We start from the raw sequence: 72,089 nt of genomic DNA, 5'->3' as shown, positions 1-72,089 counted from the left end.
AGTGATGATGATGAGGACCCTTCCAAGGAGGAGCTCATGGACATGTGTGAGCAACTAAATGAAGGCTTCCAAAAGAAGAGAAAGGAGTGTAAGGGCTTACTCAAGAAAGTCGAAGATCTTGAGAAGTCCCTTAGGGAGCTCCAAGCGTCTCATGAGTGTCTAAAGGAAGACCATGAGGAACTTGAGAACGCTCACACCAAGCTTGCAAAAGCTCACTCTATTCTTCTTGATCAAGCAAAGGTGGAGGACGTGAAGGAGACAAGAAGCATTGGACTAACTTGTGATATTGTGGATGAATCCTTTTATAAACCTATTGTTATATCACAAGCTAACCCTTCTTGTAGCTGTTCATCCACCACAACCGACTCAAGCTCAAGTATGAGTGATGGTTTCACTTGTGATGCATCCCTCATGATTGAGAATGAGACCCTCAAGAGGGAGGTGGATGAGCTTACTCACGCTCTAGGCAAGGCCTATGGCGGTGAGGCCCACTTGCTTAAGTGTTTGGGTAGCCAACGCTTTTCTCTCAACAAAGAGGGATTAGGCTACACCCCCAAGAAAGGCAAGACGGCCTTTGCAACTCACAAGCCTAGCTTTGTGAAGAGCAATGGTTGTTATTGCAATAGATGCAAGCAAGTTGGGCACCTAGAGCTTAATTGCAATAAAATGAACAAGAATAAGAAAAATGCTAATGTATCTTACATTTCTTTTGGTTCTTGTTATGTGCTTACCAAGGGTGAGAAGGGTGTGCATGCTAAGTTTGTTGGTACACCAATTGTGGGTTCAAAGAAGAAGTCCATTTGGGTACCAAAAAGCTTAGCCACTAACCTCCAAGGACCCAAACAAGTATGGGTACCTAAGAAATATTGGTTTGTTTTGTAGGTAAATTACAAAGCCGGAGGAAGGCATTGGATTCTTGATAGTGGGTGCACTCAACACATGACCGGTGAATCAAAAATGTTCTAAGAAATCAAGCCAAATGATGGTGGTGTAAGGAGTATCACATTTGGAGACAATAGTGGAGGTGATGTGATTGGTCTTGGCAAGATTGCAATTTCAAATGATATGTCCATTTCCAATGTGATGCTAGTGGAGAGCTTGAACTTCAATTTGCTATCAATTGCTTAATTGTGTGATCTTGGCTACAAGTGTATATTTGGTATTGATGATGTTGAAGTGGTTAGTGTTGATGGATCAAATGTTGCTTTCAAGGGGTTTAGATATGGCAATCTCTATCTTGTTGATTTCAACACAAGTGAAGCTCAATTGTCAACATGCTTGCTCTCCAAATCAAGCATGGGTTGGCTATGGCATAGAAGGCTTGGTCATGTTGGAATGAAGCAACTCAACAAGTTAGTAAAGCATGATCTAGTTAGAGGCTTGAAGGATGTCACATTTGAGAAGGATAAATTTTGTAGTGCATGTTAAGCCAGAAAGCAAGTTGGCAACACTCATCCAAAGAAGAGCATCATGAGTACTTGTAAGCCATTTGAGTTGATGCATATGGATTTGTTTGGGCCAACAACATACACTAGCATTGGAGGCCACAAATATGGATTTGTGATTGTGGATGATTTCACTAGATACACTTGGGTGGCATTTCTTAGTGACAAGAGTGAGACATATGACATTTTCAAGCTATTCATCAAAAGAATGCAAAATGAGTATGAGACCACCATCAAGAAAGTGAGAAGTGACAATGGAAGTGAGTTTAAGAATACAAGAGTTGATGAGCTATGTGATGAGTTAGGAATCAAGCATCAATTCTCAGCCAAGTATACACCACAATCCAATGGGCTAGTCGAAAGGAAAAATAGAACTTTAATTGATATGGCAAGATCAATGCTAAATGAGTATAATGTGAGTCATTCATTTTGGGCCGAAGCAATCAACACGGCATGCTTCTATAGCAATAGACTCTATTGTCATCCATTCCTAGAGAAGACACCTTATGAGACATTAAATGGAAGAAAGCCCAACATATCATACTTCCGAGTATTTGGATGCAAATGCTACATATTGAGAAAGGGCACTCGATTGAGCAAGTTTGACAAGAAAGTTGATGAAGGCTTCTTGCTTGGTTACTCCACTTTAAGCAAAGCATATAGAGTATGGAATTTGGGAAGTGGTCAACTTGAGGAATTGCATGATGTTGAATTTGATGGAACTCAAGGCTCTTGTGGGGGTATAGACCCCTATACCCTTACGGCTAGACTTGGGCCAGGAGGCTTGGCCCATTACGAGACAAGCTCAAGGTTTGATCCGACAGCTTGGAGTTTCGCGCAAGGAAACAAGACGTGGAGATCAAACAGGATTCTAGTCGGTTAGAATAGGAATTGATATCGAACTATCTATGTCAATTGTAACCGACTAGGATTAGTTTCCAGATCTGTAACCCTGTCCTCCGGACTATATAAGGAGAGACAAGGGACCCCCCGAGGATATCATATTCTCTCAACACAAATCAATACAACCAGACGCAGGACGTAGGTATTACGCCAACCCGGCGGCCGAACCTGGATAAAAAGCTTGTCCATGTCTTGCGTCACCATCGAGTTCGTAGTTTGCGCACCGTCTACCGATAAACTACTACCGTGGGTATACCCCAAGGTAGACTGCCGACTAGCTTTCGTCGACAGTGGCGTGCCAGGTAGGGGGTGTGCGTGCAACTTCTCTGGCAAAAAAGATGGTTACGATCCCAGCTTCCGCGACCGTACCTGAAGGCCTCACGTTCACCGTCGGCCAGATAACGTGGACGACGTGCAGCGACGGCCTCACGACCACGGTTTCAAAAGAAACTCAAATCCGATCTGAGACCACGTCGTCTCCGACCACTCGCGTGGCGGCACCGAGCGCCCGACCACCGCTCCCGCACTATAAGGGAAAGAAGATCGGCTGCTCGGACCTTCTCCAAGCGCTCGATCGCGCTGATTCCAAGCTACTTGAAGCCTCCCAACTAGTGGACGGAATCCTGTGTCAGCCTCATCAAGCTGCTCCAACGGATTTTTTCAAATCCCGTCGGCCAACTCGTGTTGTTACACACGAACGGCTGGGAACGCCCCTGACGATAACCTCAACTCCCTCAGGACGATCCGTCAAGCTCAAGAAGGGAGACTATCCTTGCGGCCTGAACAACTCGGCCTCTCTCTACTCGCGGCACATCCAATCCGTTTTCAGCAAAGCGGGTTGGTCGCCAAAAAGGAACGATCGTCACTACGTCAACATGGTGACAGTCCAAGAACCACGGGACGGCCAGGCTTCCAGCACCAACTCGAGCACCGGGTCCGTCCCCACCGAAGTTATAAACACCGAAGACGAGGACTACGACCTGGATTTGCCCTCACACCCTCCGGGTTTCCCTCGTTTCCCGGTATTCCCCCCTCGGCGAGGAGATATTGTCTTCAACGTCAGCGCCGACGAACCGGTCGTCGATGGAGAAACGGACGAGCAAAGGCAACTCCGCGAGCAGCGCAACGCCGATCGCGCCCGACGACGTGCGGATGAGCAACAACAAATTCCACTGCATAATCTCAACGGCGCTTTTGACATGGTCGGGGACCAGCCAGTCTACAAGACGCCAAGCGCCAACGTGGCTGTCGCCATGGCTAATCTAGATCGGCTCCCTGATACCCCTGAGTGCCAAGGAGTCCGGACCAGCATCCGAGCACACCTGATCGCCGCAATGGGACAGACAGCCACTCTGCTCAAGAGAGTCCAGGACGTCTCTTACACAGAAGCCACCTCCGACCAGACTGATCGTAGCCGGACCTCACCACCTCCAAGCAGGCGTCGCCGTAGCCGCTCTCCCGACAACCATCGAAACGATTCACGGCGCGACGAGGGTGGTCGGGACACCGACGGTCACCGTGAACAGAACCGCAGACGCGGTCAAGAAGTGAACCAACACAGGGATCTTTGGCACAACATCCCTCCCAAAGATGCCCGGGACCGCATCAACAGGCGTGCCACAGAGAGAGCAGCCCACGAAAACCTGCGCCGTATCGAGTACGATGCAACACACGGCCCTCCGGGCCTAAGGCAATTTTCCTCACACCTCCGCCAGGTCGTGTGGCCCCGCAACTTCAAGCTCGAAAAACTTAAAAAATACGATGGCAAGGAAAATCCAGAGAACTGGATCACTCTCTATGAAATCGTCGTCCGATCAGCAGCGGGAGATGAGCACGTCATGGCCAACTACTTCCCCGTAGTCCTCGACCAGGCTGGTCATCAGTGGCTTCTTGGCTTGCCTGAGGACTCCTTCGACCCTTGGGAAGAGCTACGCCAGGCTTTCATCGACAACTTCATCGCCACATGCGAGCAGCCTGGAAATAAGTATGACCTCGAAAGGATAAGGGATAGGAAAAATGAACCTCTGCGCGATTACATCCGACGATTCTCGGATATGCGCCTTAAGATCCCGAAGATTTCCCACGACGAGGCAATCTCTGCCTTCATCAAGGGCCTGCGCTTCCATGAAGCGCTAAGGAACAAGCTGTTGCGTAAACGACCAACGACGGTGGCGGAGCTCCTCACCACGGCCAAAAATTATGCCGACGCCGACGACGCGGAAAAACTAATCCGAGACGATGCGAGAAGTCCCGACCAGCCTCCCCGGCGAGATGACGGTCGCGGTCGATACGACAACAGGAACAACCGCCGCCCCGACAACCACGATCACAGAGAAGGTTGGGATCGGCGGCGCGAAAACCGCGACGATTTCAGAGGAAAGCGCCCCCGTGACTACGACCACGAAGTAAATACGGTCAAGCGTCCCAACGGGCGGCGGGACTACCAAGAAGACTACAACAAAACGTTGAAGGGACCGTGCCAACTACATCCAAAGTCTAATCATACCATGGAAGAGTGCCGCGTCCTCAAAAGCATCTATACACGGCGGGCCGCCCAAGACGACTCCGCTAAGAAAAACGGCAAGCGAGATGGGCACGACCACGAAGACGAGGATGAGGACCAAGATAGGGACCCCCGACACCAATATGTCAGCCCCACTGACATGGTCCACTCCATCTTCGGGGGCAAGGTCTCCATCGAATCTAAGCGAGAAAGAAAGCTATTAAAAAGAGCCTGCCTCAACATAGACAGTACGGATGGGCTGATCGCAGACCCAAAATTTCCCCCGTGGTCGCATAGGGAGATCTCATTCAGCAGGAAGGACCAGTGGGCCGCTATCCCAGAGCCAGGTCGTTTCCCTCTGATCCTGGACCCTTGCATCAACAGCATCAGATTCGAGCGCGTGCTCGTGGACGGGGGAAGCTCCATCGACATCCTCTTCCGCAACAGCCTGCCCGCTCTCAAGATATCTCCTGCACAACTAAAACCCTACGATGCCCAATTCTGGGGGGTTTTGCCAGGTCAGAGCTCAGTGCCCCTCGGACAGATAACATTGCCTGTCCAATTCGGCACACCCGACCACTTTCGGACAGAGTTTATCAACTTCGTGGTCGCGGACTTCGACGGGTGTCTTAAAGTTCATGGCAGTCCCGCACTACTCATACCTGGTCCTTAAGATGCCTACGGAGAAGGGTGTCTTAACCATCAGAGGCAACGTCTATACCGCGTATACCTGCGAAGAAGAGAGCTTCAAGATCACCGAAGCAATAGACCTCTCAATCCGCATGGCAGAAACAGCAACCCAAGCCGCGCAGCTGCCCCCCGACCAGCTTCGACTACCCGAGCAGGAGACAGCCAAGAAGAATTCAAAATCCAAGGAGTACAAGGAAGTACAGCTGGTCAACGGCAGCCCCGAAAAGACGGCCCTCATCGGGGCCAATCTGGATCCAAAATAGGAAGACGCGCTCGTCAGGTTTCTAAGGGACAACGTGAGCGTTTTTGCATGGAAACCCGTAGACATGCCCGGCGTCCCACGAAACCTGATCGAGCACTCCTTAAATGTCTCGAAGACCGCAAGACCAATCAAGCAAAAGCTGCGACGGTTCGCTCGTGAAAAAAAGGAGGCTATTAGGACAGAAATAACACGACTTCTAGCAGCCGGATTCATAAAAGAAGTGTATCATCCCGATTGGCTCGCCAATCCGGTTCTTGTACGCAAAAAGAACAATGAATGGAGAATGTGTGTTGATTACACTGATCTCAATAAACACTGTCCTAAAGATCCTTTTGGTCTCCCTCGCATCGACGAGGTGGTCGACTCAACGGCCGGATGCGAACTCCTCTCTTTTCTAGATTGCTACTCTGGTTATCACCCGATCTCGCTAAAGGAAGACGATCAGATAAAAACATCCTTCATTACTCCTTTTGGCGCATACTGCTACACGACCATGTCCTTCGGACTAAAAAACACCGGAGCCACTTATCAACGGGCTATCCAGCAATGCCTCCACGACGAGATTCGTGATGACCACGTCGAGGCCTATGTAGACGACGTGGTCGTAAAAACAAGGGACGCAAGCACCCTAATCGACAACTTAGACCGAACTTTCAAGGCGCTTAATCGGTACAAGTGGAAGCTTAACCCCAAAAAGTGCATCTTTGGTGTTCCTTCTGGTATACTACTCGGCAACGTTGTCAGTCGTGACGGCATACGACCAAACCCTTCAAAAGTAAAAGCAGTACTCGACATGCGGCCGCCTAAGAATGTCAAGGATATTCAGAAGCTTACCGGATGTATGGCCGCCCTCAGTCGCTTCATCTCAAGACTAGGAGAAAAAGGCCTCCCTTTCTTCAAACTCTTGAAAGCGTCGGAAAAATTTTCTTGGACAGAGGAAGCCGACGCCGCATTCACTCAGCTCAAGACTTTTCTCACTTCGCCACCTGTCCTTACAGCGCCTCAGCCCGATGAAGACCTACTCCTTTACATTGCTGCAATCGACAGGGTTGTTTCCACATCAATAGTGGTCGAGCGAGATGAGCCAGGTCATGCCTATAAAGTCCAGAGACCCGTTTACTTCATAAGTGAGGTCTTAAACGAGTCCAAGGCCAGGTACCCACAGATACAGAAGCTCATATACGCTATCCTAATAACGTCAAGAAAGCTGAAACATTACTTCGACGGCCATCGAGTCTCGGTGACCACCAATTTCCCTCTCGGGGACATTCTGCGCAATAAAGATGCCAATGGCAGAATCGTAAAATGGGCAATGGAGTTATGCCCATTTTCCCTAGAGTTCCAGAGCCGCACCACAGTTAAGTCTCAGGCTTTGGTCGATTTCATTGCTGAGTGGACGGATCTCAACGAGCTTCCTGTTCCCGATGTCTCCGACCACTGGTCAATGTTCTTTGACGGGTCCTTGAACATCAACGGTGCCGGCGCTGGGATACTGTTCGTGTCGCCTAACAAGGACAAACTGCGTTACGTCCTTAGGATCCTCTTTCCGGCATCAAACAATGTCGCCGAATACGAAGCATGCCTGCACGGCATAAGGCTAGCCGTTGAGCTGGGAGTCAAACGCCTCTATGTCTATGGCGACTCTGCTTTGGTTATCAATCAGCTCAACAAGGAGTGGGAGGCAACCCACGAAAAGATGGATCTCTACTGCAAAGAAATTCGCAAATGGGAAACCAACTTCTACGGCATAGAGTACATCCATGTGGTCCGGGATAAGAACCAGGCAGCAGATGCGTTGTCAAAATTAGGATCATCTCGGGCCCAGATCCCGCGGGGTATTTTCATCCAGGACATCCACGAGCCCAGCGTAGGCTCCTCCCTGGTCGACAAGCAACCCACTGAGGCAATGCTCATAGACGATGCCACTCCGACAACCGGTGGTCATGACTGGCGTACCCCTTTCATCAAGTATATAACGGACGGGACAGGCTTTCTGGACAAGACAGAGAACGAGCGCCTCATTCGACGGTCAAAGAACTACATCCTGGTCGACAGCAAACTTATGCGAAAAAACGCAAGCTCTGAGGTACTGCTCAAATGCATATCCCAGGATGATGGTATCAAGCTCCTAGAAGACATACATGCTGGATCCTGCGGCAATCATGCCGCATCCAGAACATTGGTCGGAAAAGCCTTCCGGGCAGGTTTTTATTGGCCAACCGCGGTCAACGACGCAGAAAAATTGGTCCGACACTGCGAAGGATGTCAGTTTTTCGCTAAGAGGACCCACGTACCTGCTCACGAAATTCAAACCATCCCGTCGTCCTGGCCCTTCGCTTGCTGGGGGCTTGACATGATCGGGCCATTTAAACCAGCTCCCGGCAACTTCAAGTTTGTTTTCATATTAATCGACAGGTTCTCCAAGTGGATTGAATACATGCCTCTGGTCAAAGCAACCTCCGAGAAGGCTGTAGAGTTCCTCAATCAAATCATACACAGATTCGGCATCCCGAACAGCATAATCACCGACCTGGGTACTCAGTTTACTGGCACCACATTTTGGGACTTCTACGATGACAGAGGCATAGTCATAAAATACGTGTCAGTGGCTCATCCACGGGCCAATGGTCAAGTTGAACGCGCAAACGGAATGATCATTGATGCCCTAAAGAAAAGGCTGTACACCGAGAATGACAGAGCACCCGGTCGATGGATGAAAGAGTTACCTGCCATGGTCTGGGGCCTCCGAACTCAGACCAGTCGAAACACAGGAGTATCTCCCTACTTCATGGTCTACGGCTCCGAGGCAGTCCTGCCGTCTGACATAACCTTCGGATCTCCTAGGATCGAACACTTTGACCAGGCGACAGCCGACAACGCCAGAGAACTCGAAATCAACTGCATGGAGGAAAAGCGTTTGAATTCTTGTCTCCGAACAGCAAAGTACCTCGCGGCAGTCAGGCGATACCACAACAAGAACGTCAAGGACCGTTCCTTCGTGGCCGGCGACCTGGTACTTAGGTGGAGAACAAGCCAAGAGGGAATGCACAAGCTCTCCACTCCCTGGGAAGGACCCTTCGTGGTCGCCGAAGTCACACGACCCACGTCCTACAGATTGGCATACCCAGACGGGACACGCGTGCCTAACTCTTGGCATATAGACAAACTTCGATGATTTTACCCATAAGTTCTAATAACTTTCGCTTGTAAATATCTTATAATTGTCAATAATAAAGTTTTCTATTTTTTGCCTATACTTTGTTGCACGCAGAACTCTTGGCAAACCTTCTGCAATGGAAGCTCCTAGCGACTACAAAGTCGAATACGGTGACATGTCACTCAGAAAATTGTACAGCGCTCAAAATAACGGTCATGACAAAAGCAAGTTTTATTACAAACTTTACATACAAAGTTTACAATAAATACCCTGACGGGCAGACGCTAGTCTATTCCTACAGACTACCCTATCGGCCTAACTGCTCGGGCTGATCACCCGTTTGGCCCTGCTGCCCGGACGAAGGAGTCGGGGCCACCGGCGCCTGGCTGGTCGAGACCGCAGGCGTCGACCGCCCATCTCCCGCAACGGACGCGCCCGACAGCTCCCTGGCCGACCTGTCTGAGCCTGGCTGGTCGGGGGGAGTGGCCGTTCCGCACAGGTTGATGTCGCCGATCACCATCGACGACAAGTCCAACAGACCACCCCGAAGCTCGTCCGCCTCCTGCGGGGCGACCTCCTTGGGGTACCCCTTCTCCAGCCTGGACAAGTCGACTAGGGGGTAGTGGGCGCGCACCATGCTAAGGACATGCACGGCAGCGAACTCCCCAGCGTCCTTCACAAATTGCTGGAGCCAGTCCCACGCCCGTTGCGCCTTCTCCACCGGAGTCAACTTCGGCGCGCGGGGCTGGCTCTCCGGGAGCTCGGGACTGATCAGATCCAGGACCGGGGATACCCCCTTCCAGATCTTACAACAGTTGACCTTCCAGGAGTCCAAGTCCTTGACCAGCTCATCCAGGTGTTTCTTGGCGTTCACCTTGAGCACTGCAAGTCAAGCAGGACGTTATCTTCGACATATCAAAAAAACAAAGGGGGTGACAAGGGGCAGATAACGAGGCGATGCGTATTACCAGATAACTCCCGGTCCTTACGACCCAACTCCTCTCCTGTTCGACGCCCGGACTCCAGCGCACCAGCGAGCTCTTGGCTGAGCTGCTCCTTCTCCTGTCGGAGGTGCGTCACCTCCTCCTCCAGGTCTAAATGAATCATAACCTGGTCAGCAAAGCAAACTACACAGATACACGCAGGTGCTCGGAGGGCGTGACTAACCTTCTCGCTGACGGTACTGGTCGGCCAAGCGACGGGTAAGCTCGAGACGATGCTCCTCTTGGGCATTCATCTCGGCCATTTTCTCCCCAACCTCCGATCGCAGCGGGTCCACCTCCGCGGCCAGGGCCTTGTTCTCGGCCACAACGCCTTCTATCTGGTCAAAGCACCGTTTCCGGTACTTCGCCGTTTTCATCGCGCCCTACAAAACGAACATTGACAACCAAGCAAGACAACGCACAGAATGTACAACATCGTAAAGAACCGCTTACCTTGACTTCGTCGACGAGGCGTTTGGCCGCGCGCTCGACCCTGGCGGCCTCCTCGGTCTCGGCGAGCTCCTCATGCCCGATGAAGTGATCCCCGCGTTGGCGCCACACATACACGTGTTGGCGGCCATCGCGGGGACAACCTTCAATCTCCTCCACCTTGTCGTCGGAGGCCGCTTGGGTTTCCTCCTCAACCCTCGTATTGCCCCCGGTAGTAGTCGAAGGCATTACTGGCCCCCGGGCCAGACCCGGGGATCCTGCAGTCGAAGCGGCCCCTGCTCGGGTCGGCGTGGGGACTTCGCTCTGCTCGGCGGGAGGAGGGGTCGGGGCTCTCCCCTCCCCTTCTATGGCGTTCGCTGGGGGAGGTGCCCCTGTAGCCTCCTCAGCCCTGGCCGGGCTGCTCGCCGTGGTCGGTGCCGCGGCAGGGGGCTCCTCGGTGCTCACAGGCACGGCTGCAGCCGCAGGCTGCTTCGTGGTCTGCGGCGCCGCGTCTTCAGCAGCGCAGGCAGGCTCACCCGTCCCCTGGCCGGCGGCATGGCCGGGGTTGACATCCGACGGCGCGCTAAAAGAACAAAAGTATAAAAAAAAGCCAAAATACGTAAGTCGAACACTTACAGGTCCGATCGACGGTGGGTCGCGGTGAACCTCCTCCTCGTCCGGCCAGCTAGCACCTGCGCTCCCATCTCGACAACGCGCGGTGCAGGAGGGTCGCTGGCCACCCGATCAGTAGTGGCCGGCGCACTATCCGGGCGGCTCCGAGGACGTCGAACTAGCGACGGTGCGGCCTCCTCGTCGTCGTCGTCGTCAACGATCCGCACGAGCCGACGGCGCTTCGGCGCTTGGCTGCTCTCTGCCGGCAGTGTCGCCGCCGGCGACGGATCCGCAGGCATTGGCCTTTTCCCCGCCACCCTTTCCTCGGTGGTCGGGACAGGGCGGGCTTGTTCCTCCTCACTGCTGGTGTAATGAGTACACCGAGCAGCGTCCTCCTCTGGCGGGACTTCTCCCGCAGGATTCTCCATCCCCGGTGCCAGTGATACATACACTGTGCACCGGTCGACATCGCCGATCTGCAAAAGCAACAAAGATGAGTCAGCTGCAGACAATATACGAATGCTAAAACAAAATAATCTGCAACATACCTTTGGTGCTGGTCGTCCTAACTTGAAGGCTTGCACCCGATCACTGCCACCTATGAAGCCTCCGTCCGCGAAGTTGAACAGCTCGTTCAACAGCTGCTGTACCTCCGCCTTCTCCAAGATCTCCGGTCGCATCCTGGTCGGGTCCACGCTTCCGGCATACTCGTACGCCGAGTGCACCCTCTTCTGGCAGGGCATCACCCGACGACAAATGAAGTTGTCGACAACGCCAAGCCCGTCCAGGCGCGACCAGTCGATCAACTTCATGAGATCCGCCACTTGACCGTCGAACTCCGGGCGGTCGGTCCAGCTCACCCTCTTCTCAGGAATGTATCCCACGTCGCAGAACGTGGAGCTGCCTGGTTCCTCCCTGATGTAAAACCACTTCCTATACCATTCGGTCAAGGAAGTGTTCCATGGACAGTGCAGGTAGCGGTTCTTCATTCCATCACGAAGGTTGAGGTATACTCCACCTGCAACCTTGGAGCCTCCAACCGCCCCCTTTTTCCTCAAGCAGAAAAGATAACGAAAAAGATCGAAGTGCGGCACTATACCAACATAGGCCTCGCACAGATGAATAAAAGTGGAGATAAGGAGAATTGAGTTCGGGTGCAGATTGCAAATCCCGATCTCATAATACAAAAGAAGGCCTTGAAGAAAAGGATGAACAGGAACCCCAAAGCCCCTCTTAATGAAATCTTCGAACACAACGACCTCACCGGCACGAGGGTCGGGGAAGCTCTCCCCTTCCGGCGCTCTCCAGCCGCCGAGCTCCGAGCTATGCAGGAGTCCCATCTCGACGAGGTCACCGAGGGACTTGGTGGTGCTGCGGGACATTTTCCACTCCCTGGCCATCAGTTCGGCCCTCTTCTTGGAGTCGCTCTTCGCCATTGGAGGTGAGGAAGTGGACTTGGGTTACGAAGATGAAGGTGATTGAAGGAGGCAAAAGAAGAAGGCCTGATGGCAATGGCAGGGTAAGCAGTGCAGGCGGAACTGTCCAGCTCTTATAACCCGCAGCTCCACCCCTCCCACTTCCTGTATTCTCGGGAAGTGGGCGGGCCATGCGGCGGATGCGGCGTTTCGGTTTTCAGTGATTATAGACAATTAATGCAGAGGAGTTTTCGTACCAATTGATGGTTTCCTTTTTTCAAACCACGCAAAGGGCGGCTGCACAGTTGCCAGGCGCAACTTCTCATGCATCCATCTAACACACCATCAGAAGGTCTCGTCACGTCAACTTTATATGGAAAGATTTTTTCAAAAACAAGAAGACAAATATGGCAGAGAGTCAACAATTCGGGGACTGTACCGACCACCGAGCACTTGATGCTCGGGGACTGGTCGCCCAGTCTATCAACTCGGACGCCAAGGACTGCACCGACCACCGAGCACTTGATGCTCGGGGACTGGTCGCCCAGTCTATCAACTCGGACGCCAAGGACTGCACCGACCACCGAGCACTTGATGCTCGGGGACTGGTCGCCCAGTCCATCAACTCGGACGCCAAGGACTGCCCCGACCAACGAGCACTTGATGCTCGGGGACTGGTCGCCCAGTATATCAACCCAGACGCCAAGGACTGTACCGACCACCGAGCATTTGATGCTCGGGGACTGGTCGCCCAGTCTATCAGCTCCGAACTTTAATATATCGCACCGACCACTGAGCGCTCGATGCTTGGGGATTGGCCGTCAAACAATTATACGCCCGGGGACTGGGCAATTAGTCTATTCGATTGCTGATGAACTAGTAAATTCAATTATAATTTTTTAGACCTCGCTACAAGGCTCATACTTCGCCTTCCAGCAAGCTCGGGGACTACATCGGTACGATGCATCTGGCGATGCATCTCAGTTTTAGAATTTCTTTGAGGACTTTTCTTTTGACCCTGGCACCACGTGCCTACGTCACCTACTACCAGGCTCGGGGACTAAGTGGGCACACTTCACCTTGCGGTGAATATGCTTGCTTTTTTGAGGTTTATACTTTTCTAAAAAGTAAAGTGGGCACACTTCACCAGGAAAGAAATCTTTTTTAATTTAGAGCACCATGCATTCTTCGAACAATCAGCTTCTTCGATGTCAATATTGATCAACTGTCTATTGAGTTGGTCAAAGTACCGTTGCAACTGTTTGGGCGATTCTTTTGTTTACTGAAGACGTCAAGCCTCACTGATCGAAGAAGCTCAAGACGACGTGTTACATCACAATACATGGTGCTCGGGGACTAGCTGTGGGGGTATAGACCCCTATACCCTTACGGCTAGACTTGGGCCAGGAGGCTTGGCCCATTACGAGACAAGCTCAAGGTTTGATCCGACAGCTTGGAGTTTCGCGCAAGGAAACAAGACGTGGAGATCAAACAGGATTCTAGTCGGTTAGAATATGAATTGATATCGAACTATCTATGGCAATTGTAACCGACTAGGATTAGTTTCCAGATCTGTAACCCTGTCCTCCGGACTATATAAGGAGAGACAAGGGACCCCCCTAGGATATCATATTCTCTCAACACAAATGAATACAACCAGACGCAGGACGTAGGTATTACGCCAACCCGGCGGCCGAACCTGGATAAAAAGCTTGTCCGTGTCTTGCGTCACCATCGAGTTCGTAGTTTGCGCACCGTCTACCGATAAACTACTACCGTGGGTATACCCCAAGGTAGACTGCCGACTAGCTTTCGTCGGCAGCTCTCAAGATGAAGAAGAGAACTTGGATGATGTGAGAGGCACACAATTGGCCGATGCAATGAAGAGAATGGAAATTGGTGATATTAGGCCAAGAGAGGTAATTGATGTTCAAGATGACAAAGATCAAGTGCTTCCTACCTCTAGTGTGCAAGCTAGTGCGCCTCATGACCAAAATCAAGCTAGTTCATCATCTCAAGTGCAAGATCAACAACATGAAGCTAGTACACCATCCCAATCAAATGATCAACCAAGTGCAAGCAATCAAGTGCAAATACTCCAACCAACAAATATTGCAAGAGATCATCCATTGGATCATATCATTGGTGATATATCAAGAGGTGTGCAAACTAGATCAAGATTGGCATCATTTTGTGAACATTTCTCGTTTGTATCATCCATTGAACCAAAGAAGATAGAAGAAGCATTGAGAGATGTTGATTCGGTAAATGCTATGCATGAAGAGCTAAACAATTTTACTAGAAATCAAGTATGGGAGTTAGTAGAGAGGCCTAAGTATCATAATGTGATTGGAACCAAATGGGTCTTTCGAAACAAACAAGATCAAGATGGGATAGTGATAAGGAACAAAGCAAGATTGGTAGCTCAAGGATACACACAAATTGAAGGTCTTGACTTTGGTGAAACATATGCCCCGGTTGCTAGATTGGAAGCAATTAGGATTTTGTTAGCCTATGCTTGTGCTCACAACATCAAGTTATATCAAATGGATGTGAAGAGTGCATTTTTGAATGGGTACATAAATGAGTTGGTTTATGTTGAGCAACCTCCCGGTTTTGAAGATGACAAGAAGCCCAACCATGTTTACAAGTTAAAGAAAGCTTTGTATGGTTTAAAACAAGCACCAAGAGCATGGTATGAGATGTTAAGGGATTTCTTACTCACCAAAGGGTTTATTATGGGTAAGGTTGACACCACTCTCTTCACTAAAAAGATAGGCAATGACTTGTTTGTGTTGTAAATCTATGTTGATGACATTATATTTGGATCAACCAATCAAGAATTTTGTAAAGAATTTGGAAATATGATGGCAAATGTGTTTGAGATGTCCATGATTGGTGAGCTTAGTTACTTCCTTGGTCTTCAAATCAAGCAAATGAAGAATGGCACATTTGTAAGTCAAGGCAAGTATATTAAAGACATGCTCAAGAAGTTTGGCATGGATGATGCAAAGTCAATTAGCACACCTATGGGAACTAATGGAAACTTGGATAGTGATGCTAGTGGCAACATGGTGGATCAAAAGTTGTATCGGTCTATGATTGGAAGCCTACTCTATGTGACTGCATCAAGGCCGGATGTGATGTTTAGTGTATGCATGTGTGCTAGATTTCAAGCCTCACCAAGAGAAAGTCATTTGAAGGCAACAAAAAGAATATTGAGGTACTTGAAACATACACAAAATGTTGGATTGTGGTATCCCAAAGGAGCAAGTTTTGAGTTAATTGGTTATTCTGACTCTGATTATGCGGGATGCAAAGTTGAGAGAAAGAGCACATTAGGCACATGTCAATTATTGGGAAGATCACTTGTGTCTTGGTCATCAAAGAAGCAAAATAGTGTAGCACTTTCAACGCCGAAGCAGAGTATATTTCAGCTGGTAATTGTTGTGCTCAATTACTTTGGATGAAGGCTACTTTGAATGATTTTGGAATCAAGTTCAAACAAGTGCCATTGCTATGTGATAATGAGAGTGCAGTGAAGCTCACTAACAACCCAGTTCAACATTCAAGAACAAAGCATATAGATGTCCGCCATCACTTCATAAGAGATCACCAACAAAAAGTGGACATTTGCATTGAAAGTATAGGCACCGATGATCAACTTGCTGATATATTCACCAAGCCACTTGATGAGAAGAGGTTTTGCAAGCTAAGAAATGAATTGAATATATTGGATTTCTCAAATATGTGTTGATGCACCTCCACTTATATGACATGCCTCTCCTTTGAGCAAAGTAAGGTAAAATTGATTGACATGTCATCCATCCTTTGCTAAGGATTTGTTTAGTGCATCTAGTCATTCCTCACATATCCTAGGCTCATTCATGAAAATAAAATGAATTTTATGATTGTATGGTACCACTATTGCTTCTATGTTTGAAATGATCTAGTGGTAGCATATGACATGTTTGTGGGCTTGCAATCCTAGTGTTTGATCTAGAAAATAAGCTATAAGTGTTTAACTCAACATTGTCAAGATAACCCTTAAAATGGGGTGTGAAAAAGCTTGCCATTGGATCAAACCGAGTTGAATATCTTAGGCATGTAATCTAGATTGAACCAAATTTGGGAAACTGATCCTCGCATATCATGGTTTCACACAACCTATCTAAAATTTGAGCTCACCTTTTGTGGTCATCGATGACAAAGGGGGAGAAGTAATTCACAAAGATAGGTTTTGCTAAAAGAAGGGGATCAATTTTTTTTAAAAGCACACAAGTAGGGGGAGCAAGCTCATAAATTTGGATGTTGCATTTGGATGTGCATTACATATGCTTGCTTGCATAGCACAATTTCTTTTAATACATGCTTGTGTGATGCTTGCTAGTTATAAAATTGTTTGATGAAATTAATTACTAGCATGCATAGGATGTTAGTTAGATGTTCCTTGCATGTTTCGTTTTTACAAGTGGTACTAGATCCTTGTTTATAATGTTGATCTCACGAGGTATCTAGTGTTTATGTTTGCAAGTGCTATCTAACTAACCATGGTGCTAAGGATGGTGTTCAAATGGCAACTCCGATTGGTATCACGGTTCAAAGGTCCATTCTTTACGCCTTAGCATCATTTGGTAGCCATTGTCTCCTATGTTTCCTATCTAAAGCATATGTGCAAGCTTTCAAATCCAAACTCTTAGCACATATGTAGGGGGAGCCAATGCTACCAATTCGGGTTTATGAAACTTGTCCATACCCTTTACACATGGTAAAATGCTTGGGCAAGCAACATGAACCTAAAAAGTTTTATTGAATATCTTTGTGAAAAGGTTGTCATCAATTACCAAAAAGGGGGAGATTGAAAGCCCTAGTTTGGTTTTGGATAATTGAAGAAACCTATGTGTACTAATCTTTGTCATGAGTGAAATACAAAGATAGGTTGGTACACACCAAGTGATGGAGCTAGATGATGGTCATGGTGATGGAGATGACCAAAATATGATATTCAAGTGCTCCAACTTGGAAAAGAAGAAAGAGAACAAAATGGGCTCAAGGCAAAGGTATTTTTAATAGGGCCATTTTGTTTTGCCACTCAAGACACCTAGAGGGTGTGAGTGGATTTAGGATAGATAACCGTACTATAAAGAGGAGAAATCTTTAATTGCAATGGTTATCTAGTGCCACTAAGTGTGAGTCTCTTTTGCATATGCATTGCGCTTAGTGACGTGGTGAGAATACTTGAGAAAACCCTAAAAATTATTTGTGAAAATGCTAACTTAAGTGCTCAATTGTTTTTGGTACTTCGTGGGAAAGTTAGCAACTTAAAAAGGGGTTTTGAGTTAGAAAACCGAGCTAGTAGTCTTGCCCAAACACCAAGGGGTCGATCGGATTTATTCACTGCCCTACCTGGATTTTCTAGTATTTGTGCTTGCAACAGAGAGGGGTCGATCGGAATTATTTCCTACCCGCACTGGAAATTTTCTGGTACTTTAGTTCACCCACGCCAACGGTCAAAAGCGTGTGCGCCTGGAATTATTTCCTATCCGCACTGGATTTTCTCACGAGTTTAGGCTGCTGCAACGGTCGGATGAGTGGCTGGCAGAGGATAAGGTCGGGTCTCACCCCTTCCTTTCTTTCTCCTCAATCCATTCCTCTTTCTTGCTCTCTTGAAGAACTCCAAGAAAAGAAAAGCTCTCCCCTTCTCCTCTCTCACTCCCAAGGATTTGTGCTCCATTCAAGTGAGAGAGCAAGCTCTAGAGATCGATTTGAGAGCTCCAAGAGGATCTCCTCCCTCTCCTCTACATTCCCATGGTTGGTTCTCTTTGGTGAGAGGAGTTGAGGAAACCCTAGTGTTCATGCATTTGTGATTCATATTTGTGGCACTAGGTTGTGATTGTGATTGTGGATTTCTTATTACTCTTGGTGATTGCCATCACCTAGACGGTTGTGGATTTGTTGATTGGTGAGGGGATTTGGTGATTGTGTCCGCCCCCAATCAAGGTGATATTTGTGAGGGGTTCTTGGGCTTATTCCCCGGCAGAGTGCCAAAGGCCACTCTAGGGATTGCGCGTGTCATTGAGCTACATCACTTGTGGTAGGTCCTTGCGGTGCTCGTGGTGAGCTTGGGTGTGGAATCCCAATTAACCGCCGGACCACGAAGTGTTGGTCGACACAACGGGGACTAGCGTGCCGGCAAGCACGTGAACCTCAGGAGAAAAATACAAGTGTCAATATTGTGATTGGTATTCTCCCGGTGAATATATTGATATACATTGTGATTGGTTCATCCTCTACATATCGGTATAATTATCACTCACCTCTTTACTTTCTTGCAAATTAGTTGTAACTAGTAGTTCCTAGTTTTGGCTAGTAGTAACTTGTTGTAACTAGTTGTAGAGATTAGTGACATAGTCTTTGCTTGTGCCTAGTGATTATAACAACTAGAATTTTTATATAGGTGGCTTGCAACTCTTGTAGAGCTAGAGCAAATTTGCTTTACGCCTTTTGTTATATTAATCCTTTGCTCTAGTGCCTTGTAGATTTTTTAAATAGGCTATTCACCCCCCCTCTAGCCATATTAGGACCTTTCACCGATAGAACTCCAAGGTCATGTGTGTCATATGGAATCTCGCTTCCATCTGCTTGGAGACAGTGTTTGTTTAGGTGCAAGATTGGTGCATGGTCTGAGCATAATGCACCATAGGCTCAGAAACCATTATGGAAGCACCCGAAGATAATCCTAGGTGAAGAGGCTCATGTGGAAGGTCGGTTCGATCTGTTTGGAGATAGTGCTAATCTTGATGCAAGATAGGTGCACGGTTTGCATGGAACATACCATATGCTAAGAAATCCATTTGGACGCACCCCAATAGAACTCCTAAATGACATGTGTCATATGGAATCTCGCTTCGGTCTGTTTGGAGACAGAGTTAGTTTTGGTGCAAGATAGGGACACAGTTTGCGCCAAATGCATCATAGGCTAAGAAACCATTTTGGATGCACCCTAGGTAAAGGGGCACAAGTGGAAGCTTAGTTTGCTTTGTTTGGAGATAGTGCTAAACTGGATGACAGATAGGTGCACGAATTGCATGGAATGTACCATATGCTTCGAAATATATTTGGAAGCACCCAATAGAACTCCTAGATGACGTGTGTCATATAGAATCTCACTTCGGTCTCTTTGGAGATAGTGTTAGTTTCGGTGCACAATAGGTACACGATTTGTGCCTAATGCACCATAGGCTAAGAAACTATTTTGGACGCACACGATGGTACTCCTTGGTGAAGAGGCTCAAGTGGAATCTAGGTTCTATCTGTTTGGAGATAGTTCTAATCTTGATGCAAGATTGGTGCACGGTTTGCATGGAACATACCATATGCTCAGAAATCAATTTGGACAAACCCGATGAAACTGTAGATGCACCCGATGGAACTACTAGATGAAGTGTATCATATGGAATCTCGCTTTGGTCCAGTTGGAGATAGTATTAGTTTTGGTGCAAGACAGTTGCATGGTTTGTGCCTAGTGCACCATAGGCTCAGAAACCGTTGTGGAAGTTCCTGATGGTACTCCTAGGTGAAGAGGCTCAAGTGAAAGCTCGGTTCGGTCTGTTTGGAGATAGTGCTAATCTTAATGAAAGATAGGTGTACGGTTTGCATGGAACGTACCGTATTCTCAGAAATCAATTTGGACGCACCCGATAGAACTCCTAGATCATGTGTGTCATATGGAATCTGGCTTCAATTTGTTTGGAGACTGTGTTAGTTTAGGTGCAAGATTGGTGCATGGTTTGCGCATAATGCACCATAGGCTCAGAAACCATTATGGAAGCACCCGATGATATTCCTAGGTGAAGAGGCTCAAGTGGAAGGTCGGTTCGATCTGTTTGGAGATAGTGCTAATCTTGATGCAAGATAGGTGCATAGTTTGCATGGAACATACCATATGCTAAGAAATCCATTTGGACGCACCCCAATAGAACTCCTAGATGACATGTGTCATATGGAATCTCGCTTCGGTCTGTTTGGAGACAGAGTTAGTTTTGGTGCAAGATAGGTACACAGTTTGCGCCTAATGCATCATAGGCTAAGAAACCATTTTGGATACACCCGATGATACTCCTGGGTAAAGGGGCTCAAGTGGAAGCTCAGTTTGCTTTTGTTTGGAGATAGTGCTAATCTTGATGCAAGATAGGTGCATGAATTGCATGGAACATACCATATGCTTCGAAATATAACTGGAAGCACCCAATAGAACTCCTAGATGTCGTGTGTCATATAGAATCTCAGTTCGGTCTCTTTAGAGATAGGGTTAGTTTCGGTGCAAGATAGGTACACGGTTTGTGCCTAATGCACCATAGGCTAAGAAACTATTTTCGACGCACACGATGGTACTCCTTGGTGAAGAGGCTCAAGTGGAATCTTTGTTCTGTCTTTTTGGAGATAGTTCTTGTCTTGATGCAAGATAGGTGCACGGTTTGCATGGAACATACCATATGCTTAGAAATCAATTTGGACAAACCCGATGGAACTGCTAGATGAAGTGTATCATATGGAATCTCGCTTCGGTCCAGTTGGAAATAGTATTAGTTTCAGTGCAAGATAGTTGCATGGTTTGTGCCCAGTGCACCATAGGCTCAGAAATCATTGTGGAAGTTCCCGATGGTACTCCTAGATGAAGAGGCTCAAGTGAAAGTTCGGTTCGGTCTATTTGGAGATAGTGCTAATCTTGATGAAAGGTAGGTGTACGGTTTGCATGGAACGTACCATATTCTCAGAAATCAATTTGAACGCACCCGATAGAACTCCTAGATCATGTGTGTCATATGGAATCTCGCTTCAATCTGTTTGGAGATAGTGTTAGTTTAGGTGCAAGATTGGTGCATGGTTTGCGCATAATACACCAGAGGCTCAGAAACCATTATGGAAGCACCCGATGATAATCCTAGGTGAAGAGGCTCAAGTGGAAGGTCGGTTCGATCTGTTTGGAGATAGTGCTAATATTGATGCAAGATAGGTGCACGGTTTGCATGGAACATACCATATGCTAAGAAATCCATTTGGACGCACCCCAATAGAACTCCTAGATGACATGTGTCATATGGAATCTCGCTTCGGTCTGTTTGGAGACAAAGTTAGTTTTGGTGCAAGATAGGTACACAGTTTGCGCCTAATGCATCATAGGCTAAGAAACCATTTTGGATGCACCCGATGATACTCCTGGGTAAAGGGGCTCAAGTGGAAGCTCAGTTTGCTTTTGTTTGGAGATAGTGCTAATCTTGATGCAAGATAGGTGCATGAATTGCATCGAACGTACCATATGCTTCGAAATACATTTGGAAGCACCCAATAGAACTCCTAAATGATGTGTGTCATATAGAATCTCACTTCGGTCTCTTTGGAGATACTGTTAGTTTCGGTGCAAGATAGGTGCACGGTTTGTGCCTAATGCACCAAAGGCTAAGAAACTATTTTGGACGCATGCGATGGTACTCCTTGGTGAAGAGACTCATGTGGAATCTTGGTTCTGTCTGTTTGGAGATAGTTCTAATCCTGATGCAAGATAGGTGCACGGTTTGCATGGTACATACCATATGCTCAGAAATCTATTTGGGCACACCCGATGGAACTGTAGATGCACCCGATGCAACTACTAGATGAAAGAAGAGAAAGAACTGGGAGTTGGCACCTACATAACAGGTAGCTTGCTTACTAAGCCGTCCTGGCAAGCTCCTACGGTTCTGTTATTATTCTTGACTTGACTTATTAATAAGAAAACTACTCACTAACAAAATGACAGACGATCTAGAATCTACCCAAGAAGACAGAGAGTCCCACATACTCATCATCAATTATCTTGATCATCATCGATGATGAACGTTATAGGCAACTCCCCATTATGCACCTTTCTTTCTGTCCTTACCCAGTCAATCGCTCTAAAGTAGTACCGAGAGCTGTGTTTGTTTTGCATAAGGCCCTCATGTACAACCCAAAGCTTGTCCGGGTCATTGAGCTCAGCATCTTTATGGAGGAGGGTCGCTACGGCGAGATCTTCGTTGCTTTCTTTGTCGAAGTGGTGGCCCCAGAGCTAGGAAATATCAAGGCTTTTTAAAAGAGTGCCAATCTTGTTTTGGTAATCCAAAACCAGGGCCAGGCGGTCTTCTTCCTCCATTGTGAGGGGGCGTTCCTCGGGAAGAGTTACTGGAGCCCCCCCTCCCCACGGGAGAAATGGCGCTACAGCGCGGGATAAATCATCGTCGTCATGTCCAAATAACATAATATCATAGGCAGGAGCACTAGCTCCGCTATATGAGGAAGCGAAGACGAGTGCTTCCGGCGCAAATAAAGGATAGGAGTTCAAGAGAAGAAGGAAGAGCTTTACCGTGAGAAAGTAGAATGATAGGCCAAATAGAATCCTACTGATTTGCTTCGGCAAATACAAATATAAAAAAATATAGCAACTTCTATGGCCAAAAGGAGAAATACTCCTCCTAGAATTGGAATCCAAGGATAGGAATGAAACGGCAATAGCTCCTATATGAACTACTGGGAAGATCATAGCAGAGAAGTCGAGACCTAACAAAATAAGTAAACCAGAAGTGTCGCAAAAAACTAGGATGGGAAACAAAACGGAATGTACCGGATTTTCAGCACGTACAACCATCAAACCAGAGACCAAAGCAGGGCTCGACAAAACAGAAAGTATCATGGTACGTCGTCCTTCCTTGAAATGGAACTTGAATGCTGGAGCAAGAAGACGCATTCAAGTCGATCTATTACGACCAGCACGGTTGTTCGTATTTCATTTTCTTCAAAGGCACATGCACTAGGTTACTTACGGAATCTCAAAGAAAGAGTCGTCTAGGAGCACTTCGTTAGATTTGCATGTGTTAAGCATATAGCTGAAGTTGCCTATGCGCTTCAACCTGCTCTTACGAGACGAATCTCTTTCTATACGCAATTTAACCTAGAGTCTACTCCTTTCTGGTCTGAAATCTCAGTAGAGACGGTAAAGATTAGGTTCTTTCTATAGGGATAGGTGCTTCTCTCTATAGAACGTGTATCATATGGAATCTCGCTTCGGTCCAGTTGGAGATAGTATTAGTTTCGATGCAAGATAGTTGCATGGTTTGTGCCCAGTGCACCATAGGCTCAAAAATTGTTGTGGAAGTTCCCGATGGTAGTCCTAGGTGAAGAGGCTCAAGTGAAAGTTCGGTTCGGTCTATTTGGAGATAGTGCTAATCTTGATGAAAGGTAGGTGTACTGTTTGCATGGAACATACCATATTCTCATAAATCAATTTGGACGCACCCGATAGAACTCCTAGATCATGTGTGTCATATGGAATCTTGCTTCAATCTGTTTAGAGACAGTGTTAGTTTAGGTGCAAGATTTGTGCATGGTTTGTGCATAATACACCATAGGCTCGAAAACCATTATGGAAGCACCCGATAATACTCCTAGGTGAAGAGGCTCAAGTGGAAGGTCGGTTCGATCTATTTGGAGATAGTGCTAATGTAACAGAACCGACCAATTTATAAAAGCATAAGCGAAACACCACTCGCTAAGCAAGCATTTGTCACACTTAAGCCGTTATAAACCCGGTAGTCCGGAAATCTCGAAGGATTTCAAACCAAACATCATCAACCAAGATCGTACAAGTTTAGCGTCACCGTTCGCATGTTACAACATTTCGCAAATAGTTCAACAACATCAGAGTGCGGAAGTAAAGTTATTACAAACCGAGTTCCTCAAGTTCAAGTAGCGGAAACAAGATAGTTTTGAAAGCTCAACCCAACTCACACCTTTAAGATTCATACAGTGCCAGTCCAGAGTCCATCCATCAAAAGCAGTTGGGGAAGAGTACTAAGATTAACCTTGCCCAAGGTCTTCTAGTCCACTGGGAAAAGACAAGTCTCGCAATACCCGTGGTAGGTATGCCCGTCTGCACAAACAACAAGCGGGAAAAACCCTGAGTACGAGAAGGTACTCAGCTAGACTTACCCGACTAACTCAAAAGAAAAGACTCCAAGGAGCATGACTGGCTATATCGGGGGATGGCTTGACTCCTTTGCGGAAAACAATAGTAATATTTAATTGATAGCTCAGCTTATTCATTCCTATTTATGCTAGGTGAGCACCTGTACTAAGCATCAGTATAGTGTTAATCCTAATTAAGCAAGTAAGTAGTGTTCATACTCATATTCATCAACTTATCTCATCATCATCGTTAATCACATTCCATACTCATTACTACGATGGTGCAGCTCAAGTCAAGTGTTCACTGTCCAGGAACGATGGCGATTCGAATCGATTACTACTGAGCTCAGGGGTATTCCTTATGCAAACCACACCCACCCGCTAAGGTGAGCTACAGGTCACCATGGCACGTATTCAGGAAGACAAGCACGCGGACTCGCATAGAACCACCGTACCCGGGGACCGCCCGACTGCCTTAGCCAGCCACGCTGGCCTCGGACTTACTCTTCGCGCCCCCGTAGTCCCCCATCCATCTCCAATACGGTGCGAACGGATCAAGAACCGGCCCGGATAGTGTTGGGCTTCGCGGTCGGAACGACTTATCCGGCCAGCTAAACATGAGGCATGCGTTCAACATGACTTGGGGTACAGCAACGGTACGGTCCTTAATCGACACAGACGGAATCACTATGGTCCAACAACCCCACAAGACTCCGTCCGGTCTCCACTTATCCACCATAGCCATTAACTAGATGATATCCAACATAAGCTCTTCCATCAATCATAGGTAACCACCTATCTCGCGGATGACAGGAAATCACCCGACTTCTACCGTCTAAGCAGGCTAAGCATAAACTCGCCCTAGACTAGCAGGGTATATCAAGGGAGGATAATCAATGGTAAAGCAAGGATATAATGCAGCAACGGTGTCACACAACTCCTATACTTAATGCAACAATCATAAAGCATAATTGGACTGTTAGAAAGCATAGGTAAGTAAATGCTCCGGTGCTTGCCTTGCACAAAGTCAGACGCGCGGTGGTCTGGGCACTCCGGCAACTCCTCTTGGCCTTCCTCGGGGAAGACCTCCGGCTGGGGCTCCTCCTGCGGGCCCTCCTCTATCTCCGAATACGGGAGGTCCTCTTGCGAACCTGTATGATGCGATGCACGTGCATAAGTATCATGAATGCACGATGTATGATGATCACGAGTGAAGATGAGTACTAGATCTTTTGACAGAGTAGGTGCATATCTCCTTTCTATTAACAACCTAACTCATTTACGGAGTAAGTGCATACTTCTTCTCTAAATATTTAGAGAAGTGCACCAAGAAGAGTGATGTGGCTAGGCACACACACACAACGCGAAATTACGAGAAGGAAACTACTACTCATTACCAACACCACATTTCAGCCAGGATGCGAAACAAAGAACCAGCAAGCATCACACAATCGAAAATGCACAAGAATGGCTATGAAACCATAAAATCGTTTTAATCCTATTACTTATCATTTCATGTGAATAAACAGGCTTGAACTGTGACCTCTGTCTAGATAGCTCAGAAAATTCCACAAAAATTACAGGAGCTACTCTATGCTATAGCAGAGTCATGATAAATTTTTCACCACTTTTTGCTAAGTACAGCAGCCTACACAAAAAGATGAAGCTACTGGTCAGAAATGTACATTTAATAACTTTGTACAGTGAAAAGTGTCAAACAACAGAATTCATATTTTTACATAACACTACTTAGCACAAGAGAAGTTAGTAAAAATTATCAAGGCATAATTCCACATACTTTATTTATTAAAAATCATACAAGAATCAGCCCAAAAATGAAATTAAATCATATTCCAATATTTTTGTACAGTAAATGCATTCCATTTAATTTTTCCAGCAACTACACCACACATAGAGTCTAACAAAACAAGAATCACATTTTTCAGAGCAATAACCTATTTACTATGCATTTTCTCAGATTTCAGCTTTTTAAGCAATTAAATAGATCTACACAGAAAATATTCACCACAAATACATCTCATATTTTTCAATGATAGATCTATTAAGTAGAAATCTAACAAAACAAATTTTGTCAAATTTGGATCTCATTTGCCCTAGCTAAAAATTCAAATCCACTCAAAACATTTTCTGTAAATCGAATAAAAAGAAAAGGGCCGAAACCCTGGCGCATGGGCCGGCCCAGCAGGCCGTTGCCGCGGCCAGGCGGAGCCTCTCGGCCCAAAACCCTCGCCCTCTCCCCCGGCCAGGCCGAGGCGGTGGCCGGCGCTCCGGCGGTTGGCACGGAGGCACGGCGGCCGTTTCCGGCGCCGGTTGGGCTCCGACGAGGAGCGCACCACGTGTGCGAGCACGAGGCGGACCTATCCCTACGGTTAGGTGTGCGCATGGGGCGCTGGAGGTTCCCGGCCGCGTGCATGGCAGCACGGCGGCGGAGAAGAGCTACGACGAGCGCTGCGCGGTGACCAAAGCGCGCGCATTGCTCCGATTGAGCGCGGGAAAACTCGATTCGGGTTCTAGCGGCCCTGGTGCTTGCGCAGAGATAGCAAGGGAGGGAGAAAGGAGGCGCAGACGCGGCGGAGCACGAGCTCACGGAGCCCCGTCCATGGCGGTGCGGAGGAAAACGGCCAAATCGGCCTCCCTACCGACGATGGCAGCGGCGGGACACGAGCGGACGGGTGGCGCGGGTGGTGGCGGGGCTCGAGCGCACACAGGCGAGGCTTGAGCGGGCGCGGGCGAGGCCAAGCACGCCGGCGACGGCGAACGTCGCGACGGAGGTGCGTGCTGCAGCCGCGAGTGAGGCGAGACCGGAGGAGGGAGCGAGCGGGCGCGGCCGAGCGAAAATGGGACGGGGCGTGTCCCATTTCGGGTGTAGGCGGCCGTGGCGGGGCCCGCTCGCCAGGCATCGCCGGCCACGCGGCGCGGCAGCCAGGCGACGGCGAGCGCGTGGCGCTCCCGGCCTGTGGCCGGTCGGCCACGACGCGCGCGGCGCGCGGGTGCGGACGCAGACGCGGGTGCGGGTCGGTGGGCTGGCGTGGGCCGAATTCGGCCTGCCGGCTCGCGCTGGCTTTTCTCTTTTTTAAAAAAATTTTTTTGAATCCAACTCAAAAGCAGTATTTGGCAAACTTGGAAGCTTTTTCACGAAAAATGCCCAAAATAAAAGTTGTAGAGAAATTCAAACTGAACAACTTTCATTTAGGTCTCAACTCAAAATTCTAAATAATTTGTGAACTATAAATTATTTTGAATTCAGGGCAAAAAGGAATTTATTTTTCAAAGTAATTTCTTTTGCTCCAAAATGCCTCAAATCTTTTGCAAAGAACTTTATTAATTCATTTGAAGACTAGGCATAGGGATCCAACTTGACTAATTGGTTTGCAGGACAATTAGTTAACAAAGCAATGCTCATGCAATTAATTAAATTGAAACAAAATGCAACACACAAAAAAATAATGATGCATTTAAGGTTATTGCTTGATGATGTTTATGCCATGCTTCGTGAAGGTTTAAGGTTAATTAAGTATATGCAATATGCAGGCTTAACACGGAGGTGTTATAGCTAATCTTGATGCAAGATAGGTGTACGGTTTGCATAGAACATACCAGATGCTAAGAAATCCATTTGGATGCATCCCAATAGAACTCCTAGATGACATGTGTCATATGGAATCTCGCTTTGGTCTGTTTGGAGACAGAGTTAGTTTTGGTGCAAGATAGGTACACAGTTTGCGCCTAATGCATCATAGGCTAAGAAACCATTTTGGATGCACCCGATGATACTCCTGGGTAAAGGGGCTCAATTGGAAGCTCAGTTTGCTTTGTTTGGAGATATTGCTAATCTTGATGCAAGATAGGTGCGCAAATTGCATCGAACGTACCATATGCTTAGAAATATATTTGGAAGCACCCAATAGAACTCCTAGATGACGTGTGTCATATAGAATCTCACTTCGGTCTCTTTGGAGATAGTGTTAGTTTCGGTGCAAGATAGGTACACGGTTTGTGCCTAATGCACCATAGGCTAAGAAACTATTTTGGACGCACACGTTGGTACTCCTTGGTGAAGAGGCTCATGTGGAATCTTGGTTCTGTCTGTTTGGAGATAGTTCTAATCTTGATGCAAGATAGGTGCACGGTTTGCATGGAATATACCATATGCTCAGAAATCAATTTGGGCACACCCGATGGAACTGTAGATGCACCCGATGGAACTACTAGGTGAAGGAATCTCGCTTCAGTCCAGTTGGAGATAGTATTAGTTTCGGTGCAAGATAGGTGCATGGTTTGTGCCCAGTGCACCATAGGCTCAGAAACCGTTGTGGAAGTTCCCGATGATAGCCCTAGGTGAAGAGGCTCAAGTGAAAGCTCGGTTCGGTCTGTTTGAAGATAGTGATAATCTTGATGCAAGATAGGTGTACGGTTTGCATGGAATGTACCATATTCTCAAAAATCAATTTGGACGCACCCGATAGAACTCCTAGATCATGTGTGTCATATGGAATCTTGCTTCAATCTGTTTGGAGACGGTGTTAGTTTTGGTGCAAGATTGGTGCATGGTTTGCGCATAATGCACCATAGGCTCGAAAACCATTATGGAAGCAACTGATAATACTCCTAGGTGAAGAGGCTCAAGTGGAAGGTCGGTTTGATCTGTTTGGAGATAGTGCTAATCTTGATGCAAGATAGGTGCACGGTTTGCATGAACATACCATATGCTAAGAAATCCATTTGGACGCATCCCAATAGAACTCCTAGATGACATGTGTCATATGGAATCTCGCTTTGGTCTGTTTGGAGGCAGAGTTAGTTTTGGTGCAAGATAGGTACACAGTTTGCGCCTAATGCGTCATAGGCTAAGAAATCATTTTGGATGCACCCGATGATACTCCTAGGTAAAGGGGCTCAAGTGGAAGCTCAGTTTGCTTTGTTTGGAGATAGTGCTAATCTTGAGCAAGATAAGTGCATGAATTGCATCAAACGTACCATATGCTTAGAAATATATTTGGAAGCAACCAATAGAACTCCTAGATGACGTGTATCATACAGAATCTCACTTCGGTCTATTTGGAGATAGTGTTAGTTTCGGTGCAACATAGGTAAACGGTTTGTGCCTAATGCACTATAGGCTAAGAAACTATTTTGGACGCACGCGATGGTACTCCTTGGTGAAGAGGCTCATGTGGAATCTTGGTTCTGTCTGTTTGGAGATAGTTATAATCTTGATGCAAGATAGGTGCAAGGTTTGCAGGGAACATACCATATGCTCAGAAATCAATTTGGACACACTCGATGGAACTGTAGATGCACCCGATGGAACTACTAGATGAAGTGTATCATATGGAATCTCGCTTGAGTCCTGTTGGAGGTACTATTAGTTTCGGTGCAAGATATGTGCATGGTTTATGCCCAGTGCACCATAGGCTCAGAAACCGTTGTGGAAGTTCCCGATGGTACTCCTAGGTGAAGAGGCTCAAGTGAAAGCTCGGTTCAGTCTGTCTGGAGATAGTGCTAGTCTTGATGAAAGATAGGTGTACGGTTTGCATGGAACATACCATATTCTCATAAATCAATTTGGACGCACCCGATAGAACTGCTAGATCATGTGCGTCATATGGAATTTTGCTTCAATCTGTTTGGAGACATTGTTAGTTTAGGTGCAAGATTGGTGCATGCTTTCCGCATAATGCACCATAGGCTCGGAAACCATTATGGAAGCACCCGATGATAATCCTAGGTGAAGAGGCTCAAGTGGAAGGCGGTTTGATCTGTTTGGAGATAGTACTAATCTTGATGCAAGATAGGTGCACGGTTTGCATGGAACATACCATATGCTAAGAAATCTATTTAGACACACCCTAATAGAACTCCTAGATGACATGTGTCATATAGAGTCTCGCTTTGGTCTGTTTGGAGACAAAGTTAGTTTTGGTGCAAGATAGGTACACAGTTTGCGCCTAATGCATCATAGGCTAAGAAACCATTTTGGATGCACCCGATGATACTCCTAGGTAAAGGGGCTCAAGTGGAAGCTCAATTTGCTTTGTTTGGAGAGAGTGCTAATCTTGATGCAAGATAGGTGCACAAATTGCATCGAATGTACCATATGCTTCGAAATATATTTGGAAGCACCCAATAGAACTCCTAGATGACGTGTGTCATATAGAATCTCACTTCGGTCTCTTTGGAGATAGTGTTAGTTTCGGTACAAGATAGGTACACGGTTTGTGCCTAATGCGCCATAGGCTAATAAACTATTTTTGACACACGCGATGGTACTCCTTGCTGAAGAGGCTCATGTGGAATCTTGGTTCTGTCTATTTGGAGATAGTTCTAATCTTGATGCAAGATAGGTGCACGGTTTGCATGGAACATACCATATGCTCAGAAATCAATTTGGACACACTCGATGGAACTCTAGATGCACCCGATGGAACTACTAGATGAAGTGTATCATATGGAATCTCGCTTGAGTCCTGTTGGAGGTACTATTAGTTTCGGTGCAAGATATGTGCATGGTTTGTGCCCAGTGCACCATAGGCTCAGAAACCATTGTGGAAGTTCCCGATGGTACTCCTAGGTGAAGAGGCTCAAGTGAAAGCTCGGTTCAGTCTGTCTAGAGATAGTGCTAATCTTGATGAAAGATAGGTGTACGGTTTGCATGGAACATACTGTGGGGGTATAGACCCCTATACCCTTACGGCTAGACTTGGGCCAGGAGGCTTGGCCCATTACGAGACAAGCTCAAGGTTTGATCCGACAGCTTGGAGTTTCGCGCAAGGAAACAAGACGTGGAGATCAAGCAGGATTCTAGTCGGTTAGAATAGGAATTGATATCGAACTATCTATGGCAATTGTAACCGACTAGGATTAGTTTCCAGATCTGTAACCCTGCCCTCCAGACTATATAAGGAGAGGCGAGGGACCCCCCTAGGACATCATATTCTCTAAACACAAATCAATACAACCAGACACAGGACGTAGGTATTACGCCAACTCGGCGGCCGAACCTGGATAAAAAGCTTGTCCGTGTCTTGCGTCACCATCGAGTTCGTAGTTTGCGCACCGTCAACCGATAAACTACTGCCGTGGGTATACTCCAAGGTAGACTGCCGACTAGCTTTCGTCGACAGTGGCGCGCCAGGTAGGGGGTGTGCGTGCAACTTCTCTAGCGAACAAGATGGTTACAATCCCAGCTTCCGCGACCGTGCCCGGAGGCCTCACGTTCACCGTCGGCCAGATCACGTGGACGACGCGTGGCGGTGGCCTTACGACCACGGTTTCGAAGGGAACTCAGATCCAATCTGAGATCACGTCGCCTCCGACCACCCGGATGGCGGCACCGAGCGCCCGACCACCGTTCCCGCTCTACAAGGGAAAGAAGATCGACTGCTCGGACCTTCTTCAAGCGCTTGATCGCGCTGATTCCAAGCTACTTGAAGCCTCCCAACTAGTAGATGGAATCCTGCGCCAGGCTGATCAAGCCGCTTCAACGGATTTCTTCAAATCCCGCCGGCCAACTCGTGTCGTTACACACGAACGGCTGGGAACGTCTCTGACGATAACTTCAACTCCCTCAGGACGGACCGTCAAGCTTAAGGAGGAAGATTATCCTTGTGGCCTGAACAACTCAGCCTCTCTCTACTCACGGCACATGCAATCCATTTTCAGCAAGGCAGATTGGCCGCCGAAAAGAAACGATCGGCCTGCTCGTCACTACGTCAACATGGTGACGATCCGAGAGCTACGGGACGGTCAGGCTTCCAGCACCAACTCAAGCACTGGTTCCGTCCCCACCGAAGTTATAAACTCCGAAGACGAGGACTACAACCTGGATTTGCCTTCACACCCTCCGGGTTTCCCTCGTTTCCCGGTGTTTCCCCCCCGGCGAGGGGACATTGTTTTTAACGTCAGCGCCGACGAGCCGGTCGTTGATGGAGAAACGGACGAGCAGAGGCAGCTCCGCGAGCAGCGCAACGCTGATCGCGCCCGACGACGCGCAGATGAGCAACGACAAATTCCACCGCATAACCTCAGCGACGCTTTTGACATGGTCGGGGACCAGCCAGTCTACAAAACGCTAAGCGCAAACGTGGTTGTCGCCATGGCTAATCTAGATCGGCTCCCTGATACCCCTGAGTGCCAGGGAGTCCGAACCAACGTCCGAGCGCACCTGATTGCCGCAATGGGACAGACAGCCACTCTGCTCAAAAGAGTCCAGGACGTCTCTTATACGGAAGCCACCTCCGACCAGACCAATCGGAGTCGGACCTCACCGCCTCCCAGCAGGCATCACCGCAGCCGCTCTCCCGACAACCATCGAAAAGATTCACGGCGTAACGATGGTGGTCGGGACACTGAGGGTCACCGCGAGCAGAACCGCAGGCACGGTCAAGAAGTAAACCAGCACAGGGATCTCCGATACAACATCCCTCCCAAAGATGCCTGGGACCGCATCAACAGGCGCGCCACAGAGAGAGCAGTCCACGAAAACCTGCGCCGTATCGAGTACGATGCAACGCATGGCCCCCGGGCCTAAGACAGTTCTCCTCACACCTCCGCCAGGTTGTGTGGCCCCGAAATTTCAAGCTCGAAAAACTTAAAAAATACGACGGCAAGGAAAATCCAGAGAACTGGATCACTCTCTATGAAATTGTCGTCCGATCAGCAGCGGGAGATGAGCACGTCATGGCCAACTACTTCCCTGTAGTCCTCGACCAGGCTGGTCATCAGTGGCTCCTTGGCTTGCCCGAGGACTCCTTCGACTCTTGGGAAGAGCTACGCCAGGCTTTCATCGACAACTTCATCGCCACATGCGAGCAGCCTGGAAACAAGTACGACCTCGAAAGGATAAGGGACAGGAAGAATGAACCTCTGCGCGATTACATCCGATGATTCTTGGATATGCGCCTTAAGATCCCGAAGATTTCCCACGACGAGACAACGGTGGCGGAACTCCTCGCCACGGCTAAAAATTACGCCGATGCCGACGACGCAGAGAAACTAATCCGAGACGATGCGAGAGGTCCCGACCAGCCTCCCCGGCGAGATGACGGTCGCGGTCGCTACGACAACGGGAACCACCGCTGCCCCGACAACCGCGATCACAGAGAAGGTTGGGATCGGCGCCGCGACAATCGCGACGATTTCAGAGGAAAGCGCCCCCGCGACTACGACCATGAAGTGAATACGGTCAAACGTCCCAATGGGCGGCGGGACTACCAAGAAGACTACAACAAAACGTGAAGGGACCGTGCCAACTGCATCCAAAGTCTAATCATACCATGGAGGAGTGTCGCGTCCTCAGAGCATCTACACACGGCGGACCGCCCAAGACGACTCCACCAAGAAAAATGGCAAGCGAGACGGGCACGACCACGAAGACGAGGATGAGGACCAAGATAGGGACCCCCGACACCAATACGTCAGCCCCACTGACGTGGTCCACTCCATCTTCGGGGGCAAGGTCTCCATCGAATCTAAGCGAGAGAGAAAGCTATTAAAGAGAGCCTGCCTCAATATAGACAGCATGGACGGGCTGATCGCAGACCCAAAATTTCCCCCATGGTCGCACAGGGAGATCTCATTCAACAGGAAGGATCAGTGGGCCGCTATCCCAGAGCCAGGTCGTTTCCCTCTGATCCTGGACCCTTGCATCAACAGCATCAGATTCGAGCGCGTGCTCGTGGACGGGGGAAGCTCCATCGACATCCTCTTCCGCAACAGTCTGCCCGCCCTCAAAATATCTCCTGCACAACTAAAATCCTACGATGCTCAATTCTGGGGGGTTTTGCCAGGTCAGAGTTCAGTGCCCCTCGGACAGATAACATTGCCTGTCCAATTCGGCACACCCGACCACTTTCGACGGGACCTACCACGCCATACTGGGCCGACCATCGTTGACAAAGTTCATGGCAGTCCCGCACTACTCATACCTGGTCCTTAAACTGCCTACAGAGAAGGGTGTCCTAACCGTCAGAGGCAACGTCTACACCGCGTATATCTGTGAAGAGGAAAGCTTCAAGATTACCGAGGCAATCGACCTCTCAATCCGCATGGCAGAAACAGCAACCCAAGCCACGCAGCTGCGTCCCGACCAGCTCCCATTACCCGAGCAGGAGACCGCCAGAAAGAACTCAAAATCCAAGGAGTACAAAGAAGTGCAACTGGTCGACGGCAGCCCCGAGAAGACGGCCCTCATCGGGGCCAATCTGGATCCAAAATAGGAAGACGCGCTCATCAGGTTTCTAAGGGACAACGTGAGCGTTTTCGCATGGAAACCCGCAGACATGCCTGGCGTCCCACGAAACCTGATCGAGCACTCCTTAAATGTCTCGAAGACCGCAAGACCAATCAAGCAAAAGCTGCGACGGTTCGCTCGTGACAAAAAGGAGGCTATTAGGACAGAAATAACACGGCTTCTAGCAGCCGGATTCATAAAAGAAGTGTATCACCCCGATTGGCTCGCCAATCCGGTTCTTGTACGCAAAAAGAATAATGAATTGAGAATGTGCGTTGATTACACTGATCTCAGTAAACACTGTCCTAAAGATCCTTTTGGTCTCCCTCGCATCGACGAGGTGGTCGACTCAACGGCCGGATGCGAACTCCTCTCTTTTCTAGACTGCTACTCTGGTTATCACCAGATCTCGCTAAAAGAGGACGATCGAATAAAAACATCTTTCATTACTCCTTTCGGCGCATATTGCTACACGACCATGTCATTCGGACTCAAAAATGCCGGAGCCACCTATCAACGGGCCATTCAGCATTGCCTCCACGACAAGATTCGTGATGACCTCGTCGAGGCCTATGTCGATGACGTGGTCGTCAAAACAAGAGATGCAAGCACCCTAATCGAAAACCTAGACCGAACCTTTAAGGCGCTTAATAGATACAAGTGGAAGCTTAACCCCAAGAAGTGCATCTTCGGCGTTCCTTCTGGTCTACTGCTCGGCAACGTTGTCAGTCGTGACGGCATACGGCCGAATCCCTCAAAAGTAAAAGCAGTACTTGACATGCGACCACCTAAAAATGTCAAAGACATTCAGAAGCTCACCGGGTGTATGGCCGCGCTCAGCCGTTTCATCTCAAGACTAGGAGAAAAAGGCCTCCCTTTCTTCAAACTCTTGAAGGCGTCGGAAAAGTTCTCCTGGACAAAGGAAGCCGACGCTGCGTTCACCCAGCTTAAGGCTTTCCTCACTTCCCCGCCTGTTCTTACAGCACCTCAGCCCAATGAAGACCTACTCCTTTACATTGCTGCAACCGATAGGGTTGTCTCCACGGCAATAGTGGTCGAGCGAGATGAGCCAGGTCACGTCTACAAGGTCCAGAGACCCGTTTACTTCATAAGCGAAGTCCTAAACGAATCCAAGGCCAGGTATCCACAAATACAGAAGCTCATGTACGCTATTCTAATAACATCAAGGAAGCTGAAGCACTACTTCGACGGCCATCGAGTCTTGGTAACCACCAGTTTTCCTCTTGGGGACATTCTGCGCAATAAAGACGCCAACGGTAGAATTGTAAAATGGGCGATGGAGTTATGCCCATTTTCCCTGGAATTCCAGAGCCGCACCACAGTCAAGTCTCAGGCCCTGGTCGATTTCATTGCTGAATGGACGGATCTCAACGAGCCTCCCGTTCCCGACGTCTCCGACCACTGGTCAATGTTTTTTGACGGGTCCTTGAACATCAACGGTGCTGGCGCTGGGATACTCTTCGTATCACCTAACAAGGACAAGCTGCGTTACGTCCTTAGGATCCTTTTCCCGGCATCAAACAACGTCGCCAAATACGAAGCATGCCTACATGGCATAAGGCTAGCCTTCGAGCTGGGAGTCAAACGCCTCTATGTCTATGGCGATTCTGCTTTAGTTATCAACCAGCTCAACAAGGAGTGGGATGCGACCCACGAGAAGATGGATCTCTACTGCAAAGAAATTCGCAAATGGGAAACCAACTTCTACGGCATAGAGTACATCCACGTGGTCCGGGATAAGAACCAGGCAGCTGATGCGTTGTCAAAGTTAGGGTCATCTCGGGCCCCGATCCCACGGGGTGTTTTCGTCCAGGACATCCATGAGCCAAGCGTGGGCTCTGGCCTGGTCGAAAAGCATCCCACGGAAACCATGCTCATAGACGATGCCACTCCGACAACCAGTGGTCGTGATTGGCGTGCCCCGTTGATCAAGTACATATCGGATGGTACGGGTTTTCAGGACAAAACAGAGAACGAGCGCCTCATTCGACGATCAAAGAATTACATACTGGTGGATGGCAAACTCATGCGAAAAAAATGCAAGCTCCGAGGTACTACTCAAATGCATATCTCAAGATGATGGCATCAAACTCCTCGAAGACATACATGCCGGATCCTGCGGCAACCACGCTGCATCCAGAACGCTGGTCGGTAAAGCTTTCCGAGCAGGATTTTATTGGCCAACCGCGGTCAACGACGCCGAAAAACTGGTCCGACACTGTGAGGGGTGCCAGTTCTTCGCTAAAAGGACCCACGTACCTGCTCACGAGATTCAAACTATCCCGTCATCCTGGCCTTTTGCCTGCTGGGGACTCGACATGATCGGGCCATTTAAACCGGCACCTGGTAACTTCAAGTTTGTCTTTGTATTAATCGACAAGTTCTCAAAATGGATCGAATACATGCCACTGGTAAAAGCGACCTCCGAGAAGGCTGTGGAATTCCTCAGTCAAATCATACACAGATTCGGGATCCCGAACAGCATAATCACCGACCTAGGTACTCAGTTTACTGGCACTGCATTTTGGGACTTCTGCGATGACAGGGGCATAGTCATAAAATACGTGTCAGTAGCACACCCACGGGCAAATGGTCAGGTCGAGCGTGCGAACGGAATGATCATTGACGCCCTCAAGAAAAGGCTGTACACCAAGAACGACAAAGCACCTGGTCGATGGATGAAAGAGTTACCAGCTGTGGTCTGGGGTCTACGAACCCAGACTAGTCGGAACATGGGAGTGTCACCCTACTTCATGGTCTACGGCGCCGAGGTAGTCCTACCATCTGACATAACCTTTAGTTCTCCTAGGATTGAAAATTTCGACCAGTCAACAGCCGATAGCGCCAGAGAACTCGAAATCAACTGCATGGACGAAAAGCGTCTGAATTCTTGTCTCCGAACAGCAAAGTATCTTGCGGCAGTCAGGCGGTACCATAACAGGAACATAAAGGACCGTTCTTTCGTGGTCGGCGATCTGGTACTCAGGTGGAAAACAAGCCAGGAAGGAATGCACAAGCTATCCACTCCTTGGGAGGGACCTTTTGTGGTCGCTGAAGTCACACGACCTACATCCTACAGATTGGCGTATCCACATGGAACACGCGTGCCTAACTCTTGGCACATAGACAAACTGCGCCGATTTTATCCATAAGTTCCAGTAACTTTTGCTTGTAAGTCTCTTAGTTGGCAGTAATAAAAGTTTTTCTTTTTTGGCTATACTTTGTTTACACGCAGAGTTTTCGGCGAAGAACAACAATATCCTCTGCAACGGAAATTCTTAACGACCATGAATCAAACACAGTGACACGTCACTCCGACAACTTCACAGCGGTCAAAATAGTAGTCATGACAAATTCAATACTTTATTACAAACTTTACATACAAAGTTTACAATAAACACCCTGACGGGCGGACACTAGCCTACTCCTACAGGCTATCCTACTGGCCTACTGCTCGGGCTGATCACCCGCCTGGCCTTGCTGCCCGGACGAAGGGGTCGGGGCCACCGGCGCCTGGCTGGTCGAGACCGCAGGCGTCGACCACCCATCTCCCGCAATAGACGCGCCCGACAGCTCCCTGGCCGACCTGTCTGAACCGGGCTGGTCAGGGGGAGTGGCCGTTCCACATAGGTTGATGTCGCCGATCACCGTCGACGACAAGTCCAGCAGACCTCCCCGAAGCTCGTCCGCCTCCTGCGGGCCGACCTCCTTGGGGTACCCCTTCTCCAGCCTGGTCAAATCGACCAGGGGGTAGTGGGCGCGCACCATGCTAAGGATGTGCGCACCAGCAAACTCCCCAGCATCCTTCACGAACTGCTGAAGCCAGTCCCATGCCCGTTGCGCCTTTTCAACTGGCGTCAATTTGGGCGCGCGGGGCTGGCTCTCCGGGAGCTCGGGGCTGATCAAGTCCAGGACCGGGGACACTCCTTTCCAGATCTTACAACAATTGACCTTCCAGGAGTCCCGGTCCCTGACCAGCTCGTCCAGGTGCTTCTTGGCGTTCACCTTGAGCACTGCAAGTCAAGCAAGATGTTAGATTCAGTATATCAAAGATAAAAGAGAGATAAACGACGAATAACGGAGGCGGTGCGTATTACCAGACAACTCCCGGTCCTTCCGGCTCAGCTCCACCTCTGCTCGGCGTCCGGCCTCCAGTGCCCCGGCAAGCTCTTGGCTGAGCTGCTCTTTCTCCTGCCGAAGGCGCGCGACCTCCTCCTCCATGTCTGCACGAATAATTCCCAGATCAGCAAATTCAAATAACGCGGTCACATACAGCCGCCTAAAAGTACGAGACTAACCTTCTCGCAGCCGATACTGGTCGGCTAACCGTCAGGTAAGCTCGAGACAGTGCCCTTCCTGAGCGCTCTTCTCGGCTACTTTCTCCCCAATCTCCGACCACAGACGGTCCACCTCTGCGGACAGGGCCTTATTCTCGGCCACAATACCTTCTATTTGGTCGAAGCACCTCTTTCGGTACTTCGCCGTTTTCATTGCGCCCTACATGGAAAACATGTGTCGACCCAACAATACAACATAACAAGTGTTGAACAGCGCTAAGGATCACTTACCTTGACTTCATCCACGAGTCGCTTGGCCGCGCGCTCCACTCTGTCGGCCTCCTCCGTCTCCGCGAGCTCCTCATGCCCGATGAAGTGGTCCCCGCGTTGGCGCCACACATATACGTGCTGGCGGCCATCACGAGGGCGACCTTCAATTTCCTCCACCTCGTCGTCGGAGGATGCCCGGGCTTCCTCGCTCGCTGCACCGCCACCAGTCATGGTCGAAGGCATCACCGGCCCCTGGGCCAGGCCCGGGGCGCCTGCGGACGAAGAGGCCCCTGCCCGGGGTGGCGTTGGGACCCTCCTCTCTTCGGCAGGGGGAGGGGTTGGTGCTCTATCTTCCCCTTCCGCGACGCTACTCGGGGGAGCGGTCCTTCCTGCCTCCCCATCCCTCGGCGGAGTGCTCGCCGCGGCACTCGCCGGGGCAGACTCTCCCTCGATGCCTGTAGCAGCAGCTGCCGCCGCAGGTTGATCTGTGGTCTGCGGCGCCGCGTCTTCAGCAGCGCAAGCAGGCTCGGCCACCCTTTGTCCGGCGGCGTGGTCGGGGTTGACATCCGACGCCGCGCTAAAAATCAAAGCAGCATTTTCAGCAAAAAAAAACACCAAAATACGTAAGTCGAACACTTACAGATCCGATCGACGGTGGGTCGCGGTGAACCTCCTCCGAGCCCGGCCAGTTGGCGCTTGGGCTCCCGTCTCTGTAACGCGCGGCGAAGGAGGATCGCTGGCCACCCGACCAGTGGTGGTCGGCGCACTGTCCGGACGGCTACGAGGCCGTCGGACTAGCGACGGTGCGGCTTCCTCCTCCTCGTCATCGTCGTCGGTAATCCGGACGAGCCGACGGTGCTTCGGTGCTTGGCTGCTCTCCGCTGGCAGTGTCGCCACAGGCGAAGGATCCGCCGCCATTGGCCTTTTCCCCGCCACTCTCTCCTCGGTGGTCGGGATGGGACGGGCCTGGTCCTCGCTGCTGGTGTACCGAGTACACCGAGCATCCTCCTCTGGCGGCTCCTCCCCCGCAGGATTTTCCATCCCGGGTGCAAGTGACACATACACCGTGCACCGATCCACATCTCCAATCTGCAAGAAGTAGCAAAAAAAAAGTCAGCAGCAGACAATAACGAATGCTAAGGAAAAATAATCAGTAAGATACCTTAGGAGCTGGTCGCCCCAACTTGAAGGCTTGCACCCGATCACTGCCACGGACGAAGCCCCCATCCGCGAAGTTGAACAGCTCGTTCAAAAGCTGCTGCACCTCCGTCTTCTCCAAGACTTCAGGTCGCATCCTGGTCGGGTCTAGGCTTCCGGCGTACTCGTACGCCGAGTGCACCCTCTTCTGGCAGGGCATCACCCGACGACAAATGAAGTTGCCGACCACGCCAAGCCCGTCCAGGCGCGACCAGTCGATCAGCTCCATGAGGTCCGCCACTTGACCGTCGAACTCTGGGCGGTCGGTCCAGCTCACCCTCTTCTCAGGGATGTATCCCATGTCGCAGAACGTGGAGCTGCCCGGTTCCTCCCTGATGTAGAAGCACTTCCTGTACCATTCGGTCAGGGAAGTGTTCCATGGACAGTGCAGGTAGCGGTTTTTCATTCCGTCGCGAAGGTTAAGGTATACTCCACCAGCAACCTTGGAGCCTCCAACTGCTCCCTTCTTTCTTAAACAAAAAAGATAGCAGAAAAGGTCGAAGTGCAGCTCTATGCCAACATAGGCTTCGCACAAATGGATAAAAGTAGAAATAAGAAGGATTGAGTTCGGGTGCAGATTGGAAATCCCGATCTCATAATAAAGAAGTAGACCCTGAAGAAAGGGATGAACAGGAACCCCAAAACCCCTCTTAACGAAGTCTTCGAACACCACGATCTCACCAGCACGGGGGTCGGGGAAGCTCTCTCCTTCCGGCGCTCTCCAGCCGCCGAGCTCTGGGCTGTGCAGAAGCCCCATATCGACGAGGTCACCAAGAGACTTGGCGGTGCTGCGGGACTTCTTCCACTCCTTGGCCATCAGCTCGGCCCTCTTCTTGGAGTCGCTCTTCGCCATTGGAGTCGAGGAAGTGGATTCGAAGGTGTAGATGGTTGAAGGAGGCAAGAGTGGAAGGTTTGAAGGCAATGGCAGGGTAAGCAGTGAAGGGGGAACTGTCAAGCTCTTATAACCCACAACTTCATCCCTCCCACTTCCCGCATCCTCGGGAAGTGGGCGGGCCATACGGCGGATGCGGCGTTTTGGTTTTCAATGATTATCGACAATTAATGCGGCAGAGTTTTCGTACAAATTGATGGTTTCCTTTTCTCAAACCGCGCAAAGGGCGGCTGTACAGTTGCCAGGCGCAACTTTTCATGCATCCATCTGACATCCCGTCGGAAGGTCTCGTCACGTCAACTCTATTTGTGGAAAATTTTCAAAACAACCAGACAAAACTGGTAGGGAGTCAACAATCCGGGGACTGTATCGACCACCGAGCACTTGATGCTCGGGGACTGGTCGCCCAGTCTATCAGCTCGGAACTTCAAAGACTGTACCGACCACCGAGCACTTGATGCTCGGGGACTGGTCGCCCAGTCTATCGGCTCGGAACTTCAAAGACTGCACCGACCACCGAGCACTTGATGCTCGGGGACTGGTCGCCTAGTCCATGAGCTCGGAACTTCAAAATATCGCACCGACCACTAAGCGCTTGATGCTCGGGGACTGGTCGTCCAGCATAGCAACGCAGAATTTTAAGGAGCGCACTTGGTGCTTGGGTCCTGGTGGTCATACTATTGTACACCCGGGGACTGGTCGATCAGTCTATTCAATTGCAGATGGACTGGTAAATTTAATTTTTTAGACCTTGCTACAAGGCTCATACTTCGCCTTCCAGCAAGCTCGGGGACTACATCGGTACGATGCATCTGGCGATGCATCTCAGTTACAGAATTTCTTTGAGGACTTTTCTTTTGACCCTGGCACCACGTACCTACGTCACCTACTACCAGGCTCGGGGACTAAGTGGGCACACTTCACCTTGCGGTGAATATGCTTGCTTTTTTGAGGTTTATAGTTTTCTTAAAAGTATAGTGGCACACTTCACCAGGAAAGAAATCTTTTTTAATTTAGAGCACCATGCATTCTTCGAACAACCAGCTTCTTCGACGACAATGTTGATCAACTATCTTTTGAGTTGGTCAAAGTACCGTTGCAATTGTTTGGGCGACTTTTTTGTTTACTGAAGACGTCAAGCCTCACTGATCGAAGAAGCTCAAGACGACGTGTTACATCACAATACATGGTGCTCGGGGACTAGCTGTGGGGGTATAGACCCCTATACCCTTACGGCTAGACTTGGGCCAGGAGGCTTGGCCCATTACGAGACAAGCTCAAGGTTTGATCCGACAGCTTGGAGTTTCGCGCAAGGAAACAAGACGTGGAGATCAAGCAGGATTCTAGTCGGTTAGAATAGGAATTGATATCGAACTATCTATGGCAATTGTAACCGACTAGGATTAGTTTCCAGATCTGTAACCCTGCCCTCCGGACTATATAAGGAGAGGCGAGGGACCCCCCTAGGACATCATATTTTCTAAACACAAATCAATACAACCAGACGCAGGACGTAGGTATTACGCCAACTCGGTGGCCGAACCTGGATAAAAAGCTTGTCCGTGTCTTGCGTCACCATCGAGTTCGTAGTTTGCGCACCGTCGACCGATAAACTACTACCGTGGGTATACCCCAAGGTAGACTGCCGACTAGCTTTCATCGACACATACCATTTTCTCATAAATCAATTTGGACGCACCCGATAGAACTCCTAGATCATGTGCGTCATATGGAATTTTGCTTCAATCTGTTTGGAGACAGTGTTAGTTTAGGTGCAAGATTGGTGCATGCTTTCCGCATAATGCACCATAGGCTCGGAAACCATTATGGAAGCACCCGATGATAATCCTAGGTGAAGAGGCTCAAGTGGAAGGTCCGTTTGATCTGTTTGGAGATAGTACTAATCTTGATGCAAGATAGGTGCACGGTTTGCATGGAACATACCATATGCTAAGAAATCTATTTAGACACACCCTAATAGAACTCCTAGATGACATGTGTCGTATAGAGTCTCGCTTTGGTCTGTTTGGAGACAAAGTTAGTTTTGGTGCAAGATAGGTACACAGTTTGCGCCTAATGCATCATAGGCTAAGAAACCATTTTGGATGCACCCGATGATACACCTAGGTAAAGGGGCTCAAGTGGAAGCTCAATTTGCTTTGTTTGGAGAGAGTGCTAATCTTGATGCAAGATAGGTGCACAAATTGCATCGAATGTACCATATGCTTCGAAATATATTTGGAAGCACCCAATAGAACTCCTAGATGACGTGTGTCATATAGAATCTCACTTCGGTCTCTTTGGAGATAGTGTTAGTTTCGGTGCAAGATAGGTGCACGGTTTGTGCCTAATGCACCATAGGCTAAGAAACTGTTTTGGACGCACGCGATGGTACTCCTTGGTGAAGAGGCTCATCTAGAATCTTGGTTCTATATGTTTGGAGATTGTTCTAATCTTGATGCAAGATAGGTGCACGGTTGGCATGGAACATACCATTTGCTCATAAATCAATTTGGACACACTCGATGGAACTCTAGATGCACCCGACGGAACTACTAGATGAAGTGTATCATATGGAATCTCGCTTCGGTCCAGTTGGAGATAGTATTAGTTTCGGTGCAAGATAGTTGCATGGTTTGTGCCTAGTGCACCATAGGCTCAGAAATCGTTGTGGAAGTTCCCGATGGTACTCCTAGGTGAAGAGGCTCAAGTGAAAGCTCGATTCGGTCTGTTTGGAGATAGTGCTAATCTTGATGAAAGATAGGTGTACGGTTTGCATGGAACGTACCATATTCTTAGAAATCAATTCGGACGCACCCGATAGAACTCCTAGATCATGTGTGTCATATGGAATCTCGCTTCAATCTGTTTGGAGACAGTGTTAGTTTAGGTGCAAGATTGGTGCATGGTTTGCGCATAATGCACCATAGGCTCAGAAACCATTATGGAAGCACCCGATGATAATCCTAGGTGAAGAGGCTCAAGTGAAAGGTCGGTTCGATCTGTTTGGAGATAGTGCTAATCTTGATGCAAGATAGGTGCACGGTTTGCATGGATCATACCATATGCTAAGAAATCCATTTAGACGCACCCTAATAGAACTCCTAGATGACATGTGTCATATAGAATCTCGCTTTGGTCTGTTTGGAGACAGAGTTAGTTTTGGTTGCGCCTAATGCATCATAGGCTAAGAAACCATTTTGGATGCACCCGATGATACTCCTGGGTAAAGGGGCTCAAGTGGAAGCTCAGTTTGCTTTGTTTGGACATTGTGCTAATCTTGATGCAAGATAGGTGCACGAATTGCATCGAACGTACCATATGCTTAGAAATATATTTGGAAGCACCCAATAGAACTCCTAGATGACGTGTGTCATATAGAATCTCACTTCGGTCTCTTTGGAGATAGTGTTAGTTTCGGTGCAAGATAGGTACACGGTTTGTGCCTAATGCACCATAGGCTAAGAAACTGTTTTGGACGCACGCGATGGTACTCCTTGGTCAAGAGGCTCAAGTGGAATCTTGGTTCTGTCTGTTTGGAGATAGTTCTAATCTTGATGAAAGATAGGTGTACGGTTTGCATGGAACGTACCATATTCTCAAAAATCAATTTGGACGCACCCGATAGAACTTCTAGATCATGTGTGTCATATGGAATCTCGCTTCGATCTGTTTGGAGACAGTGTTAGTTTAGGTCCAAGATTGGTGCATGGTTTGCGCATAATGCACCATAGGCATAGAAACCATTGTGGAAGCACATGATGATAATCCTAGGTGAAGAGGCTCAAGTGGAAGGTCGGTTTGATCTGTTTGAAGATATTGCTAATCCTGATGCAAGATAGGTGCATGGTTTGTATGGAACATACCATATGCTAAGAAATCCATTTGGACGCACCCCAATAGAACTCCTAGATGACATGTGTCAAATGGAATCTCACTTCGGTCTATATGGAGACAGAGTGAGTTTTGGTGCAAGATAGGTACATAGTTTGCGCCTAATGCATCATAGGCTAAGAAACCATTTTGGATGCACCCGATGATACTCCTAGGTAAAGGGGCTCAAGTGGAAGCTCAGTTTGCTTTTGTTTGGAGATACTGCTAATCTTGATGCAAGATAGGTGCACGAATTGCGTGGAATGTACTATATGCTTCGAAATATATTTGGAAGCACCCAATAGAACTCCTAGATGATGTGTGTCATATAGAATCTCACTTCGGTCTCTTTAGAGATAGTGTTAGTTTCGGTGCAAGATAGGTACACGGTTTGTGCCTAATGCACCATAGGCTAAGAAACTATTTTGGACGCACACGATGGTACTCCTTGGTGAAGAGGCTCAAGTGGAATCTTGGTTCTGTCTGCTTGGAGATAGTTCTAATCTTGATGCAAGATAGGTGCACGGTTTGCATGGAACATACCATATGCTCAGAAATCAATTTGGACAAACCCGATGGAACTGTAGATGCACCCGATGGAAATACTATTGGATGTGTATCATATGGAATCTCGCTTCGGTCCAGGTGGAGATACTATTAGTTTCGGTGCAAGATAGTTGCATGGTTTGTGCCTAGTGCACCATAGGCTCAGAAATCATTGTGGAAGTTCTCGATGCTACTCCTAGGTGAAGAGGCTCAAGTGAAAGCTCGGTTCGGTCTGTTTGGCAATAGTGCTAATCTTGATGCAAGATAGGTGTACGGGTTTGCATGGAACGTACCATATTCTCAGAAATCAATTTGGACGCACCCGATAGAACTCCTAGATCATGTGTGTCATATGGAGTCTCGCTTCAATCTGTTTGGAGACAGTGTTAGTTTCGGTGCATGATTGGTGCATGGTTTGCACATAATGCACCATAGGCTCATAAACCATTATGGAAGCACCCGATGATAATTCTAGGTGAAGAGGCTCAAGTAGAATGTCGGTTCGATCTGTTTCGAGATAGTGCTAATCTTGATGCAAGATAGGTGCACGGTTTGCATGGAACATACCATATGCTAAGAAATCCATTTGGACACACCCCAATAGAACTCCTAGATGACATGTGTCATATGGAATCTCGCTTCGGTCTGTTTGGAGACAGAGTTAGTTTTTGTGCAAGATAGGTACACCGTTTGCGCCTAATGCATCACAGGCTAAGAAACCATTTTGGATGCACCCGATGATACTCCTGGGTAAAGGGGCTCAAGTGGAAGCTCAATTTGCTTTTATTTGGAGATAGTGCTAATCTTGATGCAAGATAGGTGCACGAATTGCATGGAACGTACCATATGCTTCGAAATATTTTTGGTAGCACCCAATAGAACTCCTAGATGATGTGTGTCATATAGAATCTCACTTCGGTCTCTTTGGAGATAGTGTTAGTTTCGGTGCAAGATAGGTACACGGTTTGTGCCTAATGCACCATAGGCTAAGAAACTATTTTGGACGCACACGATGGTACTCCTTGGTGAAGAGGTTCAAGTGGAATCTTGGTTTTGTCTGTTTGGAGATAGTTCTAATCTTGATGCAAGATAGGCGCACGGTTTGCATGGAACATACATATGCTCAGAAATCAATTTGGACAAACCCGATGGAACTGTAGATGCACCCGATGAATTGTATCATATGGTATCTCACTTTAGTCCAGTTGGAGATAGTATTAGTTTCGGTGCAAGATAGGTGCATGGTTTGTGCCCAGTGCACCACTGGGTCAGAAACCATTGTGGAAGTTCCCAATGGTACTCCTAGGTGAAGAGGCTCAAGTGAAAGCTCGGTTTGGTCTGTTTGGAGATAGTGCTAATCTTGATGCAAGATATGTGTACGTTTGCATGGAACGTACCATGTTCTCGGAAATTAATTTGGATGCACCCAATAGAACTCCTAGATCATGTGTGTCATGTGGAATCTTGCTTCAATCTGTTCGGATACAATGTTAGTTTAGGTGCAAGATTGGTGCATGGTTTTCGCATAATGCACCATAGGCTCAGAAACCATTATGGAAGCACCCGATAATACTCCTAGGTGAAGAGCCTCAAGTGGAAGCTTGGTTCGATCTGTTTGGAGATAGTACTAATCTTGATGAAAGATAGGTGCACGGTTTGCAAGGAACGTACCATATGCTCAAAAATCCATTTGGACACACCAAATAGAACTCCTAGATGACATGTGCCATACAGAATCTCGCTTCAGTGTATTTGGAGACAGAGTTAGTTTTGGTTCAAGATAGGTACACGGTTTGTGCCTAATGCATCTTAGGCTAAGAAACTATTTTGGATGCACCCGATGATCCTCCTAGGTAAAGGTGCTCAAGTGGAAGCTCAGTTGTTTGTTTGGATATAGTGCTAATCTTGATGCAAGATAAGTGCATGAATTGTATGGAACGTACCATATGCTTAGAAATCTATTTGGAAGCACCTAGTGGAACTCCTAGATGATGTGTGTCATATAGAATCTCATTTCGGTCTCTTTGGAGATAGAGTTAGTTTATTCGCAGGAACATACTTAGAAATCAATTTGGACACACCCGACGGAACTGCTAGAAACCCCAATACCCTTACGGCTAGACTTGGACCAGGAGACTTGGTCCATCACGAGGAAGACTCGGGGCTTGATCCAACTGCCCGGAGTCTCGCGCAAGGAAACAAGACGTGGATACCAAGCAGGATTCTAGTCGGTCAGAATAGGAATTGATATCATGCTATCTATGGCAATTGTAATCGACTAGGGTTAGTTTCCAGATCTGTAACCCTGCCCTTTGGACTATATAAAGAGAGGCAAGGGACCCCCCATAGACATCTCATCTCAACTCAACTCAATCCAATACAATCAGACGCAGGACGTAGGTATTACGCCCACACAGCGGCCGAACCTGGATAAAAACCTTGTCCGTGTCTTGCGTCACCATCGAGTTCGTAGCTTGTGCACCTATCTGCCGATAAACTACTACCGTGGGTATAGCCCAAGTTAGACTACCGACTAGCTTTCGTCGACAGTGGCACGCTAGGTAGGGGGTGTGCGTACAGCTTCCCAGACGAACAAGATGGTCATCATCCTAGCTTCTGCGGCCGTGGCTGAAGGTCTCACGTTCACTGTCGGGCAGATCACTTGGACAACTCGCGGTGGCGGCCTTACGACCACGGCTCTGGAAGAAACCCAGATCTAATCTGGGACAGTAGAGGCGTCGGCTCCGATCACGCCGGCTCCGAGGACCCGACCTCCGCTCCCTCGCTACAGGGCAAAGCGAGTCGACAACTCGGATCTTCTTCAAGCCCTCGATCGCGCCGACCGCAAACTTCTCGAAGCCTCCAACCTGGTGGATTCGATTTCACGCAAGCCCGATCAGGCGACAACATCAAATTTTTTCGAATCCCGTTGACCAACTCGTGTCTCCAGGCACGAACGACTAGAGACATCCCTGACAATAACATCGACCACCGTGGGACGGGCTGTCAAGTTCAGGACAGTCTCACCAGACCATAACTTCCCTCACGGTCTGAACAACGCGGCTGATCAGTTTTTGCGGCATACCAATTCTCTATTCGGGAAGATGGGATTGTCGTGAGGGCAAATCAGTGGGTCAACTCGTCACTTTGTGTTGGGTACCATAAAAAGGGATACCCAAATCAGAATAATAAAAATCGCAGAAGACAAAGCAAACCATCCGCAATCACCAGGGCGCGGGCCCCGGCTCGTCTGACTCCTCGGCCTTGGGCCCAAAACACGGCTCGCCCGACTCCTTTTGGCCTCGGGCGCAAGTTCCGCCTCGCCCGACCCCTCTGGGCCTCGGACGCGAGTCCCGTCTCGCCCGACCCCTCTAGGGCTCGGGTGCCGACACCACCTCGCCCGACCCCTCTGGGCCTCGAACGCGAGTTCCGTCTCACCCGACCCCTCTAGGGCTCGGGCGCCGACACCGCCTCGCCCGACCCCTCTGGGCCTCAGACGCGAGTTCTGTCTCGCCCGACGCCTCTAGGGCTCGGGCACCGACGCCGCTTCGCCAGATCCCCTGTCACAGGGCAAGGCGTCCAACGCACGGCACCCGTACCCACGACAGGACAGGCGCAGTGACTCCCATATCGCAGCAGGGCATGGCGGCGACTATTCCAACCACCCCGGTCACTGTAACCTTAACTCTTTCACTGTGTGACCTCACCTCTTTCACTGTGGTGTACTGCCTCACAGTAAAAGAGGAATGGGAGAGATTAACCAGTGTCACTGTTAGCTATCTTTTCCCACTATTACAGGACAGGCTGTAGTATCACCGATCCGACCCCCACGACTCCAACAGGGCTCGGTAACCCTCCACAGGAGCTACCGTGCTGTCAGCCATGCCTCAAGGACGATATGGGCAAGCTTCTACAGGGTCGGGACTGTGGCTTCACCATTCAGCAGAGGAAATCTCCAATCACACATGTAAATACCTGTCTCCCCTTAAGACTATAAAAGGGGAGCCAAGGTTCACAACCAAGACAAGGCCATCCACACAACACACAAACACCACACTCCAAGCGAGTTCACTCACAGAGTAGCAACCAACGCTCTGTCCACCACACAAAGCCGAGACCTGGGACTTAGCGCTCTCTCGCAGCCTGCTTGTACACCCCTACTACAAGCACCTTTGGGTGCAAGACAATACAGACCCCCAATCTCACTAGACGTAGGGCATCCTTAGCCCAAACCAGTATAAATTCTCTGTGTTCCACTTGCATCACCATCCGGGTTTAGGTGGTCACGCATACTTATACTCGTTTGTGTCTAAACGACGAGTCTAGACGCCGACAGTTGGCGCTCTAGGTAGGGGCCTTTTGCGTGGCATTCATCTTTCCCTACTGGGGAAAGCCTGGATGGCAGACGGATTCCACCCACTCAGCCTCGGCACCATCATGATGTTTGGGAGTTTGGAGTTCATGTCGCTTGGCTCCGGCTATGACATGGTCCTCCTCCCACCACGTGGTGACGCCGAGCCTCACCCCGAGCCGATCCTGCCACAGCCAGTGCGTGGGAGGCGCTCAGGGCACCATGCAGGGGGCGCCCGGCGGGGGCGTCAGAGGTCTAGGATCTCTGACCCTACCACCGAGGCAAGGGTCCGTCCGGCCCTCCCCCCGCATATTCCTCACCAGATCACCCACTCTTCTGGCCCGACAGGCGCTAGAGGAAGGGCCCACGGAGCGTCGAGCTCCACACCACGGACCAACAGGGGATCATCGCGACCTCCTGTCCCGCCCCGGTCAAAGTGCAAAGCGCGGCTCCTGTCCCCTCCTTAGAAGTGGGACCAGGGGGCCTCGACTTCTCATCACCCTCTATCCACAGATGGAGGAAAGGTAGCGGCACCTCCCGAGCTCCCTCTGGGACTCAAGAGCACAGTCGCCACTTACGCCTCTTCCGTGAGCACTTCATTAAGTGTGTACGCGGATCTTCCAAGGCACCACCTGAGGTCTACCCTGGACCTTATCGCTACCCCACCCGTCTCATCGTACCTTGAGGATCCCACCTCAGGCGACGATGAGTGGGCTGGCGCTGACTTTTCCGGTTGTCGTGACCTGGAAACCTTCATGCGCTTTCTGGAGGCCAGCAACTACTGCCTCGGCTACTCCGACTCCGACGACGACGACTATGATCCGTCACGAGAGTGCTTCAACCTCGAGGTCGGAGGAGCGCCCCCCAACGCCCAAGGGGGTGCAGGACCCTCTAGGCAGGGGAACGCCACTCCACCTCCCAACACAACTCCCGGGACCCATCCTAGAGCCCGCGGGGCAGCATCAGCCCCCGCAGGAGGACAACGCCCTGACCTCGAGCAGCTCAATGAGCTGGAGGCCAGGCTCGAAGAAGAGCGCGTACGCCTCCGCCAACTCCGCGAGACCCTGGTCCACGACCAGTCCGCCCGCGGGGATGGGGGCGAGGCTAGACGCCGCGCTCGGGATGTCAACCGCCGCATCATCGAGGACGAAGGGGGTGACAACCCCCTAGTCTTCAGCATGGCCAGCCAGAACATGATGGCTGCCGCACTCCTCCTCAGAGCGATGCCCGACCCATCGACCCCTGAGGGGAGAAGGGTGCGCCAGGGGCTATGTGGCCTCCTTGAGCAAGCTGTGGTGCAGAACGCAGAAAGTTCTGCGTCGCAGTCCCATGGTACGAGGCGCCAAGGGGATCGACCCCCTCCTAACAGGGCACCAACCGTGCAGGGTCCGCCGCCCCCTAACCCGCAAGGGGGCAACAGGGCCCCATCTGTCCACGAACGCGTCGGGGCCTACGCGGACGCCCGAGCCACCCTTAAGGCCAGACGGCATGACAGGGACGAGGCCGAGTCTCGGCGCTATCGACCACGCCGAGGCAGGAGGTACGACCCCGACCACGACCGCAGCACATCGCCCGAGCCTCCGGGCCCCCGCGTCTTCAGCGAGGCCATTCGCAGGGCCAAGTTCTCGGCACGATTCCGACAGCCCGCTAACCTCACCAATTACTCGGGGGAAACCAACCCTGAACTCTGGCTAGCGGACTACCACCTAGCATGTCAGCTGGGCGGGGCGGACGATGACTTGCTCATCATCCGCAACCTACCACTCCACCTGGCCAATACGGCCAGAGCGTGGCTCGAGCACCTCCCTGAGTGCATGATCCACGACTGGGCCGACCTGGTCAAGATCTTCGTCGGGAATTTCCAGGGCACATACGTGTGCCCTGGGAACTTCTAGGACCTCAAGAGCTGCCGGCAGAAGCCTGATGAGTCCCTCCGAGACTTCATCAGGCGATTCTCCAAGCAGTGCACCGAGCTCCCCAACATCACGGACTCCGACGTCATCGGAGCCTTCATCTCCGGTACCACCTGCAAAGAGCGGGTACACGAGCTCGGTCGCAAGACCCCCACGAGCACCAGCCAGCTGCTCGACATCGCCACCAACTTTGCCTCAGGCGAAGAGGCAGTTGGTGCCATTTTCTCCGACGGCACGGCCAAGGGGAAACAAAAGGCCGAGGCCACCGAGGCCTCGGGCTCAGGCGACCCCAAGAAAAAGATGAAGGGTCGCAAAGGGAAGCAGGGTCAGTCGGACGACAACCTAGTCGCCGCGGCACATCGCAAGAACCCCAAGCGGGCTCCTGCTGGCCCCGGTCTCTTCGACGAGATGTTGAAGAAGCCGTGCCCCTATCATAGGGGACCAACCAAGCACACCCTTGAGGAGTGCACTGTCCTGCGTCGGTATTACACTGACATCATAGTCAAGGAGGGCGCTGAAGAGCCCCCCAAGGACGACGACCCTCAGGGGGAAGGCTTCCCCAAGGTCAAGAACTGCCTCTTGATCTTTGGGGGATGTGCGGCTCGCCTCACCGCGAGTCAAAGGAAGTGCGAACTTTGAGAAGTTTGTGCAATCAGCACAGCTGCGCCCTCGTACCTCAAGTGGTCCGAGAGCGCGATCACGTTCGATCGACAGGATCACCCGGACCGGATCCCCAACCCCGGGAGCTATCCGCTGATCATCGACCCCATCATCGCCGAGACTCGTCTCACCAAGGTGTTCATGGACGGAGGCAGCGGCCTCAACATTGTTTACACCAAGACTTTGGCCCTCATGGGGATCACCAAGTCTCGGCTGAGGAATGACACATCACCATTCCACGGAGTGGTGCCGAGACATCGCGCCCATCCCCTCGGGCAGATCGATCTGCCCGTCTGCTTTGGGACCCCCGACAACTTCAGACAGGAGGTTCTCACCTTCGACGTGGTCGGGTTCCCACGAACCTACCACGCAATCCTAGGGCGACGATGCTACGCTAAGTTCATGGCCGTCCCCAACTACACCTACCTCAAGCTCAAGATGCCGGGGCCAAACGGCATCATCACCGTCAGCACGACCAGCCAGCACACCTACCAGTGCGACGTCGAGTGCATCAAGCAGGCCGAGGCTCTAGCTGAGTCTCTGTCTATCCTCACCAGCCTCGGCGACGGTGACCAGGACGTCCCCGACCCCAAGCGTCACGCCGGGAGCTTCGAGCTGGCGGAGGAGACCAAGCTCGTCTTCCTCGACCCTGGGACCTCTGAGGGCAGGGCGTTGAGGATTAGCTCGAGCCTCGACCCCAATTAGGAAGCAGTGCTCGTCGACTTTCTCCGCGCAAATGCCGACATATTTGCGTGGAGTCCCTCGGACATGCCTAGCATACCGAGGGAAGTCGCCGAGCACTCCTTAGACATCCGAGCCGGCTCCAAGCCCATGAAGCAGCGCCTGCGCCGATTCGACGAGGAGAAGCGTCGGGCCATCGGGGAGGAGATCCACAAGTTGCTGGCGGCCGCATTCATCAAGGAGGTTTCCATCTCGAGTGGTTTGCTAACCCTATACTAGTTAAAAAGAAAAATGGGAAGTGGAGGATGTGTGTACACTATACTAGTTTAAATAAAGCATGTCCTAAGAATCCCTTTCCATTACCTCGTATCGATCAAATAGTTGACTCCACTACGGGATGTGAAATTTTATCTTTTCTTGATGCTTATTCCAGCTACCACCAAATCAAGATGAAAGAGTCCGACCAGCTCGCGGGGGCTACATTCCAGCGATGTATGCTCCAGGTCTTCGGGGGCCTCGTAGGCAAAACGGTAGAAGCTTACGTAGACGACATTGTTGTCAAATCCAGGAAGGCAAGCGGCCTGGTGGCCGACCTGGATGAAACATTCCGATGCCTTAGGGCTAAAGGGATCAGACTCAACCCCGAAAAATACGTTTTCGAGGTCCCCCGAGGCATGCTCCTCAGATTCATTGTGTCTGAGCGAGGGATCGAGGCCAATCCTGAAAAGGTCTCGGCCATCGCGAACATGGGCCCAATCCGTAACCTAAAGGGAGTGCAGAGAGTTTTGGGATGCCTGGCCTCCCTCAGTCGTTTCATCTCCTGTCTCGGGGAGAAGGGACTACCTTTGTATAGGTTACTTAGAAAATCCGAGCACTTTTCCTGGACCCCCGAGGCCCAGGAAGCCCTTGACAAGCTCAAGGCTCTGCTCACTAACCATCCCATTTTGGTACCCCCCGCTGAGGGGGAACCATTGCTCCTTTACGTCGCGGCCACCGATCAGGTGGCCAGCGCAGCTATCGTGGTCGAAAGAAAGGAAGAAGGGCACGCCCTACCGGTCCAAAGGCCGGTGTACTTCATCAGTGAGGTACTATTCGACACAAAGACCCGATACCCCCAAATCCAAAAACTACTCTATGCGGTAGTCTTAGCCCGACGCAAACTTTACCATTACTTTGAGTCTCATCCAGTCTCGGTAGTGTCATCTTTCCCTCAGGGGGAAGTGATCGAGAACCGAGAGGCTAATGGTAGAATTGCTAAGTGGGCTATAGAGCTTATGGGTGTCGGGATCACCTATGAGCCTCGGAAAGCTATAAAATCCCAAGTTCTAGCGGATTTTGTAGCAGAGTGGACGGGAACTCAACTCCCCCCACCTCAGATCCAACACGAGTGCTGGACCTTGTACTTCGACGGGTCCTTGATGAAAACCGGGGCCGACGCTGGCCTCGTCTTTGTCTCCCCCCTCGGGGTAAGGATGTGATATGCAATCCGACTCCACTTCCCCACCTCAAACAACACGGAGAGTACAAGGCAATTGTTAATGGTCTCCATATCGCGATCGAGCTTAGGATCAAGCGGCTTGACGTCCGAGGCAACTCCAGACTCATCATCAACCAGGTCATGAAAGAGTCCAGCTGCCACGACCCCAAGATGGACGCGTACTGCAAATCAGTCCGGCGCCTGGAGGAAAAGTTCGACGGCCTCGAACTTAACCACGTGTTAAGGAAATACAATGAGGCCGCCGATGCGCTTGCTAAAATGGCGTCCGAGAGGGCCACGATCCCCTCGGACATCTTTGTCAGCGACCTCTATAAGCCTTCCGTCGACTACAAAGACGACGGGGGCTCGGATTAAACCCCAGGCGACTCGGGCCCCGACCCCAAGATCTCCACGACTCAGGAGCAGGAGGCCATGGACATCGAGTCCGAACCCCCTGCACCAGACGACTCGCCAGACTGGCGCTACCCCTTGCTGCAACGCCTCGTCGACGGCACTCTGCCCTCAGACTAGGCTGAGGCACGACGTGTGGCTCGTCGCGCCAAGACTTTCCTCCTTCTCGACGGAGAGATGTACAAGTGCAGCCCGTCGGGCATTCTGATGCGCTGCATCTCACGTCAGGAGGGAATCAAGCTCCTGGAGGATATACACTCGGGGGCTTGTGGCCACCACGCCGCGCCTCGGACGCTAGTAGGAAACGCCTTCCGACAAGGTTTCTACTGGCCCACCGCCGTGGCCGATGCCACGGAGATCGTGCGGACCTATGAGGGATGCCAGTTCTACGCTCGGCAGATTCATCTCCCCGCTCAGGCTCTGCAAACGATCCCCATCACCTGGCCCTTTGTTGTCTGGGGCCTCGACCTTGTCGGGCCTCTTCAAAAGGTGCCCGGGGGCTTCGCCCACTTGCTTGTCGCAATTGATAAGTTCTCCAAGTGGATTGAGGTCCGACCCATCACCAGGATCAAGGCCGAACAAGCAGTGCTGTTCTTCACGGATATCATCCACTGATTTGTAGTGCCCAACTCCATAATCACCGATAACGGCACACAGTTCACCGAGCAGAAATTCCTGGAGTTCTGTGACAGACACCACATACGTGTGGACTGGGCAGCGGTTGCTCACCCAAAGACCAACGGTCAGGTGGAACGTGCCAATGACATGATCCTCCAGGGTCTGAAGCCCAGGATCTTCAACCGGTTGGACAAGTTCGGAAAAAGGTGGCTCAAAGAGCTGCCGGCCGTGATCTGGAGTCTAAGGACTTCCCGAAGCCGAGCCACAGGCTTCACCCCGTTCTTCATGTTCTATGGGTCGGAAGGCGTTCTCCCCACGGATCTAGAGTACGGGTCTCCAAGGGTACAAGCCTACGACAAAAATAGCTGCAAGACGTTCCAAGAAGACGCACTGGACTAGCTGGATGAAGCCAGAGACGTAGCCCTCCTACACTCTGCCAAGTACCAGCAGGCCCTCCGCCGATACCACGCGCGCCGAGTCAAAGGCCGAGCCTTTCAAGTCGGTGACTTGGTGCTGAGGCTCAGGCAAAGCAACAAGGGTCGTCACAAGCTCACGCCCCCCTAGGAAGGACCCTTCGTCATCGTCGAGGTCCTCCGACCCGACACTTACAAGCTCGCCAACGAAGCAGGGGAGGTCTTCAAGAACGCGTGGAACATAGAACAGCTACGTCGCTTCTACCCTTAGAACTTTGTAAAAACATCCATTTGTTCATCATCTCGAAAGAATAAATGATAGTTCAAAATTATATGGTCATTTCTTTTAGAGAGTAAGCCTCGAATCTACCTTGCAGAGTTCGAGCCTCCCTCGGGGGCTACACGGGTGGAACCCCCTGTGGCAACTTCGAGTCTTTTTTCCTTTTTTCACACAAGTCAAAACACCCTGACCCAGTGTCTTTCTTTCGTTTCCTAAAGGGATTTAAGAAACCGTAGAACCACCCCCTAAACCTTTAGGCATGAACCCAAGGAAAGATCCATGCCCACGGGCAAGGACGACCTCTACTCACCCCCTAGGATCGGGGGACGGATCCGGACTTCTAAAAATTACCAAGGAAAAGGGAAGGATTTGGGCTCGAACGCTCTGACTAGCGTAGACCCTAAGTAGCTCACCCGACCCCGCGCTGCCGATGTCGGGTCGGCATGGGGAAAAAGTGACAACAAGAAATATAAAGGAAATCTTAAAAGGAACAATCATATAAAAGCATTAATGTTTTATATACAAAACAGAAGGCCCACTGGCCTTTGATGTTTACAAAAAGAGAAAAATCTAACTCAAGGGCCTCATTGCCCTGCTTGCCCAGGCCCCTGCGCGCCAAGGGGGGAAGCTCCACCTCGGCGTCAAAGAAGGCGGCCAGGGCATCTCCCGGGGCGTCTATGGCGTCTTCAAGCCTCTGCAGCTCCTCCTGGGCCTCCGCCTTGTCATCAGGAAGGACGTAGCCCTCACTAACCGTTGGCAAATCAATGCCGACATAGTGAGAGCTCACCACCGCTAGGGCTTTCTTTACCCCAGCATGGAGCGCCTCCCTCATCCTCTCCCCGGCCCGGGAGTAGAGAGCTTCAATCCGACTCTGCAGTGACGACCCCGACACGCCTGCCGACACCCCGAGTCCATCGCACGCCAAGGCGACCACGGCTTCCAGAGCCAAGCGGTCCGTGACCTCGGCGTCGAAGGACTTCTGCAAGGCGTCGGCAGCAGAGACTACCTCAGCCACCTTCTTCTCCAACTCTGTTGAAAAACAGAATGAAAAAAATGTAAAGGTCAGGAAGATCAATCCAAACATAAGAAAAGCCAAGGTAAAAGACGTAGTTCTTACCCTCGGCTCGCTTCTCGTTTTCCGCCAAGCTCCGGTGCCAACGGGCCACCTCGCTCTGAGCCGCAGAAAGGTCGACCTGAGACTGGTTCAGGGCAAGGTCCTTCTCGGCGAGCAGAGCTTCTAGCCGAGCGACCTCGCCCTTATACCCCTCAGCAGCCGCCCCCTGCTCTTGGGACTCCTAGGTAAGGTCGCTAACCCTCTTCTCCAGGGGAGCAACCTTTTCCCGGGCCTCCCGAGCCTCAGTTGCAAGGGCCGAGCACTTCTGTCGAAGCTCAGCAGAAATCTCGCATTCTTTCGCGACTTCCCCCTCGGCCGCCTCCCTGGCAGCCTTTTCATCTTCGCAGGCTGTCCAGGCATCCCGTTCCCTGCGGAGGAAAACTGATTTCTCCAAGGACATAGCCTTGAGCGCCTGCAAGGTCGAAAATTGCATGGGGAGTCGGTACTACAATACAAAACAAAAAACACCTCATGACAAGGAAGAAAGCCTCACCTGGGCCAGCTTGTACATGTCCCGGCTCACGAGCTCGGATGCTCGGTTGATGGCCTCGACACTGGCACGCCCACACGCGTCCAGGCCCTGCCAGAGGTAAGCCTCCGACGGGTCATCCAGAACAAACCTGGCCCTTCCCTCCGTGTCGTCGAGGTCGGGCTAGACCACGGGGCTCTTGCCCCACGGGGCGTCCCCTTCTCCTCCCGCTGCGGGAGCCTCGGGACGGGTAGGGCCCTTCCCGTGAGGACCCCCGAGGGGCGCCGCACTAAATGCCACGATGGCCCGGCCCTCCTCGGTCTGCACGGGCCGAGCCATGCCCCCAGATCGGCATCCCCCGAAGGAGGAATAGCCCCGAGGGCCAGGACCGTCTCCTCCGGCCCTTGGGGCCTCGGCGTCCCCATCTCCTGCCCCTCTCCTTCCCGGGGGAGTTCCCCTCTTCGCGGCTCAGGGGGGCGGCGATTTGGGCCTCGCCGACCCAGGGGTCGACTGCGCCCCCCTCTTCACGGCCTTCAGCGGAGCCAGCGCCACCGAGGCCGCCTTGTGCTTTCGGCTGATGAAAGGATAACGCAAGTCAGAAGAAAGAGAAAAACAAAAAATCAATAGAAAAGTCGGAAAACCTATACATACCTTGCTCGGGGGGCAGCCTTCTTCTGGGAGCTTGGAGCTCCCTAGGGGCCTCCCGGAGCGTCAGGGGCCGTCGGATGGATCCCCGTCCCCCCAGTGGTTGGCGCGGGAGCTTCGACGGTGCCCTCGGCCCGTGGCGCCTCAGCCAAGCCGCCTGCCACCGCCCCGAAGACTGGGCGGGGCTCAGTCAGGCCCTCTGACACCACCGGCCGTGGGGACGCTTCGGATCCGCCCCCCGGCGCCCTCTCCCCCTCCTGGGGACCCGCGGGGACAGAGCCCTCTCATGGGGCGCCGTCCTCATCGTCTACAATGATGTGGGGGACGGTCTGGCCGCCCCCCGGTGCTTGGGACCCCTCGGGGGCCTCCAACCCCCTCGGGCCTTCGACCCCTCCGGGATCTCGATCCCCCCACCAACAGGGGGGTTCACGTCGTCCTCCTCCGCCTCTAGCTCGTCGAGCCAGTGCGTGTTGTCTCCCCCACCCTTTATCTCTGAGACCGAAGTCTCGGGAGAGTCGGGCGGAGGGACCCCCGCCTTCTCGGCCTCGCGATGATTCTTGGCAGAGATCTCATGGTGCTGCGCTTTCCTCGCAGCCTTCGCCTTCTGCGCCTCCTTGGCCTTCTTTTGTTCCTCATTCCGGGCCCGATTCTTGGCTCGGAGCTCCTTGTCCTCTGGGACAGGGGGCAGGGAATCGTTGACAATCCCCATCCCCTGCAAATGAGCAGCAACCAGGGATAAGGCAGGGAGAAAAAGGAACAAGCGCAAAAATCAAAAACAAAAATAGCATCTTACCAGAGAAATGTAGCCCTTTTCAGGGCGCATCGGCACCACCAGGGAGTTTCAGGTCCGGGTGCGTGGTCTTAGAGACCCGGGCGGCTATGTCCGACGCCGACACCGGTTCCTCCAGCATCCTCGTCCCGACCCAGGGGACGTCCCGGGTCATCTCGAACATAAATGCCCGCCGCTGCACAAGCGAGAGCAAACTCCTCTTGTGGAACGCCGTCGCCACCGTGGCCGCGGTGACTCTAGCGTCGCGCAGCTTCTCAAGCCCCGCAAGAATGGGGGCAAGCCTCTTCTGCTCTTCCACAGGGGCGCCCCACGCCCACTTCAGGGGGGCACTTGGTCACCATTTTCTTGATGTACTCCGGGAGCAGCCCGCCGTCGTTCCAGAGGTAGAACCATCCGCTCTGCCACCCCCGGTTCGACGAGGGCATGGCGCTCCAGATATACTGGTGAGATCGCTGCTGGCGGAGCTGCAGCGTGCAATCACCGACCCGCAGGGGAAATTTCTCCCCTCCCTCGTAGCGGGTGGATATATCCGCCTTGAAAAGGTGAAGCTAGAGGTTCTAGTGGGGAGGAACCCCTAGGAACCCCTCGCACACCGTGGCGAATACGGCCGCCTCCATCACCGAGTTGGGGTTGAGGTTGTGCAGCTCCACCTCGTAGTAATGCAGAATCGCCCGGATCAGGCGGCTGGCCGGAGTTCCGAACCCTCGGTCTAAGAATGACACGAAGCAGACCACATAGCCCGAAAGCGGGTTCGGCTCCCTGTCGTTCACCGAGGGAACGATCCACTCCGGCAACTCGGCATCTGTGAGGGAACGGAGGATCCCAGCCTTCACGCACGCGTCCAGCGCGGACCTGGTCACATTGCTAGGGGGCCACGCATCGTTGCCGGCCATGGCTGCGAGCAGAATGAAGCGCTTTGCGGGACGGAGTGGAGAAGACAGTGGCAAGGAGAAGAAAAGGCAAGGGCTTTTTTGCGCAAGAGCAGGAGGAAAGAAACCAATGCCCCCGCGACTGCTTTTATAGGAGGAGCGCACCACGGCCACACCGCCCGCACGGAAGATCGAGGGGAAAAGAGCAACCGTCGCCCGCTCCCTCACCAGGTGAAAAATTCGAAGCGCCCACTCCCTCCGATTCTCACGCTCGCCACACCCGCGCATTAATTTCGCAGGTGAAACGTCGCATCCGTTCAGGGCACAACGACACGGGCGTTTCGACTCCCCACGCACGGTGCCTCAAAAAGAGCGCCCTAAAAAGATATGTCAGTGTGATTCCTTCTAAGGCAAGCGGCGGTCCCTGTTGGGCGCAGATTCCGTCTCGCCTGACCCCCTACTGACCCCAAGCAAAAAATTGCAAGGCAGTTTCCGTCGGGCGCAGATTCTGTCTCGCCTGACCCCAATACTATAACCAAATCTAAAAACCTTTCGAGGTAAAAATCCCCAGGCCACGTCCACCTATGTTCTAGAGGTTGCGAGACTGACCTGCAAAGCAGGTTTCGAACAGTCGCCTCAGGATGACCGAGCGAGGGATGACTGAAGATGAGCACAATAGAGGCCATGGTCCGATCGCCTCTGGGGGTCGGCGCATCTTTGCCAGTCGTATCCGAGACCCATGCAGGTGTCACGCGAGTGGGATCCCATCGAGGGAGGCACCGAGCCCTCGGAACCTAGCGAACGTTTCTGACATCCACCGTGACTGCCCTCGGGTATTTTGAGATGTGCCCATAAGGCCACTAGCCAACCCCTATCAAATGGGGCCCGGACATCCACTTGGATCTACCCGCTTGCAGCACCCGGGGAACATCGATACTCGCCCATCGAGGGTAGTACGGCGCCACCCACCCCTCCTCTGACCGAAAGGATGAATGAGGGACGTAATTACAAAGACGAGAAAGAACCTGATCGGCCCTTGTGGGGAAAGGGCTCGAGGGCTTCCTCGCACAATGGGGACAGGCACTACGTGTAAAGAACACACAACCTACCCCTCAATACTCCCGACTATGACACTTAGGGGTAAAAGCCTTTGAAGGAATAACACCATTGGCTACTGTTGGGTACCAAAAAAAGGAATACCCAAATCAGAATAATAAAAATCGCAAAAGACAAAGCAAACCATCCGCAATCACCAGGGCGCGGGCCCCGGCTCGTCTGACTCCTCGGCCTCGGGCCCAAAACACGGCTCGCCCGACTCCTTTTGGCCTCGGGCGCAAGTTCCGCCTCGCCCGACCCCTCTAGGCCTCGGACGCGAGTCCCGTCTCGCCCGACCCCTCTAGGGCTCGGGCGCCGACACCGCCTCGCCCGACCCCTCTGGGCCTCGGACGTGAGTTCCGTCTCGCCCGACCCCTCTAGGGCTCGGGCGCCGACACCGCCTCACCCGACCCCTCTGGGCCTCAGACGCGAGTTCCGTCTCGCCTGACCCCTCTAGGGCTCGGGCGCCGACGCCGCTTCGCCAGATCCCCCATCACAGGGCAAGGCTTCCAACGCACGGTGCCCGTACCCACGACGGGACAGGCGCAGTGACTCCCATATCACAGCAGGGCATGGCGGTGACTATTCCAACCACCCCGGTCACTGTAACCTTACCACTTTCTATGTGTGACCTCACCTCTTTCACTGTGGTGTACCGCCTCACAGTAAATGAGGAATGGGGGAGATTAACCAGTGTCATTGTTAGCTGTCTTTTCCCACTATTACAGGACAGGCTGCAGTACCACCGATCCGACCCCCACGACTCCAACAGGGCTCGGTAACCCTCCACAGTAGCAACCATGCTGTCAGACATGCCTCAAGGATGATATGGGCAAGCTTCTACAGGGTCGGGACTGTGGCTTCACCATTCAGCAGAGAAAATCTCCAATCGCACATGTAAATACCTGTCTCCCCTTAAGACTATAAAAGGGGAGCCAGGGCTCACAACCAAGACACGGCCATCCACACAACACACAAACACCACACACCAAGCGAGTTCACTCACTGAGTAGCAACCAGCGCTCTGTCCACCACACAAAGCCGAGACCTGGGACTTAGCCCTCTCTTGCTACCTGCTTGTACACCCCTACTACAAGCACCTTTGGGTGCAAGGCAATACAGACCCCCGATCTCACTAGACGTAGGGCATCCTTAGCCCGAACCAGTATAAATTCTCTGTGTTCCACTTGCATCACCATCCAGGTTTAGGTGGTCACGCATACTTATACTCGTTTGTGTCTAGACGACGAGTCTAGACGCCGACACTTTGTCAACATGGTGTCCATCCGAACACTACCAGACGACAAGGCCACCAGCACAAACTTTAGTACAGGATCTGTCCCTACCGAGGTTTTACACCCCGGGGACGAAGACTACAACCTAGATCTACCACCTTACCCCCCGAGTTTTTCCCGCCTTCCAGTCTTTCCACCCCAATGAGGAGATCTGGTTTTTAACGTCAGCAATGACGAACCAGTTGTCGACGGCGAAACCGATGAACAAAGACAACAGCACGAACAGGGTAACGCCGATCGTGCTCAGAGGCGAGCAAATGAGGAGCGCAACTCGCCCCACACAACCTTAGTGACGCTTTCAACATGGTCAAAAATCAGCAAGTCTACAAGACACCAAGCGCCAACGTGGTTGTAGCCATAGCAAACCTGGATAGACTCCCTGATACTCCGGAGTACCAAGGCATCCGATCCAATATACGAGCACATCTGATCGCGGCCATGAGATAGACCGCCACTCTGCTTAAAAGGGTCCAAGCCGTCTCCTATACGGAGGTCACCTCTGATCAGACTCACCGCAGCCGAACCTCACCGCAATCCGGTGGGCACCATCGTAGCCGTTCACCTATCAACAATCGAAGGAAGAACACCCATCGCGACAATCGTGGTCGGGACGCTGACAGTTACCACGAACAAAGGCGCGGACGTGGTTAGGAGGTGAACCAAGACCGAGACCTGCGACACAACATCCCTGCTAAGGATGTCCACGAACGTATCAACAGGCACATTACGGAACGAGCAGTATACGAAAACGTGCAACGCAACAAGTACGATGCTGCACATGGCCCCCTTGGCCTACGACAGTTCTCCTCACACCTTCGCCATGTCGTATGGCCTCGTAACTTCAAGCTTGAGAAGCTTAAAAAGTACGATGGCAAGGAGAATCTCGAAAACTGGATCACTCTTTACGAGATTGCAGTCCGATCAGCTGCAGGGGATGAGCACGTCATGACAAACTACTTCCCAGTCGTCCTCGACCAAGCCGGCCACCAATGGCTCCTCGGTCTACCCGAGGACTCTTTCGATTCTTAGGAAGAATTGCGCCAGGCATTTATTGATAATTTCATCGCTACCTACGAGTAGCCCGGAAACAAATACGATCTCGAAAGGATAAGGGATAGGAAGAATGAGCCCTTGCGTGATTACATCCGACGCTTCTCAGATATGCGCCTCAAGATTCCAAAGATTTCTCACGACGTGGCTATATTAGCCTTCATCAAGGGCCTATGCTTCCATGAAGTATTGAGAAGCAAGCTACTGCGCAAAAAGGCCGACCACGGTCGCCGAGCTCCTCGCCACGGCCAAAAACTACGCCGACGCCGATGACATAGAAAAGCTCATCCGAGAAGATGTAAGAAGAGCCGAGCAGCCTCCCCGACGAGACGACAGCCGCGGGCGTTTCGACAACCGGAATCCCCACCGCGGCGACAACCGCGACCACCGAGAAGGGTGGGATAGGCGTCGTGACAATCGCGACGATTTGAGAGGCAAGCGACCTCGCGACAATGATCACGAGGTAAACACAGTCAACCGTCCCAACGGACGGCGAGACTACCAGAAAGACTACAACAAGACGCTGAAAGGACCATGCCAACTCCATCCCAAGTCCAATCATACGATGGAAGAATGTCATGTCCTCAAAAGCGTCTACACACAGCGGGCCACTCAGGGGGATGCCGCCAAGAAAAAGGGAAACAGGACAGACACAGTCAGGAAGACGAAGACAATGACCAGGATAGGGACCCACGGCACCAATATGCCAGTCCCACCGATGTGGTACACTCCATCTTCGGAGGCAAAGTCTCCATCGAGTCAAAACGAGAAAGAAAGCTCTTGAAGAGGGCTTGCCTTAATATGGACACCACCGATGGCCTTACGCCGATCCTAAATTCCCTCCCTAGTCGCACCGAGAGATTTCCTTCAAAGGCAGGACCAGTGGGCCGCCATCCCAGAACCAGGGTGCTTCCCGTTGATCCTAGACCCATGCATCAATAGCGTCAGGTTCGAGCGAGTGTTCGTTGACGGGGGTAGCTCCATCGACATCCTATTCCGCAACAGCCTGCCTGCTCTCAAGTTAACACCGGCACAGCTGAAACCGTACGACGCTCAATTCTGGGGCGTCTTGCCAAGTCAAAGTTCAGTACCCCTTGGCCAGATAACGCTCCACGTCCAGTTCGGAACACCAGACCACTTCCGCACAGAGTTCGTCAACTTTGTGGTCGCCAACTTCGACGGGACCTACCATGCAATCCTCGGCCGTCCTTCGCTTACAAAGTTCATGGCAGTTCTACACTACTCATACCTAGTGCTCAAGATGCCAACTAAGAAGGACATCTTAACTATCAGAGGCAACGTCTACACTGCATATACTTGCGAAGAAGAAAGCTTCAAGATCACCGAGGCAATTGACCTCTCGATTCGCATGGCAGAAACTGTAGCACAAGCCACGCAAGTTCCACCCGACCAGCTCCAACTAATCGAGCAGGAGACTCCAAGAAAAAACTCCAAGTCCAAAGAGCACAAGGAAGTACAACTGGTCGATGGCAGCCCAGAGAAGACAGCTCTCATCGGGGCCAACCTGGACGCCAAATAGGAAGACGCGCTCGTCAGGTTTCTATGGGACAACATAAGTGTCTTCGCATGGAAACCTGCAGACATGCCCGGCGTCCCACGAAGCCTGATCGAGCACTCCTTAAACGTCTCGAAGACCGCAAGACCTATCAAATGGAAGCTATGACGGTTTGCTCGTGACAAAAAGGAGGCTATTAGGACAGAGATTACACGGCTTTTAGCAGCTAGATTTATTAAAGAAGTGTATCACCCCGATTAGCTCGCCAATCCAGTCCTTGTAAGAAAAAAGAATAATGAATGGAGAATGTGCGTTGATTACACTGATCTCAATAAACACTGTCCTAAAGATCCTTTTGGTCTCCCCCGTATCAACGAGGTGGTCGATTCAACGGCCGGATGCGAACTACTCTCTTTTCTCGACTGTTACTCTGGTTACCACCAGATCTCGCTAAAGGAAGACGACCAGATCAAAACTTCCTTCATCACTCCTTTCGGTGCGTATTGCTACACCACCATGTCCTTCGGACTCAAAAACACCGGAGCCACCTATCAACGCGCTATTCAGCAATGCCTCCACAACGAGATACGTGACGACCTTGTCGAGGCCTACGTCGACGACGTTGTCATCAAAACCAGGGACACAAGCACCCTGATCGACAACGTAGACTGCACTTTTAAAGTGCTAAATAAATACAAGTGGAAGCTTAACCCCAAAAAATGCATCTTCGGGGTTCCCTCTGGTACTGCTCGGCAACGTCGTCAGTCGCGACGGCATACGGCCAAACCCCTCAAAAGTCAAGGCAGTGCTCGATATGCGACCATCCAGGAACGTCAAAGACGTTCAAAAGCTCACAGGGAGCATGGCAGCTCTCAGCCGGTTTATCTCTAGGCTAGGGGAAAAAGGGCTTCCCTTCTTTAAAGTTCGGAAAGCATCGAAAAAGTTCTCCTGGACAGAAGAGGCCAACACGGCGTTCACCTCGCTCAAAACTTTCCTCACCTCACCACCTGTCCTCACCGCACCTCAACCTAATGAGGACCTGCTCCTCTATATAGCAGCAACTGATCGGGTCGTTTCCATGATGCTCATGGTCGAGCGGGATGAACCAGGCCACGTCTACAAAGTCCAGAGACCAGTATACTTCATAAGCGAAGTCCTAAATGAATCTAAGACTAGGTATCCCCAGATACAAAAGCTAATCTACGCCATCTTAATCACTTCAAGGAAACTGAAGCACTACTTCGATGGCCATCGCGTCTTAGTTACCATGAGTTTTTCGTTGGGCGACATTTTGCGCAACAAGGATGCCAATGGCAGGATTGTAAAATGGGCCATGGAGCTATGTCCATTCTCATTAGATTTCCAGAGTCAGACAACTGTCAAGTCTCAAGCTCTGGTCGACTTCATCGCAGAATGGATGGATCTCAACACACCTCCCTCACTAGATATCTTTGATCACTGGTCAATGTTCTTCGATGGGTCTTTAAACATCAATGGCGTTGGTGCCAGCATCCTTTTCATTTCACCAAACAAGGAGAAACTACGCTACATCCTTCAGATCCTCTTCCCGGCATCCAACAATGTCGCCGAGTACGAAGCATGCCTGCACGACATCCGATTGGCTGTCGAGCTGGGAGTTAAGTGCCTTAACGTCTAAGGCGACTCTGCCCTGGTCATCAACTAGTTAAATAAGGAGTGGGACACGACTCACGAGAAGATGGACCTGTACTGCAAAGAAATCCAGAGGTGGGAATCTAATTTTTACAGCATAGAGTACATCCACGTGGTCTGGGACAAGAATCAAGCAGCGGATGCGCTATCAAAGATAGGATCTTCCTGGGCCGAGGTTGCGCAAGGTGTTTTTGTTCAGGACATTCACACACCAAGCGTCGGAATGGACCTGGTCGATACACCATCCAACGAGACACTGCTCGTAGGGGACGCCACTCCGACAGCCAGCGGCCATGACTGGCGCACTCCTTTTGTTAAGTACCTTTTGGATGGATCGGGTCTCCAAGACAAAACGGAGAATGAGCGTCTCATTCCACGCTCCAAAAATTATATACTGGTCGATGGCAGACTTATGCGCAAGAATGCAAACTCAGAAGTCTTGCTAAAGTGCATTGCTCAAGATGATGGCATCAAGCTATTGGATGACATACATGCTGGATCCTGTGGCAACCTCGCCGCCTCTAGAACATTAGTCGGAAAGGCCTTCTGAGCAGGTTTTTACTGGCCAACCGCAGTCGCCGACGCTGAGAAACTGGTCCGGCATTGCGAAGGATGTCAGTTCTTCGCCAAACGGACCCACGTACCCGCTCATGAGATCCAGACGATTATGTCGTCTTGGTCGTTCGCCTATTGGGGTCTTGACATGATCGGGCCGTTCAAACCGGCTCCCGGCAACTTCAAATTCGTGTTTGTGCTAATCGACTAGTTCTCGAAGTGGATCGAGTACATGCCACTGGTCAAAGCGACTTCCGAGAAGGCCGTGGAATTCCTAAAACAAATCATACATAGATTCGAGGTTCCCAACAGCATAATCACCGGCCTGGGCACTCAGTTCACCGGCACTACATTCTCGAACTTTTGTGATGATAGAGGCATAGTCATAAAGTACATGTCGGTAGCCCATCCGCGAGCCAATGGTCAAGTCGAGCGAGCAAATGGAATGATTATTGAGACTCTAAAGAAAAGGTTGTACATGGAAAACGACAGGGCACCAGGGCGGTGGATGAAAGAGTTACCGGCCGTGGTCTGGGGTCTCCGAACACAGCCTAGTCGGAACACAGGAGTATGTCCCTATTTTATGGTTTATGGGGCCGAGGTAGTGCTCCCCTCGGACGTAGCCTTTGGATCTCCAAGAGTCAAACATTTCGACCAGTCTTCAGCAGACCTCGCCAGAGAACTCGAAATCAACTGCACGGAAGAGAGACGCCTAACTTCTTGCCTTCGAACAGCAATGTATCTCGAGGCCATTCGACGATACCATAATAGGAACGTCCAAGACCGCTCCTTCGTGGTCGGTGATCTGGTACTCAAATGGAAAACAAGCCAGGAGGGAATGCACAAGTTATCTACACCCTGGGAAGGACCTTTTGTGGTCACCGAAGTTACACGCCCTACATCTTATAGACTGGCGTACCCAAATGGAACACGCTTGCCCAACTCCTGGCACATAGACATACTATATCGCTTCTATCCCTAAGTTTCAGTACATTTTACTTGTAAATCCTTTTTGATAAATAATAATAAGGTTTGCCTTTTTTGCTATATACTTTTACATATGCAGAATACTCGACAAGTACTACAATAATTTTCCTTGACAAGCTACTCAAGGGAAATCAGCATGATTCAGTGATACATCACACAAGCAAATTTATTTACAGCGCTCAAAACCATGGTTCACAAAATTCGGACTTTATTACAAACTTTATATATACAAAGTTTACAATAAACACCCCCTGGGCGGCTTCTGGTCTACTCCTGCAGACTACACTACGAGCCTACTGCTTAGGCTGATCACCCGCATGGCTCTCTCGTCCCGCCGAAGGGGTCGGGGCCACCGGCGCCTCGCTGGTCGAGACCGCAGGCGTCGACCGCCTATCTCCTACAATCGACGCCCCCCGACAACTCCCTGGCCGACCTACCTGATCCCGGCTGATCCGGGGGGTTGACATCCCGCAGAGATTTATATCACCGATCACCGTCGACGATAGGTCGAGCAGGCTGATACGAAGGTCATCTACCTCCTTCGAACCAACCTCCTTGGGATATCCCCACTCCAGTCGGGACAGATCGACCAGGGGGTAGTGAGCGCGTACCATGCTGAGGACGTGTGCTCCGGCACACTCCCCGACATCCTTAACGAACTGCTGAAGCCAGCCCCACGCTTTCTGCGCCTTCTCGACCGGGGTCGGCTTCGGTGCGCGGGGCTGGTCCTCGGGGAGCTCGGGGCTGATCAGGTCAAGTATTGGGGCAAATCCTTTCCAGAGCTTGATACAGTTCATCTTCCAAGAGTCCCGTTCCTTGACCAGCTCATCTAGGTGCTTCTTAGTGTTGGCTTTAAGCACTATGACAAAGTTTTGAAGAAAAACCAAGCACACGGTCACCAACATGCTACGGCAATATAAAACAGAGATAGAACTATGTGGTCGAAAAGGACAAAATAGCTCTTACCAGCGAGCTCCCGACTCTTGGTCTTCAGCTCTTCGCCAACCTTGCACCCGGTTTCCAGCGCACTGGCATGCTCTTGGTCGAGCTGGTCCCTCTCTTTTCGGAGATGCTCAATCTCCTCCTCCAGACCTGAAGTAATAATTGTTGGTCATCAAAACCGACCACGCGGTTAATCGCAACTGCTCAGATAACTTGACCTACCCCTTTTCTCACGGTCCTTATCGGCTAGTCGCTGAGTCAGGTCCAGCAGACGCTCCTCCTGAGCCGCCTTCTCGGCCGCCTCCCTTTCAGCCTCCAGCCGAAGGCGGTCCACCTCTGCAGTCAAGGCCTTGTTCTCGACGACCACAACCTCAATTTGGTCGAAGCACCTTTTTCAGTACTTCGCCGTTTTCATTGCACCCTACGAGAAATATACATATCGCACAGTGAACAAGCAACAGTATATACATACTCCAGCAGAATACAAGACCACTCACCTTAACTTCATCAATGAACCGCTTAGCAACGCGCTCTACCCTCGCCGCCTCCTCGGTATCGGCGATCTCCTCGTGGCCGGCCCAGTAGTCCCCACGCTGGCGCCACATGTAAACGTGTTGGCGACCATCGTGGGGACACCCTTGGATCTCCTCCACTTCATCATCAGAGGCCGCGCGGGCCTCCTCGCCCTCCGTGCTACCCCCAGCCACGACAACGGGTATCATAGGACCCTTACCCCGACCAGGGGAGCCCTCCGGCGTGGAAGCCTGTGCTGGGGCTAGAGTTGGACCCCTCTCTTCTTCAGCTGGAGGGGGGTCGAGATCCTGTCTCCCTCCTCTGCAACACTGCTCGAGAGAGGCATCCCCGCAGTCTCATTGCCCCTTGCCGGGGTGCTCGCCCTGGCCTCGCCTTGGGCCGGTTCCTCCTTGGCAACCTCTGCCGTGGCCGCAACTGCGGTCTGCTCTGCCGACTGCTCGCGGACAGTTAGCTCCGCGGCATTGTCATTAGCAACTACCGACTCGGTTGTCCTCAAGCTGGCAGTGTTGCCCGGATCAACATCCGAGGCCGCACTAACAAAGAAGAGTTAATGCAGATTACCATACTAACATCAAACCTCGTAAAAAACAAAGAGAGCGCAAAGACACTTTTTCGAACTTATAGGTCGGAGCTCCGGTGCGCCGCCGTGAAGAACCTTCTCCTGGTCCGCCCAGCCGCCGCGGCCGCTTCTGTTCCTCCAGGATGTATCGGCTCGACGTGCGCGGCAGGTGGGTCCCTGATTACCCGATCAGCATCGATCGACGTGACGTCAGGGCGACTGCATGGTCTCTAGACCAAGGACGAGGCCGTCTCGTCCTCTTCGTTGTCATCATCGACAATCCTCACAAGCCGCCGACGCTTGGGGGCATGGCTGGTCGAGCCTTGGCCCATCGAAGGGTCCGCAGCCGTTCCCGCTGGAATTGCTTCCGTGGAGGATGGCTCCACAGCCATCGGCCTTTTCCCAGCTACTCTGTCATCTGTGGTCGACGCTGGACGGCTCTGGTCCTCGTCGCTACTGGTGTATTGGAGACACCGAGCAGCATTGTTTACTGGTGGGTCTACCCCAGCAGGATGGTCCATACTAGGTGCCAGCGACACATACAACGTGCACCGGTCAATATCTCCTATCTGCGATACCAAGGCGACAAGTCATCAATCAAAAGGATATAGCATGCAAATAGCATTACAAATAAACTTGGGTATCCATTTACCTTAGGAGCTGGTCGGCCTAGCATGAAGGCATGCATCCGGTCATCATTACGAATGAAGTTATTGTCAGCCAGGTTGAATAACTCATTCATCCTCCGCTGGTTATCTGATTTCTCCAAGCTGTCCCGGTGCATCCTGGTCGGGTCTTGGCTTCCCGCATACTTGTACGTCGAGTGCACCCTCCTCTGGCAAGGCATCACTCGTCGGGCGAGGAAATTCCCGACCACTCCTGGTCTGTCCAGGCGGGACCAGTCGATCAGGCTCATCAGCTTTGACACTTGACCAGTATACTCTGGACGATCAGTCCAGCTAACCCTCTTCTCGGGGAGGTAGCCGACGTCGCAGAACGTGGCGCTGCCCGCCTCCTCCCTGATGTAGAACCACCTCTTGTACCACTCGGTGAGGGAGGTGTTCCATGCGCAGCTGAGGTAACGGTTCTTCATCCCGCCACGAAGATTGAGGTATACTCCACCTGCAATCTTGGAGCCCCCAACTGCTCCCTTCTTCCTCAAATAGAATAGATAGCGGAAGAGATCGAAATGTGGTTCTATCCCAACATAGGCTGATGAAGGTAGAGATAAGGAGAATAGAGTTTGGATGCAGATTGCAAATCCCGATCTCATAGTAAAGGAAAAGACCTTGAAGAAAAGGATGAACAGGAACCCCAAATCCCCTTTTGAAGTAATCTTCAAAAACTATGATCTCACCGGCGTGGGGGTCAGGGTAACTCTCTCTGGTGCCCTCCAGCCGCCGAGCTCCTGGTTGTGTAGAAGTCCCATTCTGACGAGGTCGTTGAGGGACCTCGTGGTGCTCTGAGATTTCTTCCACTCTTTGGCCA

The 72,089-nt window shown here is 50.9% G+C and overlaps 2 protein-coding genes across 2 annotated transcripts in view; one reads left to right on the top strand and one right to left on the bottom strand.

Annotated features, from left to right (window-relative positions):
• LOC110431513 overlaps window positions 1-386 on the top strand; it is an 824-nt gene extending 438 nt beyond the window's left edge. The window contains exon 2 of the mRNA XM_021450613.1: window positions 345-386. Within this exon, the coding sequence (XP_021306288.1) occupies window positions 345-386 (42 nt within the window). The remainder of the gene's footprint in view (window positions 1-344) is intronic.
• Window positions 387-26,909: 26,523 nt separating this feature from the next.
• On the bottom strand, window positions 26,910-59,447 carry LOC110431512 (protein MLP1 homolog). The gene is made up of 8 exons (XM_021450612.1): window positions 59,157-59,447; window positions 58,118-58,204; window positions 57,824-58,036; window positions 57,628-57,682; window positions 57,034-57,539; window positions 40,271-40,287; window positions 39,334-39,775; window positions 26,910-27,467 (listed from the first exon to the last, which is right to left on the bottom strand). The coding sequence occupies exons 1-8, from the start codon at window positions 59,445-59,447 to the stop codon at window positions 26,910-26,912; spliced, it is 2,169 nt and encodes a 722-aa protein (XP_021306287.1).
• Window positions 59,448-72,089: the final 12,642 nt, after the last annotated feature.

The sequence above is a fragment of the Sorghum bicolor genome, unplaced genomic scaffold (assembly GCF_000003195.3).
Source record: "Sorghum bicolor cultivar BTx623 unplaced genomic scaffold, Sorghum_bicolor_NCBIv3 super_41, whole genome shotgun sequence".
NCBI lineage: Eukaryota > Viridiplantae > Streptophyta > Magnoliopsida > Poales > Poaceae > Sorghum > Sorghum bicolor.
Note: the sequence above shows the minus strand (reverse complement) of the source record. Positions and strands in the feature narration are given on the sequence as shown.

Excerpts from the sequence above, each read along its gene's own strand:
- LOC110431512 (XM_021450612.1), bottom strand. The coding sequence starts at position 59,447 with ATGGGGATTGTCAACGATTCCCTGCCCCCTGTCCCAGAGGACAAGGAG. Across the intron at positions 58,205-59,156 it reads AGGACGACGTGAACCCCCCT|GGCCTGGACGCGTGTGGGCG; the intron begins GTTGGTGGGGGG and ends TACCTCTGGCAG. Across the intron at positions 58,037-58,117 it reads ACATGTACAAGCTGGCCCAG|GCGCTCAAGGCTATGTCCTT; the intron begins GTGAGGCTTTCT and ends TCGACCTTGCAG.